At 36.0% G+C, this 72,089-nt stretch overlaps 1 protein-coding gene and 1 long non-coding RNA gene across 2 annotated transcripts; one reads left to right on the forward strand and one right to left on the reverse strand.

Annotated features, from left to right (window-relative positions):
* The first annotated feature begins 31,571 nt into the window (after positions 1–31,571).
* On the forward strand, positions 31,572–32,369 carry LOC103501105 (uncharacterized). Its single transcript, XR_540207.2, has 3 exons — positions 31,572–32,059; positions 32,154–32,221; positions 32,307–32,369. It is a non-coding gene; the product is annotated as an uncharacterized LOC103501105 (long non-coding RNA).
* A 12,852-nt stretch (positions 32,370–45,221) lies between these two features.
* On the reverse strand, positions 45,222–47,304 carry LOC103501106 (benzyl alcohol O-benzoyltransferase-like). Its single transcript, XM_008464598.3, has 2 exons — positions 46,712–47,304; positions 45,222–46,498 (listed from the first exon to the last, which is right to left on the reverse strand). The coding sequence occupies exons 1-2, from the start codon at positions 47,168–47,170 to the stop codon at positions 45,617–45,619; spliced, it is 1,341 nt and encodes a 446-aa protein (XP_008462820.1). The 5' UTR covers positions 47,171–47,304; the 3' UTR covers positions 45,222–45,616.
* Positions 47,305–72,089: the final 24,785 nt, after the last annotated feature.

Consider the following 72,089-nt stretch of genomic DNA (forward strand, 5'->3'; position numbering starts at 1 on the left):
TTCAATATCAATTCTCCTCTCTAAACTCACTTTTTTTTTTTAAATGGAAATAATGCAAAAGGGATTTTTTCAAAAATATAACAAAGTGGTAAAATATTTGGACGGTATAGAACAATTTTGGAAATGAAAAAAACCCACAGACTCACCGTGAAAAGTACCAAAAATGTCTCGTTAACCACGCTATCAACAACGCGTGCATAATATATTTGGTACACGATCGTTTAGATTTGACAATTATTTGGTACACGATCATTTAGATTTGGTTGTTTAGATATGACAACAATTTATTTTTTCAATTTAATATTGTTACACGATCGTTTAATTTGGTTACATTTAAATTTGGTTACATTATCGTTTAGATTTGATTGTTTAGATTTAAACCTAGATGTAAACGATTTTTTTTTCAAAATTTGATACACGATCGTTTAGATTTGGTTAAACGATTTTTTTTTTAATTCTTTTGCTACACAATCGTTTGTTTTTTTTACACGATCGTTTAGATTTGTTTATACGATCGTTTATATTTAACTAAACTATTTTTTTAATTCTTTTGGACACGATCATTTAGATTTGTCTACACAATGATTTATTTTTTTAACAATTGTTTACATTTGGCTACTTCAATCTAAATGAGGTTTTTCAAGATTCTTTATACACGATCTTTTAGATTTTTCTACTTTTTGTACACGGTCATTTAGATTTGGTTACCCAAATTTAAACAACGTAAAAAAAGAAGAGGAAAAGAAGAAAGATGATGGAAAAGAAATTGTAGCAAAAAAAAGAAGAGAGAAAGAAGAAAGACGATGGAAAGAAAAAAATCGCAGAGACGAGGAAGAGAAGAAAGACATAGGGGCAAACCAAGAATATTTAAAAAATTACTAATTTTATGGACTTTATTTTACGGGCTGTAAATAGTTTGGTGTTTTGTTACATTTATGAAAATTACCCTAATGCAAACCATCGACTATTCTTTTATGCCAACCAGAATTGATTGCATCAATAACTTCTCCACCCCATAAATTTAAACAACTTCCTGATTTGGATGATCAACAGCTTCAGACTTCAATTGCCATCGGTAAATATCTAGGGTTTCTTCTTAATTAAGAGTAATTAGGGTACAATTTCCCGATTTCTGCTATGCATGACTAAAATTCATCATGTGGTATTAAAGTATGCTTGATTTTACTCAATTGCATATTGTGGGTGTCAATTTATTAGATAAATTGTAGATGGAACTAAAATGAATAATTATAGTTTTGTCAATTAAGTTAAGCTTAATTATGTATCAATTATTGTAAATGGCCTGGGTTTTTTCGCCCAATTGATATTATTGAGGGTGTTTGATTTTTACTAGAGTCATTTAAGTTGTAATTACAAGAATCGGGAGAGAGAAAATGGAACAATTGAAGAAAAATGCACCAAACTAGATTTGAGGAGTTAGACCCAAAGGCTTGACTCACCACCGGGACCTATGCTACCCCGTGTGCCCGACGCTCCTACTTGGCTCATGCCTGACTCTGCCTAGACCCATACTCTCGTCGGCATCCAACCTGGCCCATGCCCGCACGCACGCCTGTGCACTGACCTGACTCTCTTTCTGACCCGCACGATGATGCTTGTTGGTTTGAGTTGGATTGGACCGGTTCAACCAAAAATTGTGTCGGTTCAAGGTATTTTAAAATAGTTCACTCCAATTTTGATGTTTATTCAATCGGTCCAAAGTGTTCGGGAGTAGTTTTGTACTACATCAAACTATCATCGTAATAATTTAGATTTTAGCTTAATTTAGGAGTCAAAACCAGTCCATATGACAATTAAATTGTATGTGCATAATGTATTGTCATATATATTTAAAATTCCACCATAGATTAACATGTTCATGTATTGAAAATCTGTTATAATGACTATAATGTATAGTATGCATGCTGAGTAATTAATATGACAATTAATTAATATTTATTAAATATGATTTCTAATTAATTAATTATTTATTTATTTGATTTATTTATTTTAATTAAATATGATTTGATTAAAGTTAATGGATTTTAATTTATTTCTTTATACAACTGTTATATAATGGATGTTAAATGAATGTTATAGGATTGTCTATTTTTTTTATAAAAGTTATAAAATCAATTAGACATTTAAAATCTATAACAAGGATAAGTTGCATGCTCACCTAGATTAAAAAGTATCAACCAAGTTTTTCATAAATATCTTGTAAAATTGGTTACAAGAGATTTACTTGATTCGGTCTGATCAAAAAGTCAGATAAGATGACTAAGGGCAATGTTTCTTAAGTTGACGGTTTACAGAACACTTGCTACCTGAATATCGCAATCAGTTTTTAAGCCTAGTCAACCTAGTTTTATGAGCATGCATAAGAGATGTGACGTAATAAAATCGGTTTATCACTATACGATAAGAAAATATATTTTTTTTACATTGAAATATTTCCAAATGCAATAAAAAAATTAGAAATAAAAAAATAAAAGATTGACTTATTCTTTTATTAAATTCAATTGAAATAACAACTCCAATGTTGTCAGCTTTCAACCAAAAATAAGAAGTAAATTAAAGCTTAAAAAATCCTTGAGAGAAAGTAAAGAAACGACGATAAAAGTTATAGTCGAGGAGATGAACAGATTCATAAAATATCAATGATTTGATTTTCCATTCAACGACAAATTTAATTAAGTAATAAATTTATCGCCTAAAGGAAGCAAGAATTTTCAGAACAAAAGTCATTTCTAAGAATTGAAAATAAGATTTTTTCGAAAATGAACTAAAGTGTTTTGCGACTTAAGCCTGCTGAATTTAGAAGCCATAAATAGTTTTACAAGTAAGAAGTACCCGAGAAGGGAATGAGTTGTTTAGAATGCAAGGGGATTCAAATCACATTAGGAGAAGTTTAGTGAAATCTACAAAAAGAAGGAAACTTTAGGACTATGGATCGTTGCTTGAGGACAAGCATTATTCCAAATTTTGAGGTGGGAAAACTTGTACAAATATAAATTATTATGATCTTTTAGATAGGATAATGAAGTCTTAACACGAGAAAAAGGAAGAAAACACGTAGCTAAATAGATAAAATGAGATAATTAGGCGTTAGTTTTATGCCTGTTTATCACGATTTTCATGTCTTAAATGCAAGGTTTTAATCGAAAAAGAGAAGAGTAGCTGAGCGACAACGTTAGGCAAGAAGACATGTGATCACCAGGCAATCGAAAGGTTGAAGCTAGGCAATTCATGTCGCTAGAAGACAAAATGTTTGATACAAATGTCAAAAAAGGATGAAATGGGCATTTCTGGTGCATAGCAGCTTTATCATAAAATTATTGAAGCTAAGACGATGATAAGTCCTATCAGTCTTCGCCTATAAATAGAAGGTTGTCTCTTCAGAAGAAGTGTGTAAAAATTTCGGAGATCAAGCTCACTTCTTCCTTCATTTTCATTTTGTGCTTTAGATGAGCTTAGAATAGAGTTGAGAAAAATCCCCTTCCACATTTCCTCTCAGTATAATAGGCAGAAAATAGAGTCGAGGAGTATGAGAAATCATACTCAGAGGCTCGAATCACTTCTTTCTACTTCTGGTTGTAACTTGTTTTGATATTGTATTTGTAATTTGAACATCATGGCAAAAGGCTTAAAGTTTTAATTTTGAATGCAATTTCCTTCTATTTTCATTCTCCCATTTCTTTATCTATTCATGACATTATTTCAATGTAAAACATAAATGACATCAAGCGTAATCGGTACTAAAGAAACTAAATGTTTGCATTAGTTATCTTTTTCAATTAAATGCTACAATCAATGCCTCACCCTATTCAAGAGAAATAATGAAGCATGTCACTTGACAAGGTGATGACTCGAATTTAACTAAATGGACAACCAAAAGAATGTAGCAATACATTCTTGTTGTTGAATTTATCTCTAACATACATATAAAAAATGCAAGTGTGTGTGTGGCCATAAGGCACCTAAAGGTTGCTTGCCTTAATAAGGGATGAGTTGCATATAATTTAGTCAGATAGATGAGATATAAATCATCTTTTAAGTTCCAGTATTTGGATTCTGAAAGGCGAGGAAGTACGGCAAAAGCACCGAGAGGTTGCTCGCCTTAAATTTGAAGTTAATAAATTCTTTTATTGTTTTGATGGATCTTTAGAGTTAAAAATGCAAGAGAGAGAAAAACTTGTATATACACGATGCATCTTTAGAGTTAAAAACGCATAGGTAGGAGTCAGGACCTTTTATCGCATGAGCCTAGTCTAGATGCGTAACCCAACCGCACACTTAAAGCCATTAGACGAAAACATACAAGCAATCTTTTGATGTCGTTACTAGAGAATTAATTGACTTACTTTTGGATTTAATTTGTACTCTAATCTCATGTAGAAAGTTCAATCTCAGCTGAATTGTGTGTTTACCCAAAGAGCATGTGAACAAGTTTATGAGTCACGTAGAGCATCCGTAATTCGAATTTAACCTTGAGATTGAGCGACAAAGAAAAGGAGATAGAAGACAAAGGCGACAAGAACCATATAGAATGGAAAATAACAACGAAGTTCCTCTAACAACAATGCTGCCTAGGAGAAGACAATCCCATCCTCATAACCCATCCCCTGAGCAGACCCATCAGAATATATGCATTGCCAAGTTTGTAAAATTTCAATCCTAATATAGCCTACGTTGTATTTAGCGACAATGTTATATTTGAGATTAAGTTGGTCATACTGCAAATGATCCAGAATGCTGACCAATTCGGGGATACCCTAGAGAAGATCTAAATGACTAAATTAAGAGTTTGTACTTTATATATGCCTCATTTCATATGCCGACAAGAGGCATATATAAAGAGCTCTTTTTCACATTCTTTCTGATTTCTTTGAGGGATGAGGCGAAGAGATGGGCCAAATCACTAGAAGCTGAGGCAGTAAGAACTTGGGAACAGTTGATTGAAAAATTCATGAAGTTCTTTTCACCCCATGAGAATGCCAAAAGATAGAGGGACATAACAAACTTTTGACAGAAGAAGAGAGAGAACCTGTATGATGTGTGGAGCAGGTACAAGTATCTTATATAGACAAAATGTTGTCGAGATATAAGATGCAGAATTCCAAAAAGGGTCTATTGTTGTACATATATGAAATTCATTTGTTAAAAGAATAATGACCTAAGACACCTTAAGAAGTTGAGGATATGAGAAATATTCCCTATGCTTTCGCTATTGGGAGTTTGATGTATGCAATGTTATGTACTAGACTTGACATTTGTTACTAAGTAGGGATGATCGGTAGGTATTAGTCCAATTCTGAACATGATCATTGGACAGCCGTTAAGAACATTCTAAAATATCTTAGGAGAACAAAAGACTGCATGCTCGTGTATGGTACTGAGGATCTGATCCTTACTGGATACACTGATTCTGATTTCCAAACTGATAAAGATGCTAGAAAGTCTATATTAGGATCAATATTCACTCTAAATGGAGGAGCAGTAGTGTGGAGAAGCATAAAGCAAAATTGTATAGCTGACTCCACAATGGAACCTGAATATGTAGCGCTTGCGAAGCAGCAAAGGAAGCAATATGGCTAAGAAAATTCTTGACAAATCTGGAAGTTCCAAATATGCATCTGCTAATCACCTTATATTGTGACAAAAGTGGTGCAGTTGAAAATTCATGAGAACTTAGATGCCATAAATGGGTAAAGCATATCGAACGCAAGTACCATCTTATCAAGGAAATTGTACATCATGGCGACGTTGTAGTCAAATTTCTTCTGTGAAAAACATTGTTTATCCTTTTACAAAAGCCCTCACGGCTAAAGTGTTTAAGGGTCACCTATAGAGTTTAGGTCTACGATATTTGTAAACACTACAAGAAATTTCCGATCTCTCGACGTCATTTTACACCGTCAAAAGATATGGCGTCGGGAGTTTGGGCCTCTCTCGATGCACAAATTGAGGTGTCAAGAGAGGCAAGAATTCCCAATGCTTTACTTAAAGCGTCGGGAGTTCTCAGATATATCCCGATGCTTTAAGTAAAGCGTAAAGAATTCTTGGATATATCCCATGCTTTAAGTAAAGCATCGAAAATTCTTGGATATACCCGACACTTTAAGTACAACATCGAGAATTAATCTTTACAAATCCCTCCCCTCTTCACAGATCTGCGAAGAAGAGGAAAGGGATGGGTAGAAATGGGGTGCACTAGAGTTGTCTGCCACTCTGTCTACCGCTGCTACTACCTCTATCTTCTTTTCTGTCACGACCTCTTATTTGGAGGTAATTCAAAGTTTCAAATCCTAAATACAACCCCTTTGAATTTTTTCTTAATTTCATTTTCTATCAGTTGGTTTTTTTTTTTCATTCTAACTCTTCCAATATTTCTTCTTGATTTATGTTTTTGTTATATTCAAGAGTTTGGAATGGGGTTGTAATTGCTCTTCATGTTCTTGGAAATAATGCTGAGTTTAGAAAGATAAAGTACAATTTTATTTATTTATTTTTTGTTTACTTACTGCTAATGTGTCTGCAAAAAAGGAGATGGAAGTTGCAAAAAAAGAGATGGAATGGATGATGCATTGAAAACAATGATGAAATGGATGTTGAAGAAGGAAGTTGAAGAAGATGATGGAATGAATGGTTACCTAAGCAATGAAGACGATGGACGATAGAGATGGAGATGGAAGGTATTTTTTAAAAAAATTGAGGATTTCTCGATGCACAAAATAAAGTGTCGGGAGATCCTAGACATATTCCAATGTCGTATACAACGTCGTGATATGTCTAGGATTTCCCGACGCTTCATTTTGGTGTATCGTGAAATTTTCTTCCAACTCATTTTGTCCAACTTCTTCCCGACGTGCGTTTTGGCGTTAGGAGATCCTTTCCCCATGATTTCACATATATCTCTCGACGCTTTTGCACGTCGGGAGATCTCCCTTTTCTTGTAGTGAAGCTAGGACAAGTGGTAGACTTATTGGGTACGTGCCCTAGTTTATTATATTCATATGTTTATTTTACTCATATGTATTATTCTCTCTCATAGTTAAACTCAAACATTTTTTTTATTCCACTAGGAGTTTTAGTCCAAGTGGGAGTTTGTTGGAAGTTATGTCCTAAAACTCGTAATTTGTAATCATATTCGATTCAATAAAGTTGTTATTGAGAAATTGAATACTATAATCTTAAATCCAATAAACTAAGATCTTGAGACTATTTTGAGTAAACTTAAGCTTTATGTAGAGACATAAACATGAATTAAGTTCGAGTATATAGTCTAAATAGTCTGTAGTATATGAATAAAGGTTAGGTGCCTTATTCAGAGAAACTATGGATACGCCTCACTTTGTAGTTAGCACAAACGAGGTAATCCTAAATCGTTCATGTAGAGACATGAAAGTGGGGACATCCTATGTAAAGGATTTACATAAGACTGAACCATGAAATAGTCACTTTTACGTTATAACGTTATTTATTGAATAAATTGACTATCTCGATTATTGATGGCCTAGGTAACTTAATCTTAATCCTGAGTTAATTGTGAACTCCTATTCACACGAGATTATCCTTAGATCTGCATATGTGAGAGCAACTCATTAGCATTGGCCCAATAAGCCTCACATTTCTAAGGTAAGATCAGATGGATAGTTAGGAACATAGAGTGTAAGATATAATTCACTCCTACCCACTTTAGGGTTAGTAAATAGGTTGTTCCCTTAAGAACTAAATCCAAGTCTTAAACAAGGGGCCTCACCCTCTCATTGGCCCGAGAGGGATTCGGTTTATAGGTTGGACCTTAAACCAATTGTTCAATAGTGAATCAATGGGACTTAAGGAACAACTTGTAGTATCGGGGTAAAACGATATTTTGACCCAGCCGAGCTGACAAATAACCTATGAAGGATTAACTTACTGATCATGGTTATATCAAATGGACACAAATATATCTATAGTAAGGGGAGTGCAACTATGAGACTTTTGTGGAATAACCTGTTAGCTAATGAATGTTGATTAGCTCGGTATAAAAAAGTTTAGCCAGTTAATCTCATATCGTTGGAGTTTATGATCTATAGGTCATTAGATTCCCCTGTTAGCTTGTGCCTGGTTTGATAAGTTTTTGTATACCTTCTAACACGAGAAATGGGGAAAAAGGAATTGTGGTGCCTCTTTGCTTGCCAGCTCCAGCCATGGAAAGGTTGGCGGAAGAACTTGATGCCTTGTTGAAGATATAAGAATCTTTTGAAATGAAAACACTACAAGCTATCGTTCCTTTATATGGTTTGCTATACTTATCTTTATGCATTCCTGTAATAACAAAGATGGAATGAGAATAGAAAATAACTATTTTTATAAAAAAGTTCGTAATGTAATAACCGTGATTGAACATTTCGATACATTGCAAAAAGTTGAGTCTAGTATGAAATGTGCCAAGTGAAAGATTTTGAATGTATTTTGTATTGCCTTGCTTTTTATTGATGATAAAGGTACCTATTTATACAAATTACAAATGAGTGAATATGGTAAAATTACAATAGAATCAATTTACAAAAAATACCTAAATAATGGGAGAGGATTGTGGATCTTGAAATATCAAATCAATTTACAATAAATACCTAAATAATGGGAGAGGATTGTGTTTGAAATATCTCCTAATATCCTCCCTCAAACGGATGACTCAGGTTGAGTGAGTAGTTTGTCTCGAAGGTGAAGGAATGTAGGAGATAGGAGTGGCTTTGTGAGAATATCAACAAGTTGGTTGTTGGAAGAGATGTAACGGATGGAGATGTCTTTGCGAAGAATTTTTTCCCGAACAAAGTGATAATCGATTTCGATGTGTTTGGTGCGAGCATGAAAAACTGGATTATGAGCCAGAGATATAGCGGAAACTTTGTCACACCACAATGTTGGTGATGTCTTAAGGGGAACATGGAGAACACATAGAAGCTGTCGAATCCAGTAAAGATCGGCAGTAGTAGTGGCAAGGGAACAATATTCTGCTTCTGTGGAGGAACGAGAGACGGTAGAGAAAGGTTTGTAGAGAAAGCGAACCTTTTCGAAATTTTATTCCAAGGGTTGGAGTACCACGGAGATATCTGAGGATGCGTTTGACGGCTGAAAAGTGAATGACAGTTGGTTTATGCATGAACTGACTAACATGATTTACAGAGAATGCAATATCAGGATGAGTGAAGGTAAGATATTACAAGGAACCAACTAGTCTGCGATAAAGTGATGGATCATTAAATGGTGGTGCAATTGTATAAAGATCAAGAGAAGTAGACATTGGTGTGATACAAGATTTGGCAAAGGTCATTCCCGGTGTGTAGAGGAGATCATTGAGATATTTAGCTTGGTTAACAAATATGCAATAAATGGAGGATTGGATTTCGAGACCAAGAAAGTACTTTAAAGGACCAAGGTCGGATATTTTGAATTCCAGGGCCAATTGGTTTTTAAGAACAGAAATGTATAAATAGTCAGGTCCAGTGACAATGATGTCATCTACATACAAAAGTAAGTGAGAAAGGATCCGACTGATCGAATGAATAATGACGGATCAGCTGTAGACGCAACAAAACCCAAAGTGAATAAATAAGATGTAAAGCGTTCAAACCAAGGGCGAGGGGCCTGTTTGAGACCATAAAGACTCTTGTGGAGGAGACACACATGATTGGGACATGTTTTGTCTTGGAAGCCAGTAGGTTGAGTCATGTACACTGTTTCTTGAAGAATACCATGAAGAAAGGCATTTTTGACATCTAACTGGGTTAAAGACCAATTGTATTGAGCAGCAAGAGCAAGAATGATGCGTATGGTAGGTTTCTTAACAACAGGACTAAATGTTTCATCAAAATCAAAACCTTGTACCTGATGATAACCTTTACAACCAACAATATTCATAGATGGAAGTCGAGGTACTAGGGACCAGGTACCTTGTGCTTGAAGAGCATTGAATTCCTCATGCATCGCAGTTCGCCATTCTGGATATTTGGAGGCTTCTGTATATGATGTGGGAGTTGGGAGAGCAGTTGTAATGTGAAAGGCCTTTGGCTTAAAAATACCTGATTTTGCTCGAGTTTGCATAGCATGAGTATTCCGGGAAGGAGGTGGATCAGGTAAGTTAATTGTGGTAGCATTTATCTCATTTCCTGTATCGACTATAGATGAAATATTCAAAGACTGACAAGTGGCATTAGTATCCATAAAAGATGAGCAAGTAATGTCAATAGTGAGAGAGAGAATAGGTGCAGATTGGACATTGGGAATGAGAACAGAATTTGAGGGTGTATGTTGTGGAATGTTTAGTAAGGTGAGTAGTATACTTGGATCAGAGATGGATAGGGATTGAGATGGAGAAGAGTTGGTGGAATTTGCATAGGGAAAGATTGTTTCATGAAAGATAACATGTCGTGAAACTATGGTTCATTTGGTTAATGGATTGTAACAAATATAGCCTTTGAAGTTATAAGGATAGCCTAAAAATACATGTTGGGTGGTTTTTGGTTCAAGTTTGTGTTTGGTGTAAGGCTTGAGAAGGGGGTAACATGAACATCCAAAAACTTTTAAATGATGCAAATCAGGAGTATAACCAAAAAGCATTTCAAATGGCGATAGCATTTTAAGTGAGGAAGAGAGCATTCGATTAATAAGAAAGATTGCAGTGGAGAAGACGTAAGACCAAAATTCAAGAGGAACAGAGAAATGGAAAATTAGAGACATTACAGTTTCAACTATGTGACGATGTTTACGTTCGGCTATACCGTTTTGTTCAGGAGTGTAAGGACATGATTTTTGGTGAAAAATACCTTTGGAATCAAAAAAGGATTGTAAAGTGGTGTTGCAAAATTCACCACCACCATCTGATCAAATTTTTTTAAATTTTTAAGATATTTGATTTTCAATGAGAGAAACAAATTTTTGAACAATAGATGGAACATCAGATTTGTAAGAAATAGGAAAAAGCCAAGTAAATTTGCTAGAGTTGTCAACAAAGCTAACATAATATCGATTTCCATTAGAAGATATTATTAGAGAGGGTCCTCATACATCGCTGTGAACAAGTTCAAGTGGTGTAAGAGAAGTTGATAAAGACATAGAAAAAGGTAATTTTGTCATTTTTGCTTTTAAACAACTTATGCAATTGCAAGTAGAAATAGAATAAGACATAGACAGACCAATGCGAGATAAAATAGAACTAAGAATTTTAGGAGCAGGATGACCAAAACAAAAATGCCATAATGATGAATCTTCTTGTTTTGCATGAAAATTAAAAGATTTGGAATGCATGGAGGATGTGGACAAAGTAGAAGTACTGGGAATAGGATAGAGACCATTGATGCTTTCACCGGTATAGAGAGTTCGGCCAGTGACTTTATCCTGAATGAGGAACAAGTCAGTATCAAAAATAAAGACGCAATTATTGTCAAGACAAAATTTGTGAACAGATAATAAATTTGTAGCAAGTTGAGGAGCATGAAGTATTTTGGAAAGATTAAAAGTATCAGAGGGAGTTAAGAGTTTACCACTGCCCATATTTTCAATATTTAAAGGTTGACCATTTTCCACTGTGACAGTTTCCTCACCATTATAATTATTGGATAGATTGAGATTTGCTAACTCATTTGTCATGTGAATGTTGCATCCACTGTCAGATAACCAAAAATTGTTAGTATTTTCACCAGAGATTTGAGAATTCATAGAGTTTACCGCCATTGCCGCTAATTGGGAGGGTGGATGTCGACCTTGATATGAGAAATTCATGGGATTATAGCAATTGAGAGCCCCATGTCCTTGTTTGTGACATATTTGACAAAAGATGCGGTCATTATATCCAGAATTTGTTTCAGGCCTAACGTTGGGCCCATGTGAAGGAGAAGACCCAATAATACCACGCTGATTGAGATGAACTGGGGTGAAGTGGGATGGTGGGAGAAATGGGCCATGATTATTGTAATTGGGCCGAAAGTGATTGGGCTGTGTACCGAAATTATTATTTGCTTCCTAAGTCACGCGATCCTGAAGCAGAATTTGTCCCACGATTAGAAGAATTAAAATTAGGGTTACCAGTGGACTGGAAACGGCATCCTCGTCAGCGGCTGCCGTGATACTGAGGTGGGTGAAACGCCGCCATGGCTGTTGGAATGGCTTCAATGGCTGAAGTTTTGGCCATTGTTGTTTCTTTTGAAATGAGAAGGGTGTGAAGTTCTTCAAGGGAGATGTTGTCGCTGCGAGTTCGAATAGAGGTACGAAATACGTTGAAGGCAGCAGGAAGGCCATTGAGAGTGTGAACAAAGGATTTCTTCATCTTCAAGAGAGACAGAGGCGGCAGCAAGCATATCGACAAGGGCTTTAATGCGAGAGGTGTATTGATCAATGCTTTCGAAAGGGGTTTTTTTATGGTATAGAGAGCTGACCTTAAATAAAGAATATTGGATCGGGTATTGGATGAGTAACGTTTCTCTAGAGAAAGCCACAATGCCTTAGAGGAGACTAAGCCGACAACGTGGGCAAGGGCATGAAGGGATGAAAACCCTTTACAGCGAAAAAAATACAGAAACTCAATTTTAATTGGAACCTTTAAAAATACCAATACATTGGCACTTTGAAAAAAAAATACAGAGAAAAAAAACTTACACTCGTTGACGACTCTGAATCTACCAATCACCAAATTTTGGGACACCACCACTTGGAAACCTTCATATTCTCTGATTGAGATGGTTTGTGGGAACCAAAATTGGAATAAGGGAATGGAGAGATTTTTTTTTTCAGAGAGAATGGATAGACTTCTTCGCATAACTCCATTCTGTAAATTTTTTGTTACGCAAAAAAAAATTCCTCTTCTTCAGTCGGAAGAAGAGGGAAGTTAGAGAGAATAACTGGGAACGTGGGAAAACCACCCACGTTCCTTATTAATTTACTAAATTAATATTAAATTAATATATATTAAATTAATTAATTATATTAATTAATTAAATCATATTTAATTAATATTTCATTTAAATCATATTTAAATGAATATCTCTCACATAACCTATAGTTTTAATTTAATTAATTTAATTAAATCAAATTAAACTAAACTATTAATTAATTCTCCAATTAATTAATTTCTAAATTAAATATCTTATATTTAATTTAATCCATAATTTGAATCATATTCAAATATAAATTTCTCTCATAACTTATAGTTTTAATATGTATCATATACAAATTAAATTTTAACTTATAGTTTTAATATGAATCTAATTCACATTAATCTAATATTTGAACTTATTCAAATATTTTATTCTCTCATAATTTAATTTTGAATCATATCCAAAATTAAATTTATATAATAAAGTCTAATTAAAATATAAACTTTATATTATAATGTATCAATATACATTATAATAATTCCCAAAGTAAATTTGAACATTTCAAATTACAACCAATATAAATAAATCTCATTACTCTTTATGAGCTAGGAAGGGGACCTAATGGACCTACAGATCAGAAGCTACAACGATATGAGATTAATTGGCTAAACTCATTAACCACATTAATCAATATTCGTTAACTATGTGTACACTCCACTAAAGACTCACAGCTGAACTCTTCTCACTATAAATATATTTCTGTGTCCACGGATATAGACCAATACCAGTAAGTTAGTCCTTCACAAGTGTTCGTAACTCCAGCTAGGTTAAATTACCGTTTTACCCCTGGGTTACCTCTAGTCCTTAAATACCAGTGCTCCTCTAATGAACAACCTGTTTATGGTCCAACCACTAAATAGAAACCCCTCTCGTGCCATAGAAAGGGTAGGGCCCTTTGTTCAAGTCCCGGAGACACCATTTAAGGGAACACTTATCTACTTACCCTAAAGGTGGGAAAGAGTGAATTCCATCTTGTGTGATTATGTTCCCAGCTCTCCACTCGATCTTGTCCCTAAAATGATAAGAATATTGAGTCGGCAATCTGGCCACTCTCACTCGTACAAATCAAAGGACAATCCCTCACAAACAGGAGTTCATAATACACTCAGGATTAAGATTAAGTTACCTAGGTCATCCTAATGAAATAGCAATCCAACTAGTTAACGGAGTTACATCTAGTGATTACTATTTCGTGGTCCAGTCTTATGCAAACTCATTGCATAGGATACCCTCACTCGCATGTCACATACATGAATGCATTTGATCAATGTGTCTGTATCAAATACAAAGTGAGCCGTATCCATAGTGTTAACAGGATAAGGTACCCAACCTTAACCCTATACTATAGACCCTTTAAGCTGATATTGAACATTAATCCCTGTATGTCTCTACATACTGTTCAAGACTCATCAAACAACTTAGGATGTTAGTTTATTGGATTTAGGTTATTAAGACAAAACTAATAAAATAATCAATAACACTTATTGAAATTAAATAATAAAACACTTTATTAATGACGGTCAATTGATTATATTTACTATCTACGAGTTTTAGGACATAAAACACAACAGGGCAGAGGATGATAGAGTGGCGTTTATTAAGATAATGAGAGCTTGGTCGCGAGATAGCCATTGAAGATACTCGGGGTTGATTTTCGGAGTTGGTTCCAAGAGTTGAAGATGGTAAATATTTTAGAGGACAAGGAAGGGTGTCATCAATATGGCCAAAGAGAGAATGGGCTTTGAGGATGGAGAAAACTTGATATTTCCCGAGAACGTAATTTGTAGAATCTAGTCGGATGGGTACGAGGTTGCAGATGTTAGATAACAAAAAGAGTGTAGAGGTGGCAACATATGGGTTTGATGAGGATGCCGGAATGGGATTGGAGGTTTTGGGAAGGTCATATTGGGAGCTAGGGGTGGCCATTGAAGAAATATGTGTGAGGTATGCAAATTACTTTGAGGAAGGCTCTGATACCATGAAAGATTTTGAATGTATTTTGTATTGCCTTGCTTTTTATTGATGATAAAGGTACCTATTTATACAAATTACAAATGAGTGAATATGGTAAAATTACAATAGAATCAATTTACAATAAATGCCTAAATAATGGGAGAGGATTGTGGATATTGAAATATCAAATCAATTTTCAATAAATACCTAAATAATGGGAGAGGATTGTGTTTGAAATATCTCCTAATACCAATAAGTATATTTTGTTTTGGTAAATAAGGCATTTATACTTGCTTTTGATCACATAAATGTCGTTTTTAATAGCTTTCCGGATTTGAATTAGTGTTACTTTTTTTCTCCAAACACTAAAAACATAAAGGTGTGTATGAATTATATTTGAAATAGTGGTATTATTGTTTTAAGCTAAGTCATTCAAATTATATATTGGTATTGAAAACTAACGATGAATACAAGTGTTTTCTTTGGAGTTTTTTTTAAATAAAAAGATATCAATTGAAAGTTAATTCATGTATATGCGATGCAAATTGAAGGAGATGATGTTATATGAAATATTAAAGATTTTATCCTGGATATATTACTCTTCGTTATATTACAAAACATGTCATAGCATTCTACGACTATTTTTTACCGTCATAAATTGATGACACAAAAAAAGACCATTTTTTCCTGCAAAAAACGTATTTTAAAAAAGGAAAAAACTCATAAGCTCACAACGTGAAATAACAAAAAACTTATAATTTTGATAATCATATAATATAGTCTAAAAGATCGTTTACATATTGGTATAAGTACGATTGCTTAGATCTTGGTAAACGATCGTTTGAATCTATCATTTATCTATCTTGGATAAGACAAATGATAGTGGTCTATCTGAGATAAACGACTGATTGTTTAGATATTTACTAATATCTATACGATTTTGGTACATGATCTTGTACAAAATCTGTACAAAATCTATCAGATTTTGGTACACAAATCTAAATGATCTCGGTACACGATCATTTAATTTATATTTAGTAAACGATCGTTTAGATCTATCACTTATCTATCTTTGTCTATCTGGGATAGATAACTAATCATTTATATTTTGGTACACGATCGTGAAGTGAAAAAGGAAGGGAAAAAAATGAGAGATGACAAAGAAAAAGGAAATTTTGGAAGAGAAGATAAAGAAATCACGAATAGGAAGGGGAAGTATATGAAGAAGGAGATGTAATAATAAGAAGAAAATGCTCATGCATTCAACAAAAAATTCAAAACCAACAAGGGCAAATGGTTCATGGACTTTATTTTTTGGTTACATGAACCATAAATACTTTTGAAACTTTTTTTGTATATGTAAATTAACCTGGTAATATTTACTTTTCATAAAGGGGTCTTTAACAAAGCGGCAAAATATTTACACTGTATAGAACAATTTCGAAAACGAAAAAAAGCCTACATACCCACAATGAAAAATACCAAAAATGTCTCGTCAACCATGTCGTCTATAATGGGCGTAATATATTTAGTACACGATCGTTTAGTTTTGGCTATTGTTTGATACATTATCGTTTAGATGTGGATAGCCAAATCTAAACGATTTATTTTTTCAATTCTATTGGTAACTTTGGTTACACGATCGTTTAAATTTGGTTATATGATTGTTTAGATTTGGATATCCAAATCTAAACGATTTATTTTTTCAATTCTATCGTTTACTTTGTTTAGATGATTGTTTAGATTTGGTTACATGATTGTTTAGATTTGATCTAAATGATTTTTTTTTTAAATTTGGTAGATGATCATTTAGATTTGGCTAAATGAATTTTCCCAATTCTTTTGGTTAACAATATGGGTGAGTGAATCTAAAAAATGATGAGCTAAAACAAAAAATATAAGTGACCTTGTTCTTGGTTTTAGCTCCAGTGCTAATATGACAAATTAATCACACTATGCATTTGGACATAGGTGTGATTAAAATGTTATATGAAGAAGTTTGAAATATGACCCAATGTCAATTTTGTAAAGAACTTTGAATTTAATTCAATTTTTTTAATTTAAATTCTTTGGAATATGGCCAAGAAATAAATTTAAATGAAGTTTGATTCTTTTTTATCAACGAATTTATTGAGAGAATTGAGACTTAAAATTGATAAATTTGGAATATTGTCAATTCATCAAAGAATGAAATTAAGTCAAAGCTTTGATTGATTTTTCTTTTTTTTTTTTGTATTTTTTTTGTATAATCTCATAATTTGAATTTATAGCAAAAATGTGCTACTTGAATTGCCCTAAACTTAAAATTTGAAAAGTTTGCCATTTTTTTTTTAATTTGAAATAAATTTATGATTTTTAAAATCTTTCCAACAAAAAAACCAAAATGATTTGAGGATTTTTTTTTTTCAATTTCTGCTGTTTCAATCCTGGATTTAATTAAGAGAATGGGTTGAGATTTTCCTAATCAAACTTAATCTCAACGAGTTTGTTGAGATTTGCCACCTTCCCTACTCTATAAATAGAGAAGAATGGGTGAAAACAAAATAAAAACATTTCCATTCCTACCATGTTTTCTGATTCTTCTCTTTTAACTCCATTACTTTTCAACATATTTGGGAGAAAAGGAAGTGGTCAGTCGAGAGAAAAGGGATTCTTTTAAAAAAATATTTATTTATTTTGCATTCAGTGGTAAAGGAAAATGGCAAGAAAAAAAAACTCTTTTTTTTTTGACACCATTCGGTGGTAATGGTGATCGGTTGGGATTTTTTTCTTTTTCTTTAAAGTTTGAAAGGGACGCCGGAGAGGGAAATAGAACAGTGGAGAAGGAGAAGAAAAATGGTGCGCAATGGCCGTAGAAAAGAAGTTATGTTTTTATTTTTTCATTTTTCTTTTCTTTTTCTTTTTCTTTTTGTTTATCTTTTCTTTTCATTTTTTCTTTTTCTTTTCTTTGCTCGTTCTTATTTTTTTTTTGTTTTGTCTTTTCTTTCTTTCTTTTTTCTTTTATAATTACTTCGTTTTCTTCTTCTTGTTTTTTTAACGTTTTTTATTTTCTTTATTCTATTTTCTTTTTTTCTAAAAAATATTTTTAAACTATTTTGTCCCCTATTAAGCCTATTTTTTTAACTTCTTTTTTTACAATTTTTTTACCCCATCTTTTTCACTTTTTTTTTCCTACTAACTTATCCCTCTTTTTTTAGGAGTGAAGCTATAAGAAACAAATTTGGAGATAGAGAAGCGAGACTACTCCAACATATCAGCTGCAACACATGGAGAGGATCACCCTATCAATGATGATCCTCTTGACTTCAACTGCATTAAAGATGAAGATGGTGATTCTATCGACTTCAACTGCATTGAAGATGAAGATGATGATCATATTCGCATTGAAGATGAAGATGATGATCATATCCGCATTGAAGATGAAGATGATGATCATATCCGCATTGAAGATGAAGATGATGATCATATCCGCATTGAAGATGAAGATGATGATCATATCCGCATTGAAGATGAAGATGATGATCATATCCGCATTGAAGATGAAGATGATGATCATATCCGCATTGAAGATGAAGATGATGATCATATCCGCATTGAAGATGAAGATGATGATCATATCCGCATTGAAGATGAAGATGATGATGATGAAGATGATGATCATATCCGCATTGAAGATGAAGATGATGATCATATCCGCATTGAAGATGAAGATGATGATCATATCCGCATTGAAGATGAAGATGATGATCATATCCGCATTGAAGATGAAGATGATGATCATATCCGCATTGAAGATGAAGATGATGACCATATCCGCATTGAAGATGAAGATGATGACCATATCCGCATTGAAGATGAAGATGATGACCATATCCGCATTGAAGATAAAGATGATGACCATATCCGCATTGAAGATAAAGATGATTATCATATCCGCATTGAAGATAAAGATGATTATCATATTCGCATTGAAGATGAAGATGATAATTGTCTCGGCTACACTGCATTGAAGATGATTATAGTCTTGACTGTGCCGATCATCTCTGTTGTGCCTTATTGAAGATGATGACCATCGCTGTTGCATCGCATTGAAGATGATGACCATCTCTGCTATGCTACATTGAAGATGAAAATGATGATGATCGTCTGCGTCGCGATCCTCTCGGCTGCAATAACATGAAAAGATGAAGATGAAGATCCTCTCGGTTGCAACACATGTGAGAAGATGAAGATAAAGATGAAGATCCTCTTGACAGCAACACACTAGAGAGGAGTAAAGTTTGTTGGTCGATATTTTAGAAAGGAGGCGAAGCCGCACCTACAGCGATGAAGTTTGAAGCCTTTTAACTTAGGCTTGAATAAGCAACGATGAAGTTTCTTGAGGAAGACGAAGCTAGCTATCTTAAGAAGGTAAACAATTAAACATCTTTGTTGTTACCGAAGAAGCCACCAAGGCCCTAACTACGGTTCATAAGAGTGTTGAGGCTGCATGCAAAGAATTTAAGAACTTTAAAGGGAAGCTTTGACTTTTCCCCCTTTGGCTCCATTCTTTTTTTTCTTTCGTTGTATTATTGTAAATGCAAAATTTTTGTTGAATGGTAATGAAGATGTTCTTAATCTTGTGTGACTGCTCCTGAATTTTATCTTGTTCTGTTTACGCATCCTTTACTATGAGAGTACATCAAATGAAGAATGATACTTTTTTTTTCTTTTTGCGTGTGACTGACTTAAAGTAAATTTTAAGCTGCCTATGTACCCTTATTATGACATAGGGATTAAGCCATAACTTAGTTCAATATTTTTTTTGTCAATCATCTTTTAATTTCTTGTGGGTTAGGAGTACCATGCAGTTTAGGCTCTTGCAATAAGAAGCGTTGCATATTTAGCAGCTTTTATTTTTATAAAAAATTTGTTCATCCCCTTCGTTTGTAGGATTGGTGAATATAATAAGTTTTGGCTTTACGGTAAGAAATTGTTTGTATTTATGTCAACAGACAACTTCCTCTTCATGCGTGATGGGACACGACTTGAATTTTATCGTTATTTCTTTCTTCATGAAACGATTTTGCCTTTAATGTTTTCATCTCTTTTTATTGTTGATTGTTTGTCATCTTTAGAGGATAAAAAGTAGATGTTAAAGGTCGATCTTTCTTCAAAGTGGAGATATTTGTCTTTTGAAAGCTAAAGTTTGATTGTAAGTAGACGTTGGACATCAATTTCTTTCTTCTTTCGTGGCCATACTCAATCTTTGAAAGACTGAAGATCGAGTAGTTGAAGACTTGATAAAATCAAAGACAAAAGTCCTTTGCTTAATTTCATTTGAATTGTTGACTTCTTCAGAAGATGGATAATTGTTGCCGACTTCTACTATACTGACAGCATGACATGTAGCGACTTCTAATACTTTTTCTAGATGATCATCAAGAAAGCTTCTTGGGAGGAATTCTATTAATGTTTTCGATCGTCGAGGTCGGAGGAAGTCCTCGTCCTTTCTGTTGATAGGCTTAGACTTCCACATCTTCTTATTCATTCTTTCCTTCTTTTTATGGTAGATGCTTCCTTTCACATGATTTTGATTGAATGACGACTTCTTTTGAACGAAATTTGGTTGTCTCCCTTTTCAACGAGTCACGACTATCCATCCTTCGCCATCATCTTTAACATGCTCTTCTTTGTTTTGGGAGTCTATCGTCATGATCCTTTGTTGAAGGTTGACAACTATAGGTTCAGAAGTCTCGAACTGAATTAAATTTTTCCTTTGATCATAAAACTACGTTGATGGTGGAAACTTGAAGCCATCTCAACCGTAACATGATTCGTCTGAGCTACTTCATCAATATCGAGCTGGATCTTCTTTTCACGAGCCGACTTTAGAATCAACTCCTTCAACACAAAACACATTTCAATTGGGTGACCAATGACTCAATGATACTTGCAGTAGCTAGGATCATCTACTTTTCCTACTTGTTCTAGTTGTTTGCATTCTGGCAGCTGAATAAGTTGTTTCTCTAGAACTGCTTTAACATGCCTGCAACATCAGAGTCAGAGAATAGATAAACTTTTTACTATCTTTCTCTAAGAGTTGAGCGTTGCTTTTCGTACCCATCACGCTTTCTTTCGATTTTTGTTTCTTTTCTTTTAGAGAAAAATTTCAAAGGAGCTGCATGAACAACCATAGACTCTTTTATGACACTATTTGCGATCTTTTTAGTGTCATCAATTTCATTCTTGCTCCTCATGTTTTGGACCAAGAAATCTTTTGCTCCCCTATTGATAGTACTTAGTTCCATATCATGGGCACGAGTCGCCAACTCTTCAAACGTGCAAGATTTTATTCCCTACATAATATAGAGAAGTCCCTAATGGATGCCTTGGGTGTACATCTCCACTGTAGATAATTCGGTGAGTCGATCCTTATAGTTAAGACTCAGAGCTCTTCATTGGTTGATGTAGTTGATGACTGGCTCTCCCTTTCATTGTTTTGTGTTTGTCAACTCCATCACGCTGACGATACGCAAGGTGCTATAGAAGTAATTGAGAAAGACCCTCTTAAGTTGCTCCCAAATATCAATGGATTCAAGCTCCAGGTCGATGTACTAGTCAAAGGTGTTTTCTTTGAGAGTTCGAACGAACTGTTTTGCCAACAAATCCTCCCGTGTATCAGCAATTTCACATGTTTCAATGAAATGGGCAACATGTTGTTTTAGGTTGCCCTTTCTATCAAACTGTTGGAACTTGGGTGGCTGGTATTCATTTAGCATTCTGAGATTATTAATCCTCTTTGTATATGGCTTGGAATATAAAGAGAAAATTTGAGTAGGTCCACTGTATTGGATTTGATGGATTTTGATATCATTTCATGCAACTACTGAACGGACAACGATGAAGTTTAGGTCAAATTTTGTGGTTGACTTTCTTGCATAATTGTCTTCCCTTTGTCAGCATTTTTGACAGTATGTATGTGACTAGATTCAGCAGCATCACGACTCTAGATGTGATTCTTGAGAGATGCTATCCCATAGTCCCTTTCTGCAACGACCTTCATGAGCATGTTGATCTTCTTTTTAAGCTCTATCATTCTATCTTTACTTGTATCCACGTCAGTCACCATAGCTGACATTATATTTGGGTGAGGCGTCTCCTCAGTTAAGTGTTCAAACGACAAATTGTGTTTGTCAATCGCAGGATTTTCTTTGATTACAATTTCACCTTGTAGTTGCCTTGACAATTGTTCCCAAACATTCTTTGCGACCTCAAAAGGTGCCATATCCTCATATGATTGAGTCTCCCTTGAGCGGTTGCAAGTATTTCGCCGCTTGCTAATGTCGCTTAAAGCTTTGGAGGTGTTGCCTTTTAATGTCATGATTTCTTCAGACGTTCTTTACAAAAAAGAGAAAGAGACAAAAGGTAGAGACAGTCCCACTGGGCGTGCCAACAACTAAAAATATGTTTTTTAAGGTTTTCATTTCCTTTTAATTGATACACTCTTCTTCTTGCTACAATAATAATAAATAATGTGAAGTAGTCCTTTAATTTATGATATATTTTAAAATCAAAGTAACCTACTTACAAAGAAAATGATTTCTTATAATTTAAGAAATTTTGTATTAATTACAACCTCACTTTTCTTAAATATTATGTTTTACATAAGTCATTAAACTTGAATATCTTAGCTTTCAAATACAAAAATCTTAACATTCTCACATTCTCCCTTTAGCTTTTTTTTTTTTTTTTTTTTTTTTTTTTTAATTTTCAATGTTCATTAATTTGTAGTAAGAATTTTTTAGTTTATAATATGAAGAGTTTGAAAACTAATTAAAATTCTCACTCCTACAATTAATTACTATAGATACATCAACAACTATGTTTTGTTTCCTTTTCTTTATTTTGAAGTTATGTTTCTTTCCCTCTTTATATTTTTCTTCTATATTTGAATACAGAAATAAATCTTTAATAATTAATCTACCTTTCTTATACTCATTCTATTATTTTAGCAATTTTTTTTACTTCTTTAATTATATTTGCTTAAATTTTCAAAGAGAATCTAATAAGAAAAAAAATAATAATTCAAAGATGAATGTGATGGATCATGATATAGAAAAAGGTTTAAAATATCACGGGCATCGTACGTGTTAGGTACTAGTCTATACTATATACAAAAGCCTAGAAGTGGAGAAACTTTTTTCTCTCCCTTATGCTCTTGCTTTTAGTTTTTTTTTTTTTTTTTTTTTCCAATTCTCCTTTTGGTTTTATGGTAAATTAACTTTTAATTTTTTTTCCAATTCTCCCACTTATTTTTGAATTAATTGTTATATTTAAGATTAGTGGAATTAAAGTAATTAAATTATGTAAGATATGAAAAATTGGAAAGTAAATAGTTCTTCTTATACTTAACTTAGTTGAATTAAAGTAATTAAAGTATCAAGATGTGAAAGGTGGGAAGTTAAATGATTTTTCATTTATATTTTAGAAATTAATTAAAAATTAAATATTTTACATTAAGTCTAATTAACAATACAAATTTAAATACTTAAAAGTTCAAAAGTTTTTATAACACTTCTTACTATCTATAGTATATATAAAAGAATGGATTTGGAGAAACATTTTGTCAATTTTTTCCATTTCATCATAAACTTTTATATTGTTACTTTGGTAACAATTTCATCATTTTAATGAACTCATCTTTATTAAATTCAATATGTTCTTAAATGCTAAATGGATTTTTTATACAAAAATATGAAAATTTTCACGGTTAAAATCACTATTTGGTATAATGCAATTTTTTTTATTAAAATCTTAATCAATAATTTCTCACTCTTGCTCTTTCACCATGATTAATAGATATGGTAAATAATCACTACAAGAAATCTTGCCTTTAATGTCACTTGGCGACGGACATCTTTGTGAGCGTTATTAAAGGGCTTTAATGTCAGCTGGGCTTTAATGTCGGTTTATAACCGACATTAAAGAAGATGTCGGTTATAAGGCCTTCAATGTCGGTTATAAACCGACATCTTTGAAGGTGTTATTGAAGGCCTTTAATGTCGGTTCATCATTGATGTCGGTGGATAACCGACATTAAATATGTTGTTAATGTCGCTTATGATACATCTTTAATGTCGTTTTTCCACCGACATTAAAGATGTCTTTAATTTTTTTTAACCGACATTAAAGTTGTCTTTAATGTCATTTTGAAACCGACATTAACGATGTCTTTAATGTCGTTTTTTCATATTTATTTTTATTAAATCCTTTCATTATTGTCCATTTTGTATGACACCAAATAGTTAAAAATGAAATCTTTTACTTGTACATATACAAAATGAAATCTTAATAATGTGTACATTTATATACAACTTGGCTCCAAACACAAAGAAATTATGAAGCTTAATTATTACACTAATCATCCTTTGGAAAAAAAAAAGAAAGAAAGAAAGAAAGAAAAAGAATATATTGAGAGAGCAATAACTAAAACTGCAACTAATAGCAAACTAGAACGCTTCACAAATGACCAACTTCAAGATCTTGTCACGAAGATGAGGGTCTGGCTAATTGTACTTACTTGCAACCATTTCTTCTATTGCAGTCATTTGTTTATTGATAGCTCCCTGTAAAAGACATCAAGATGGTTGAATTGATAAGTAACAATGTTATGACCTAGTTGCTAGTAGAAATATTCACATTTGATTACTAATTAATAAAGCAAAGGGTTGGTTACCAAACATAACTTTTATTGCACCACAGAAGGGTCTGAGGGTGGTTAGATGGATCGATGGCAGCAATCGGAATATGCAAAAGAACCCAAAACTTTTTTCTTGAAGGAAATTAAAAACACGAGTTAGCATAAATATTTCCATTTCTCACTATCAATAAATTAAATTAAGAGACTAAAAACTCACTCCTCGATTAACTACATTAACTAAAGCAACAACCATTATAGCTATTTAAGTAAATCATAAGAGAACTAAAGATGACGATTGACTATATTAGTTGAAAATCAAGAAAAATAAAAAACTTCAGACTTACATGTATTTATCATAGCAATGAAACTCACCAATCTGAAGAAACATCCATCTTCCTTCAGCAAAAGGATGTGCAGGGTACTTGTAAAAGGTCCCTCTATATAAGCCCTCAAGCTTTAAAGTTCCTGGTTAAATATTAATAATTATTATAAAAGTACCTAAGCTCTCCAAAAGGGCCAAGACCAATGCTTTTCCTATATCAAATCTCCAACTAAGTGACCAAAATTCTTAACAAAGGGGAATATGAAGTCTTCATAGCACTGGAAAGCATATCGTGACTATAAAATAGAACCACAAATCAGAAGTAAAGATATGATCACATTCGAAAAAGAGTTTGTGGGATTACAACATCAATCGAACTTTCAGCACAATGATAGTACAACAAGATCAAAATGAAGAAAAACAGCTTCGAGATCATAAAAGTTAATTCTTACAGACCATTCTTTTTATAAGTACATGAACGCTTTGACTTGTACTGATCATTCTTTTTATAAGTATTCAAACGTTTTGACTTGTACTTGAAATGGAGTAGACAAGCCACCTGCAGACAACTCAAAATCATTTCATGCTATAATATATAATAGACAAATAAATCATTTAATTACTAAGATGGTGGGAACTTACAGAGAAGCACTTGGATGATGGAACCCACAAATTTGAACAACCGGTGTAAAAAACAACAGTAAACTTTTGAGGGGGAGTACCAATACCAATCTCACCAAAATACTGAGCATTCAAGTAATTCTTTAATCCAACAATATCAAAATCACAAGATGAGGATGATATGATAGTTCCAAACAAAGGCAAGATTTTGTTAACTTCCCATGAACAAATTCTCCTTTAGTTACTTGAAAAATATAAGTGCATAAAAAAATCCAAGCATCTAATAAATGACCACATCTACATTTCTTGATTTATTATCAACTTTCTATTCATGTTTTTCAAAAACAAAGTCAAGTTTTGAGAAATAGTCACCACCATAATAGTCTCTTCATTGCCAAACAAAAGAACCAAACATAAAGTCACCACCAAAACAGTTTTTTCTTCACATAATTAAACTTCCCGCTTTTCTAGATTGTTAAACTAAGTATTTGAAACAACACCATAAAAAAAAAAATTCTAAACCAAGTGCAACCACATAACAGTCTTACCAAGATAATATTGTAACTTGTTCATTCAAGTCTTCCTAAAAAACAAATTGAGAAACATAGTAAGATAAACTTTTTTGTATAATACCTTCAATTCCAAACAGTTGACTGAAGCTTGAACTTGAACCATCAATTTCCTACATATTATTTGGTGCTTGTGATTTGCTTGATTACACAGATAAGAGAACAATATATCTCTTGGTTGTTCTTATGGCTAAACAACAATTATTACAATAGAGCCATCAAAAACAAGAATCTGATTTGAACAACATAACCACATTACAAAGCAAAACAACAAACAACTTCATAACCAATACAGCTATAATCAATATCTAGTTTCTCATATATTCACTATCTATAACCTGAAAAAGAATGCTTCAATCCAACTTTTACAGACAAAAATCTAATCTTCCCATTCTCAGAATGAGTGTGATCTACTTCCAAGTGTAGAAAAAAGCTAATTAAAGAGCAAATAATTGATGGCCAAAAGTAGAATTTTGGATTGGTTTTTCTTGGCTTATGTGGTAGGAATACGTATTGGAAATGGCCACAACTAGGTAATAATTCACTAACAAGTAAAGAACTTGTGAGATGATCTTAATACCACATCAACGATGAGCTCATGAGATGCATACAATTGATTGCATACCTTTCCATACTTACAGGTATTATTATGATTTTCACTATCATTGTTGTCTTCACCATTTGCTAAATTATGTCTACTATTATAAGTCACTAAATCAGCCAAAGTGAAGCCATTGTGTGCACAAATAAGTTGATACTATTCCATGGTTTCCTTCCTCCTCCCTGTAAAAACGTTGTTAGATATTAAACTCAATATGCAAATTTAAAAACATTGTTAGAAGTCTAGTCAATATGCAAATATCCTAAACAACACTATAACTAATAGGACAAACAAACAAAAAAAAGTTTAGACTTCAAATAAAGAACAAAAAATCTTAACCATTAAAGTATTATTGTTATTGTTATTATTATTGTTATGATACTCAAGCATTATTCATCTTGAAAAAAAAATGTGTACAAGAAGTTATTGTTAATCTGCATCTTATGATTGGGAAAGCTCACATCCCCATCACATTCTTGTACTCTCATGTAAAGGTACTCGATAGTTTGAGGAACCTAATCCTTATCCCCTTGGTTAGTTAGGGATTAAAAAAGGCGCTTGCATCAGAAGGCAGGACGACATTACATTTTGCTAGTGGGTATGGTGAGGTGTGAAACAAATGATGTATCTTAGCTTTTACCTACTTTGCATACTCTATTCTCGTCTGCTACAATCTCACCTTTTTGGTCAATTGTTGAGTTATATATAAAAAATCAGTTTGAGAGTTGTATGGCTGTGGACGCAACAAAATCAAATAAATCTGTGATAGAGATTTTGAAGAGAGCACAACGAAACCGAACGTGGCTCTAACTATTTTGCAATTGCAATTTATCCACATCAATAATAATAATAATAAACATTAATTTTGCAACCTTATAGTTAGCAAAATCTATATGTGATTAGTGTGACATGTTACTTAAAAAGGGAGATGCCTAAACGGGCTTACACTCAAAATAAAAACTTTAACACAATTAAGCCTTTACTCTTCCTAAGAACTGCTACATACATAGATATGTATGTTATAGTACAAAAAATTACAATAAGTATTCAACTACACAATTGAAGCCTTCCATTAATACTTTGATATGTTACTACATTTCGGTTACATTTGTCTTTATGCATGACATCCAATTATCCTATCATAGCCGAAATTGTTTGTATGAATCTAATCCAATCTTATAATAACATACAAAATGAGGATTATAATCAAAAAAGAAAAGTAAAAGGCAGATATTGTTGGCCTTACCTGTTGATTAGCAGAGACATTCAGAGTTTTTATGTTCGAAATTCCCTTTTGTGTGTTATTCTTAAGATATCCCATTTGCTTCAGTTTGAAGTATCACTGTATTGTATAATACCAAATTCAAATTAAAAATTTGACTATTAGAGTTCATATCTTTACATTGGAAAGGTAAATCTTGTTTATGATTCTAGTTTTGTGCTTTGACAATTACGAAACTAAATATAGTCTTTTCCATTTCAGTCTCTTCAATTTCTGAAGCATCTAACGTAATTTCTTCACGATTTCTTAAACAATCCCAGATCTATTCTTCAGATTCTTTCACATTTGATCGAATCTATTTTTGAAAACAAGAAAACAAAACAAAGCAATCATGAAAGAACTTACTCTGAAACAGATTGACCAAAAAGGTGAGATTGACTATTTGAGAAAAGAACTTAAAAAATCGAGTCTTAAAATAAAGACGGCAACTGTTTGACAAAATGCCTGATGAACAAATGACTGCAAGCAAGAAAATTCTCTCAAACACCACATAGTTTATCGATTTCGAGAAAAAAAATGACCAATTTGAATAAATCGCACAACAAGCAATGAAGTAGAAAGATAAATGAAGTTAAAAATTAGAATTAGACAAAGACATTCATTCGACCCCGTCGAGCAGAGGAAGAGAAAGGGAAGTTCACGAAGAGAGACTTACTATGGATGGCAGAAATGGCTGGAAAACATGAGGGCGACGTAGAAAAATGGAAAGAGATGGAGAAGGGATTGGAGCAGAGGAGAAAATAAGCCATGGCGTGAACTGGGAGTCGTGGCGACGATGGCGATAATTCAACCCGTCAATACTTCATCGGCCGGTGGCGACTATGCTCACGGATTGTAGGGAAAAGACTCACTCTCTATCTATGGTGACTGTCGGCTGCACTCCCCTCACCCTCACACTCTCCTTCATCTCTTACTAAATATATGAATATATATGAAGCTCTAAAAAAATAAGTGAGGAGAGACAAAATTTTAAATTCTTATCTTTAATGTCGGTTTTAAAAAAGCGGGTCTTTTATGTCGGTTTTAAACTGACATTAATCCTTTCTCTTTGATGTCGGTTTAAAACCGACATTAAACATCCGCATTTTAAAAAGCGACATTAAAGATCCCTTTCCATTTTTTCCAACTGACATTAAATGTCATATTTCTTCTAGTGAATATTTATATCAAATTCAAAAATAGTCCCTCTAACTTCCATAAGGCTTTTGGATATCTTCTCATGATGTTATCTTTGTTTAATGAATTATTTATGTCATAATGGTAGGGTTTTAATTGTAATTATATGTAAAATAGAAATCATATACCAAAATTATACTCTTTTATTACAAATTGAAACTTATTTCCGTTACTATTTGAAAATATACAAAAAGACTAAGTAAAAGTCTGAAAAGTTGCAAATATGAAAAGACTCACAATATAGGAAAAGACAACTAATATTTATATATATTATATAAATGGGTGCGTGTGGAGGTTGAAGTGCAATTGCAGGAAGGAGAAGTCCCAGATGATGGTAATATGTAGTGAGTTTTAAGCTTTGCTATTCCAAGTGCTTACTCTTCTTTTTATTTTTGTGTAATGGTGGTACCACTTTCTTTTCTTTTCTTTTCTTGCAATTCAACTTGATGTCATAGACTTGAGATGAAGGTTATATTTCATACATTCAGTTAAAAAATCTCGCAAGGAGATTTCCAACCGATGATGTATTTTTCGTAAGCATATCTCTTTGAAATCAAGGACGAGACTACTAAAAAGGAATTTGTGAACGAAGTGAAATAGAAGAGATGATAAAAAATTTTAGATTTAGGATTATCTTGTTATATATACATATTATATATATATATTTAATATTATTGAATCTTATTTAGATTGTATAGATTAAAGAATTACATTTGCTCAGTAATTAGTATGCTCCCAGTTGTGTATGTCATTTCTTCAAATAAGCGAGTTTGATCCACAAGCTTTTAAACTGTTGTACTAAAAATAAAATTATTTGATTTTTATTGCTTTTTTTTTCTTTTTAGACTTCCTATAATTAATCTTGTTATTTAGTATAATGTTAACGAACAAAAAATATCTATAAAAGTTAATTTTATTTTCTCATTTTCTAACACGATAAGACTTGCGTGCATTGCACATGATTCAAACTAGTTATCTTCTATAGTATATATAAAAGGATGGAAGTGGAGAAACTTTAAAAAATTTTAGCCTCATTTTACCCTTCATTATTGCTTTTTTCTTTAGTAGTGTATTAGTGGCAATTTTGTCATTCACATAGATTTAATGTTTGTTGTCCTTTTCACATTCAACAAGATAGAATTAACTTTTCATCTCCTTATTATAACTTTTCCCAAATTTTTAAAATTTTTTCTCCAATTAATTATGTCATTTAAATTTATCCAAATTCATTCACATTCCTCCCTCTCCATTAATCTTCGATCTCCAAACTATTCTTATTCTTTTATCTCATATTTAACTCTTTTGTATGTAACCTTTCAAATCTTTGGATATAAATACCCATTTTTTTCATTCACGTTCACAAGTCACAACAAAATGCTGAGAGTGAAGAAGAAATCAAATCATGCTTTTCTATTCTCTTCTATTTTTTTTTTTTTTGTTTCCTATTCTTTTTGTATATAGAAGTTAGTGTATATACAAAATGCTGAGGGTGAAGAAGAAATCAAATCATGCTTTATTTATTGATTTCTTTTCAATACACAACAGAAGTTAGAGAAGCTTGAACCACCAACTTCGTGGTGAGCATGTACATATGTCTAATATGCTCTTTATGTTTAAGTCATGTAATATTGGGATTTTTTTTTAATGTAACCATGTGAATCTTGCTCGTGTTTTTTTCTTCATTTAATTTTTTTTATCAAAGCTATTTTATTAATGAAATGGTTGACTGACTTATACTTTGGTTTTGTTAAAACAATGTAAATATTGTTGGAATTTATAAAATATATACATAAAAGTAATAAAATGTGTAAAGCAAGAAATATTAAAGTATTTCCTTTAATTTTTTACCTACAAAATCATTAAAAAAATTATGATTTCGCATTTATAATTTCATAATTTCAGAAGAAATATGATTCTTAGTGGATGTTTTTACCCTTTCACTGTAACGCCCCAAAATTTAAGGTAATTTATTTTGATTTTCTTAAGCTTAAATTTTTGTGATTTTGGGTGTTTTCTTTTTGTTGATTTAATTGACTTATGAAGATTTGATTTTAGATATTAAGAAAATATCTAATTGTTGTAGTGTTTGGAGTTTATGAATTATTTGGTCGCACTTGAGAAAATTTGATTAATTTTGTATTGGATTGTATATTTAATTAAAATTTGAAGAAAAAATGATTATTAAGTGGATAATATAATAGGGGTATTTATTTTGAAGGACAAGGATGTGGGGTTTGGAGAGAGAGGGAAATTTGAGTAAAAAGGGGGATTTAATGGGTTTTTAAATGAAGAAAGAGAAGATATTTGTTTTATTTGGATGAGTTTGAGGAAAGAGGAAAAGGAAAAGGAAAATAATAATTAATGTTATTAATTTTCTTTAAAAGAGGCATGGGAAATTGTGCCCTCTTCTTCATTGTAAAAAAAAGAAAGAAAAGGGAAGGAAAACTCTAACCCTAATTCCGTCGCCGTCGCCACCTTAGCCGCCGCCGTCGTGTTCTCCGTCATAGACACCACATCCAACTAAGCATCCCTACTGCTCGCGATTCACCAGTCGTCCGCCTCCGTCGTTCGTCTGCTGCCGTCGCCCGTCGTCGTCAGCAAACGCGCTCCGCCGATCGCAAAGCATCATTGCCTCGTTCTATCGTCAATCGCCGGAGATTGCCACAACCTGAGCCGCGCTGTGCGTCGCCGCAAGACTGAGCACCCTCCACTCCCGACCCACACGCGCGCCTGCCCCGAGCTGTCGACCTGCACCATCCTCTCTGCCCCGAGCCACCCACGTGAAGATCGAGCCGTGCGTGCCTGCCCCTAGCCAGTCGTGCCTTCTCCTGAGCCGTGTGCCCACCTTGGCCGAGCCGCCAGCAGATTCCTTTCCTCCAACCAAGCCATTTAAGTTGCTAAGCTTCTTTTAACCCTATTTTGACCCATTTTTGGTAAGCCTTGGTATGTTTGATTTGGTTTTTAGCATACCCAACTAAGGTTTATTTTTTACTCTAACTAAGTTATTTGTTGGGTTAAATTGACTAGATTTAACTTGAAACCGAGCGTGGAATTTGTCCAATTAAGTTTAATTCGAGTTCGGCCTTGATTTTTGGGTACGTTAAATGAACTGCATTTTTTGGTCTTTAATCGTTTGCGAGTTGAATTATTTAAACTAAGTTAATTACCCTTGTGGCTTAGGATCCTCCCTTGAGAAGCTTGATCGTGACGGTTAGGAAAATCTTGATTTAACTAATCTCCAGGTAAGAGATTCTAGTACTAGACTTTCGACTGAAATCAAGAGATCGCATGTGTGTATGATTATGCATGGATGATAGCTAAATTGCATATCTCGATGTTATTTATAATGACTGACAATTGTAATGATAATTGATGTTGATGACTGATGTTATGATATGACTAGTTGTATGTTGATGATGACGACTGTGTTATGTTTATGATTAAGGTATTTCAAATAAGTATGCTATGATTACTATGTTATGTCCTGTTTATGATAATGTTATGACACGTTACATGCTATGGATAGGGTTAGTGTTAGCTTATTCTATTAGAGTCGTACCCACATGGGTGTCCCTCGGAATTACCACCTTTCTAGATTGTGTAGTCCGACGGGATTACCAATCCATTATGACATTGACATTGACATAGACATGATTACAAGTGATTCGATGGGGTCACTCATAGCCCGATTGTCTTAGTATTTCCTTCGGGTACACTAAAGACCAGTTGTCCTAGGTGTTCCCTTGGATTCACCGGATACCAAATATGTTCTTACGGGATCACAGATTGCACGTGTTCGGGAATGTACCAGTTTAGGGGTACCACTTTACAGGACTCTCATAGGAAGTTAACAGGCACCTAGCAGGACTAGTAGTGGGTCCCTTACTGAGTATATTTTATACTCACTCTTTCTTGTTTAAATTTTACAGGCAGAGGTAGAGGTAAGAGCAGAGGGAAGTTGACAATTGACAAGAAGTGACCATGACGAGCAATAGGAATCTTTTTGCTTTTGCGTTATGTCATTTTATTTGATACACTTTTTATTGTATTTTATTTTATTTATTTTCTTTAAAAACTAGATAGGGCTCGAGTTAGGATTTTATCTAATTTTATCTTTACAAACATTCGTTTATGATTTTTAATAAGTATTAGAGGTTTTGGTTTATTTCTTATTTTTAAATTTAAGAAAAATTTATTTATCTTTTAATTAGTAATGACTTCGGCTTAGAATAAGGAGTTGACTCATTACATAATAACTTTTTTTTAGTCTTGCTTTAGTGGCAATATTCGCATTTATGCAGATTTAATGTTTGTGGTCATTTTCACATTCAACACGTATGACTTTTCATCTCCTTATTAAAAAAAAGTTTTGATTCCATAACTGATATAGGTGAAGAAGATGATGAGTTTGAAGAATATTGAAATGACTGTTTCAATTTTATAAAGTTAAGTTAAAATTACAATTTAGTTTTAAAATTCTCTCCAATTAATTATATCATTTAAATTTATCCAAATCCATTCACATTCCTCTCCCTCCCTTAATCTTCCGCCTCTCAACTATTCACATTCTCTTATCTTATATTTACTCTTCTGTATCTCTTACAACCTTTCAAATTCTTTCTTTTCAAATCTTTAGGTATAAATATCCTTTTTTTTTTTATTATTCATGTTCACAAGTCACAACAAAATGCTAAGAGTGATGGAGAATCAAATCATGATTTTCAATTCTTTTCTAATTTTCTTGTTGCCTAGTTTTTTGTATATGGAAGTATGTTTGTGCATATTTCTTCATTTATAGGTTTTTTTTTAGTATACAATAGAAGTTTGGGAAACTTGAACCATCGACTTCGTGGTTGGATGTACAAATGTCTATGCTCTTTATGTTTAAGTCATGTAATATTAAGAATATTTTTTTTAATGTAACCATGGGAATCTTGCTCATTTTCTTTCTTTATTTAATTTTTTTTTTATCAAAACTATTTTATTAATGAAATGTTGAGTGACTTATACTTTGATTTTGTTAAAACAATGTAAGTATTATTGGAATTTATAAACTATACATAAAAGTAATAAAATGTGTAAAGCAGGAAATATTAAAGTTCTCCTTTAATTTTTTTCAATCATTATGATTTCACATTTATAATTTTATAAGAAATATGATTTTGGGGATGTTTTTACCCTTTAATTAGAACTTGTTTTAAGTCTTGCTTTAATGACAACTTTCTCATTTACATAGATTTAAGGTTTTTGGCCATTTTCATATTCAACAAGATAGAAGTTACACTTCATTAACTTTTAATCTTCTATAACTTATATTAGTTAATATTCTATGTCATGAGGGTCATAATGTAACTTTTTCATCTTTCATAACGTAATTGATATTACATAATTATGCTATATGTTATAACACAATTAACAACCTTTCTATCTTCCACTATATTTGGATACATATAGATTAGATGGTTAAGTTTGCAACGTGTAAGTTCAAGATGTTAAGAAATAAAATTTGAATTGTACAAACAAATCAAATTCAACATTCGGTCAATGGAAAAACAAAGAGGCATACAAGAAGAAAATGATCAATTTGGAAAATATTAAAATGATTGTCCCAATTTTATAAAGTTAAATTAAAATTATAATTTTTTCGTGTGTGATTTTCACATGTATCGCACACGTTATTTACTAGTTATATATAAAAGAATGGAAGTGGAGAAACTTTTTGCTTCCAATTTTGTCCTTTCTTTTAGTTTATTTATTTGATTCCTACTTTGGTTTTATTGCAATTTGCTTTTTGATTTTATTTTTCAATTTGAAATTAATTATTGTAATTATTATCTCTCATTTCTCCCAACTACTCACATTTCTTTATCATATTAACTCCTTTGTATTTATTTCAACGTTTCAAATTCTTCATTTTGTGCCTTTTAACTTTAATTTTTAATTTGAAATTAATTATAGTAATGATTGTCTCATTTCTCATAAATATTCACATTCACTTCTCATATTAACTCTTTTATATCTCTTTTAACATTTCAAATTCTTCCTTTTCAAATCTTTGGGTATAAATATCTCATTCTTTTTTTTTTCATTTATGTTCACAAGTGACAAAAATGCTAAGGGTGAAAAAGAAATCAAATCATGTTTTTCTATTCTCTTCTAATTTTTTAAAAGTTTTTATTTTGTTGTCTATTTTTTATATATGCCTAAGGGTTTGCAATAATTTGAAATTAATTATTGTAATTATTGTAATCATCTACGATATTTAATAAATATTTGAGTATTAAACCCTCATTACCATGTGAATATATGTAACGACCCAACTCCTTATACTGAATCGAAGTCATTACTAAATATAGAACAAGTGGTTTAAGTCATAGAAATTATTAAAACGCATACGGTTTAAGAAATTTCATTTATAAAAATTTAAACAAGGTAGTCATGCAAAAAAAAAATGTAAGAGCGTTCTGAAGTCCTACTCGGGCCCTATCTACATAAAAGATGGTACGTAATGAAAAGTACTCAAACTCAAATGCGAAAATCTGAAATAAGAATAAGCGGAAGCGGTAGTCCCTATGGCCCTTCACGGTCTCACTTCGGGTCGCTCGCCAGCTTGCCCTTGCCCTTGCCTCGTCCTCTACCTGAAAACATAAAGTGCAGAGAGTGAGTATAAAAATACTCAGTAAGGGACCCACTACTAGTCCCACTAGGTGCCTGTTAGCTTCCTGTTAGAGTCCTGATAACTGGTACCCAATCTCTGGCACGTTCCCGAACACGTGCAATCATGCGCTCCCGTAGGAACGTAACTCTGGTCTTCGGTGCCCCGGGGGACACCTAGGACAGTCGGGATGCGAGGACCCCGTCAAGTCACTCGAGTCATATCTATATCCATGCTAGACTGGTGTCCCGTCGGACCACACAGTCCTCAATAGGTGGTGATCCCGAAGGACACCCATGCAGGTACGACTCTAACAGATTAAGCTAACAGGTACCCTAATTGCAGTATACATACACATGGCATCAGCATATAACATGTCACATAAATCATCTCTACACTCTCCGTCCCGACATTCGTCGTATAGCCATAACAGCTCTTGCCACACATATCAGGCTATAGTATAACTATATCGTCATTTGCATCATACTACCGTTTATCTCAAGCAACGTACTGTCTAATCCTTAACATGAAAAGTCGGGGCATACATAGTCTCATACTTCTAAACATGAAGCTAGTAGTAGAATCTCTTACCTGGAGATCTACTTGTCGAGTCCTAACCGCGAGGCAGTACGCTTTCCAAGAGACGAAGTCCTAACTGTTTAATATGCCAAAATTCGTAATTAGGTCGCCAACGACTATCGGTTCAAGACTCATTTGAAATAACTTACCCTAGAGAGGTTGCAGTGCTCGAGCCCCCCTGCTGAAGAATTCCCGCGCTGCAGCAATTACTTGGTCCAAGACGTCCCTTAAGGAAAATAACTTAATTTTAGTCCCAAATTAATTTAATTAATGCCCGAAGCATGGAGTCTTACTGGGAAATGCCACAATAATTAATTAATTTACCAAAATTTAGGTGGGTGGAGCCAATTTAGTCTTGGCGGCTCGGCTGGAAGAAGACAGGACCGGCTCGGCTTGGGCAGGCGCGGCTCGACTCGGTACAGGAAGCTACGCGGGCGGCTCGGCTTACAACAGGGAGGGGATGCGGCTCGGCTACGCGGAAACGCGCGGCGCGGCTTCCCACGCGGACGCGGCTCACACGCGGAGAGGGCTGGACGCGGCGTGGCTTCAGTTTCGGCTTCGGGCGCGCGGACGTGGAGCGGCTCCAGGTTCGTTCGTCGGCTGGAGGCACGCGCGGCGGATCGGCTTCGAGTGGCGGCTGCGGGAGACGACTGTGCGCGGATCGAAGCGGCTCCCTTCGGCTCGATCGGAGCGGCGCGGCTGACGGAACTTCTCGGATCGACGCGGCGCAGCGAGCTTCGGCTGCACGGATCGGCTTGATCGAAGCGACGCGACGCGGCTCGGCTATCCTCCTGATCGGAGCGGCGCGGCGTCGGCTGTCCTCCTTAGGTCGAAGCGGCGCGGCGAGTTCCGGCTCGGCTGGCGGCTGCGGATTCGGCTGCAGACGCGCGGAGGATGGTTCGGCTTCCACTCGGCTTGCAGACGCGCGGTGGATCGGCTCGGCGCTTGCTTGAAGCTGGCGGCGTGCGGCGGCGGCGGCGCGGAGAGTGGCGGCGGCTAGGGTTTTCTCCTTCCTTTTTTTTTTCTTCTTTGGGGAGATGAGGAGTCTCACGTCTCCCAATGCCTCTTTTAAAAGAATTTCCAAAAATAATAAAAGAATTTAATAGCCCCCTTTTTCTCTCTCCACCCTTGACCCTTTCCAAGGCAATTAATTAATTTGCCACTCCATTAATTGACTAATTTACCCCTAACTTCAATAATTAATATAAAAAGAAAAACAACTTTAGTTTAATAAGAATAATATTAACCACACTTAGTATTAATATTAATGGTCAAAACAACAAAAGAAAACCGAAATTGTTGGGCGTTACAATCTTCCCTCCTAAAAAAACTTTCGTCCTCGAAAGTTCTAATCCTCGAACAGCTCGGGGTGTTGGGCTCTCATGTCCTCTTCTTTTTCCCACATTGCCTCTTCCACTCCATGGTTCTACCAAAGGACTTTGACCAATGGAATTTCTCGACTGCGAAGCTTCTTGACCTCCCTTGCCAGGACCTCGACAGGCTGCTCCTCGTAGCTCAAGTTCTCGCTAATCTGCAGTGGCTCGAAGTCCACCACATGTGTTGGGTCTGCGACATATTTCCTCAGCATGGAGATATGGAATACGTCGTGCACTGCAGCAAAAGATGGGGGTAGCGCCAAGCGGTAAGCCACGGGGCCAATCCGCTCCAATATCTCGAACGGCCCTACGAAGCGTGGACTCAGCTTCCCCTTCTTCGCGAACCTCAGAACACCCTTCATGGGTGCAACCTTCAGAAAGACCATATCTCCCACTTCAAACTCGAGGTCCTTACGTCGTACATCAGCGTAACTCTTCTGTCTGCTCTGGGCTGTCAGCATACGAGCTCGGATCTTCTGTATGGCTGCGTTGGTCGTCTGCACTAACTCGGGGCCTAGCATCCTCTGCTCTCCAACCTCGCCCCAGCAGACAGGGGATCTACAGCACTTGCCATACAGAGCCTCGAACGGTGCCATACCGATAGTAGCCTGGTAGCTGTTGTTATAGGCAAACTCCATCAGATGCAGATGGGAGTCCCAACTTCCTGAAAACTCTAGTACGCAGGCTCGCAGCATGTCTTCCAAAATCTGGTTCAATCTCTCTGTCTGACCATCAGTCTGAGGGTGGAATGTCGTGCTGAAGTCCAACCTCGTACCTAATGCAAGTTGAAGTCCTTTCCAGAACTTCGATGTGAAACGGGCGTCTCTGTCTGAAATGATGGATACGGGTACTCCATGTAGTCTCACAATCTCTGTCATATATAGCTGCCCCCACTTACTGGCAGTGTAAGTGGATTTCCCTGGCACGAAATGGGCCGACTTCTTGAGTCTGTCGACCACAACCCAGATCACCGTGTAGCCCCTTAGGGTCTTGGGCAGTCCCGTAATAAAATCCATCGACACACTCTCCCACTTCCACCCTGGCACACTCAAGGGTTGCAACAACCCTGCTGGACGCTGCCTCGGTGCCTTCACCTGCTGGCACACCAAGCATCTACTGACAAAGTCTGCCACATCCCTCTTCATGCCCCTCTACCAATAGACACTCCTTAAGTCCTGGTACATCTTCGTACTCCCAGGGTGCATGGTAAACGGGGAACTGTGAGCCTCAGTCAAAAGCTCCATCTTAACTGCGCTGTCTTCCGGCACACACAGGCGTCCCTCAAACATAAGGCCATCGTCAGAGGATATGGAGAAGTCTTCACCTTGCTCTGTCTCTACCACACGACGCTTCTCTGCCAAGTAAGGATCATTCAGCTGAGCAGCAATGATCTTTTGCCTCAAGGTTGGCTGAACTGTCAACTGAGCCAACTGTGCGGTAACCTCACCTACTGCGACTGCAATCTCCGCTCTCTCAAAATCCCTGAGTAAGGGAGTCTGCTTGGTGATTAGCGCTGCTGAATGTGCAACTTTCCTACTCAGCGCATCAGCCACTACATTTGCTTTACCTGGGTGGTATAGGATCTCGCAGTCGTAGTCTTTCACCAACTCGAGCCACCTCCTCTGCCTCATGTTCAACTCCTTCTGGGTGAAGAAGTACTTCAGGCTCTTATGGTCGGTGTAAATCTGAATCTTCTCACCATACAGATAGTGCCTCCATATCTTCAGTGCAAAGACTACAGCTGCCAACTCCAAGTCATGGGTAGGGTAGTTCTGCTCATGGATCTTCAACTGGCGGGAGGCATAAGCAACTACCTTACCTTGCTGCATCAGGACACAGCCCAGTCCCTTCTTGGAGGCATCACTATAGATCACAAAGTTTCCCGAACCATCGGGCACTGTCAGGACTGGTGCAGTCACTAGCTTCTGTTTAAGCTCTTGAAAGCTACGCTCGCATGCTGGGCTCCAGACAAAAGGGGTTCCCTTCCTGGTCAACTGGGTCAACGGGCTGGCTATACGTGAGAAGTCTTCCACGAACCTCCTGTAGTAACCTGCCAAGCCCAAAAAACTTCGAATTTCACTAACCGTGGACGGTCGAGTCCAGTTGGTCACCGCTTCAATCTTTGCGGGATCTACTGAAACTCCCTCACTGGAAACCACGTGGCCAAGAAACGTCACCTTCCTTAACCAGAATTCACACTTGGAGAACTTGGCATACAACTTGTTGGCTCGAAGTGTCTCCAAAACCTGGTGTAAGTGCTCCTCGTGCTCCGCCTCAGTTTTTGAGTAAATGAGGATGTCGTCAATGAAGACTATGACGAACGAGTCTAAAAAGTCCTTAAACACCCTGTTCATCAAATCCATGAATGCTGCAGGAGCGTTAGTCAAGCCGAAAGACATCACAACGAATTCATAATGTCCGTACCTCGATCGAAAGGCCGTCTTGGGAATGTCACCGTCCCTAATCCTCAACTGGTGATAGCCTGATCGCAGGTCGATCTTGGAAAAGACAGTGGCTCCCTGCAACTAATCGAACAGGTCATCAATCCTGGGCAAGGGGTAGCGGTTTTTTACTGTCACCTTGTTCAGCTCTCGGTAGTCAATACAGAGGCGCATCGACCCATCCTTCTTCTTCACGAACAATACTGGGGCTCCCCAAGGCGACACACTGGGCCGGATGAAGCCTTTGTCCAGCAACTCCTGTAACTGGACCTTCAACTCCTTTAGCTCGGCTGGAGCCATTCTGTAAGGGGCCCTCGAGATAGGAGCAGTGTCCGGCTCTAACTCGATGGCGAAGTCTACCTCTCTGGGAGGCGGAAGTCCTGGGAGTTCGTCTGGGAAAACGTCGGGGTACTCCCTCACCACTGGTTCAGAAGATAGGGAAACTTCTGGCTCTCTAATATCCACTACGCTTGCCAAGATGCCCCAAGTACCCTGGCTGAGTAGTTTACTAGCCTTCATGGCTGAGATGACCTTGGTATACATACCATGCCTGCCCCCCTGAATTTGAAACTAGCCCCGGAGGGAGGGTTAAAGACAACTTCCTTGCCAAAACAGTCTATATTTGCATGGTTGGCTGACAGCCAATCCATGCCTAGTATCACATCAAAATCCTGCATGTCTAACACTAGCAAGGTCACATCTAACATACGATTCGCTATCTCTACCCGACATGCCTTTATTTGTTCTTTGGACAACAGGACCTCCCCAGATGGAGTAGAAACCGACAAAACACTACCCAAAGGTTCTACCTCCAAACCCACATGCTGAACGAAAACGGAGGATATAAACGAGTGGGATGACCCAGAGTCAAATAGCACAAAAGCATAATGCCCCAAAATTGGGAGCGTACCTGTCACCACTGTGCCAGCTCGCTCGGCCTCCTGCCGGGTAGTGGCGAAAACTCTCCCCTGCTGGGCCGCAGAAGGCTGGGGCGGTGTCGTCTCAAAGGGTTTCCGAGGACACACATCAGCAGTGTGCCCCGGCTGTCTGCACCTGAAGCAGACTCCACTTCCAGCCAAGCAACGACCTCCGTGAACTCTTCCACAGGTAGTACAAGCAGGTAGCTCTCTCAGGGTCTTCCCGGCTGCTGCAAGCTCCCGTCGGTGTCTCTGGAAGACACCTCCTGACCTCAGTGTTCGCTGCGGTGCTACGTCAGGCTGCGTCTCAACCTTTCTCTTCTGTCCCAAGGCTGACCCTCTGCCGGCAGCCTTGGACGAATCGGCTCTCTCAGGCAGGCTCAAATCCAGTGCTATACGTAGTGCATCAGCATGCGTGGCTGGGCGGAGGGCTCTGACAATGCCCTGAAGGTCTAGCCTGAGTCCTCTAACGAATTTCTCCGTCCTGGCAGCCTCATCCCTTACCATATCGGGAGCAAAGCGGGACAGCATATCGAACTCGGCGTCGTACTGCTCCACCGTCATGTCACCTTGCTCCAAGTTTAGGAACTCTTGCAGCTTGGCGTGCTTCACATTGGCAGAGAAGAACTTAGCATAGAAGTTCTCCTTGAACTGCTCCCAGGTTATTTTGCTGACATCGCCCCCCAGCATTCTCTCAGCGGTCTCCCACCAGGCGGTGCCCCTGTCCTCCAAGAAGAAGACTGCACACTGCACCTTCTGGTCTTCTGGGCACTTCATGTACCGGAAAATAGTCTCTATGGACGTCAACCACATTTGGGCCTTTGTGGGGTTGTCCATGGATCCGTCAAAGGTCTTAGGATTATACTTCCTGAAATCCCGTAAGTGTTTCGCCTCGGCCGACAGTTGGACTGGTACTGGTTGAGCTTCCTCGGGGGCTGGAGGAGCGACGGCCTGGGCCTGAACAGGGGCGGCCTGGTTCTGCTGGGCGGCAAGGAAGGGCGCCAAAGCAGCTTGCAGCATGTCCTGATAACGCTGCTCCATCGCGGCGAGATCCGCCTGGGTGACCGGTGCGTTTGGGTCGACTGCCGGTGCAACAGGTGGCGCCTCCGGCTGGCCACGACCGGCTCCTCTGCCTCCCCTACCACCTCCTCGGCGTGCACCCCTACGTGGCGGCATTCTCCCTAAAATTCACCAACAAACTTTTCACCACAAGAACTTAACACCCTATATCTAGGTCTTAGACTATTCAGGCAAAATTGTAATCTTAACATTAGCAAGGCTTTAGACATACCTGGCGAGTGCCGAAGGACCGTATAGCCATAGGGTGAAGTAAAACCAAAACAAAAAAAATGACTTACATCGTAGGTCAGTCTACAGAACCTAAAACACTGTGCTCTGATACCAACTGTAACGACCCAACTCCTTATACTGAATCGAAGTCATTACTAAATATAGAACAAGTGGTTTAAGTCATAGAAATTATTAAAACGCATACGGTTTAAGAAATTTCATTTATAAAAATTTAAACAAGGTAGTCATGCAAAAAAAAATGTAAGAGCGTTCTGAAGTCCTACTCGGGCCCTATCTACATAAAAGATGGTACGTAATGAAAAGTACTTAAACTCAAATGCGAAAATCTGAAATAAGAATAAGCGGAAGCGGTAGTCCCTATGGCCCTTCACGGTCTCACTTCGGGTCGCTCGCCAGCTTGCCATTGCCCTTGCCTCGTCCTTTACCTGAAAACATAAAGTGAAGAGAATGAGTATAAAAATACTCAGTAAGGGACCCACTACTAGTCCCACTAGGTGCCTGTTAGCTTCCTGTTAGAGTCCTGATAACTGGTACCCAATCTCTGGCACGTTCCCGAACACGTGCAATCATGCGCTCCCGTAGGAACGTAACTCTGGTCTTCGGTGCCCCGGGGGACACCTAGGACAGTCGGGATGCGAGGACCCCGTCAAGTCACTCGAGTCATATCTATATCCATGCTAGACTGGTGTCCCATCGGACCACACAGTCCTCAATAGGTGGTGATCCCGAAGGACACCCATGCAGGTACGACTCTAACAGATTAAGCTAACAGGTACCCTAATTGCAGTATACATACACATGGCATCAGCATATAACATGTCACATAAATCATCTCTACACTCTCCGTCCCGACATTCGTCGTATAGCCATAACAGCTCTTGCCACACATATCAGGCTATAGTATAACTATATCGTCATTTGCATCATACTACCGTTTATCTCAAGCAACGTACTGTCTAATCCTTAACATGAAAAGTCGGGGCATACATAGTCTCATACTTCTAAACATGAAGCTAGTAGTAGAATCTCTTACCTGGAGATCTACTTGTCGAGTCCTAACCGCGAGGCAGTACGCTTTCCAAGCGACGAAGTCCTAACTGTTTAATATGCCAAAATTCGTAATTAGGTCGCCAACGACTATCGGTTCAAGACTCATTTGAAATAACTTACCCTAGAGAGGTTGCAGTGCTCGAGCCCCCTGCTGAAGAATTCCCGCGCTGCAGCAATTACTTGGTCCAAGACGTCTCTTAAGGAAAATAACTTAATTTTAGTCCCAAATTAATTTAATTAATGCCCGAAGCATGGAGTCTTACTGGGAAATGCCACAATAATTAATTAATTTACCAAAATTTAGGTGGGTGGAGCCAATTTAGTCTTGGCGGCTCGGCTTGGGCAGGCGCGGCTCGGCTCGGTACAGGAAGCTACGCGGGCGGCTCGGCTTGCAACAGGGAGGGGATGCGGCTCGGCTACGCGGAAACGCGCGGCGCGGCTTCCCACGCGGACGCGGCTCACACGCGGAGAGGGCTGGACGCGGCGCGGCTTCAGTTTCGGCTTCGGGCGCGCGGACGTGGAGCGGCTCCGGGTTCGTTCGTCGGCTGGAGGCACGCGCGGCGGATCGGCTTCGAGTGGCGGCTACGGGAGACGGCTGTGCGCGAATCGAAGCGGCTCCCTTCGGCTGCACGGATCGGCTTGATCGAAGCGACGCGACGCGGCTCGGCTATCCTCCTGATCGGAGCGGCGCGGCGTCGGCTGTCCTCCTTAGGTCGAAGCGGCGCGGCGAGTTCCGGCTCGGCTGGCGGCTGCGGATTCGGCTGCAGACGCGCGGAGGATGGTTCGGCTTCCACTCGGCTTGCAGACGCGCGGTGGATCGGCTCGGCGCTTGCTTGAAGCTGGCGGCGTGCGGCGGCGGCGGCGCGGAGAGTGGCGGCGGTTAGGGTTTTCTCCTTCCTTTTTTTTTTTCTTCTTTGGGGAGATGAGGAGTCTCACGTCTCCCAATGCCTCTTTTAAAAGAATTTCCAAAAATAATAAAAGAATTTAATAGCCCCCTTTTTCTCTCTCCACCCTTGACACTTTCCAAGGCAATTAATTAATTTGCCACTCCATTAATTGACTAATTTACCCCTAACTTCAATAATTAATATAAAAAGAAAAACAACTTTAGTTTAATAAGAATAATATTAACCACACTTAGTATTAATATTAATGGTCAAAACAACAAAAGAAAACCGAAATTGTTGGGCGTTACAATATATTCACACGATATGATATAATGAAAATGTCGAGATTCTGATTTTACTTATAAATTAAGTTAAGTTAAAACTATAATTTTTTTACAATTTTCATGTGCATCGCACCGTTGTTTACTAGTTGATAATTAAAATGCTCCAATTAAATTAGATATCTTTGATTATGCTAAAGTTGTCTAGTCAAACACCTCAATTAATCACAATAAGGTTTAAAATTATAAAACTACTAATCAACTTTTGGAATTCAAAATGTTTTAACAACAAAAATGGACTTCCATGGAAGAGTGAACAATGAGTCATAAGCTCATTTCACGCGTTTTTTGCAGGAAAAAATTCCTGAGAATTTTTTGTCCAAAATGATTTCTTTTTGTGTCATCAATTCAGGACCGTAAAAAATAGTCATAAAATGCTATGACATGTTTTATAATATAACAAACATCAATATATCCAGGATAAAATCTTTAATATTTTATATAACATCATCGCATATACATGAATTAACTTTCAATTGATATCTTTTTATTGAAAAAACTCCAAAGAAAAAACTTGTATTGTCATCATTAGTTTGCGATACAAATAATTTGATCAACTTAGCTTAAAACAATAATACCACTATATAATTCATATACACCATTATATTTTTAATGTTTGGATAAAAAAAGTAACAATAATTGAAATCAGGAAAGCTATTAAAAACGACATTTATGTGATTATAAAGTAAGTATAAATGCCTTATTTGCCAAAAAAAAAAAAAAGTATACTTGGCACATTCCCATACTATGACTAAACTTTTTGGAATGTATCCAAATATTCAATCACAAGTTATTACGCTACAAATTTTTTTATAAAAAAAATTATTTTCTATTTTCATTTCATTTTTACTATTACAATAATGCATAAAGATAAGTGTAGCAAACCATTTAAAAACAACGATAGCTTGTAGTGTTTTCAATTTCGAAAGGATCTTATATCTTCAACAAGGCATCAAGTTCTTCTGCCAACCTTTCCATGGCTGGAGCTGGCAAGCAAAGAGGCACCACAATTCCTTTTTCCCCATGTCTCGTCTTAGAAGGTATACAAAAGCTTATCAAACCAGGCACAAGTCCAACTTTTCCGATAGCGGGTCCGGCAAATATGGCCTTTTCCCATCCAAAGTCTACATCCTCAAATCCAGCTTCAGTCAAATCTGCCATAAGGAATGACCCAACCACAGTAAAATGGGGTCGTCCTTTGACCGTCATAAAATCCACCATAGACTTGACGTACTCCTCTGTCACCTTAGCCTTACTATTCTCAACTAATTCAATAGCATAACCTAAAGAATTCTGGGAAAGCTTAGCTGCAGTAGTGACTGCTGCAGGGAAAGCAAATGCATTCCCATAATACCCTAATGGTAAATAGTTAAACTTGGTGCGTAAATTGACAAGGCAAAGCAAACGCACTTCCTCTTCTGGGCTAAGTTGAAGGGCTATGGTACGAAGGCGCCAAATGAATATCATGAGTAGCTCGGCTGAGGGGTAATTGTGGAAGTGTGTGGGTAAAGTTTTGCGAATGATAGATATCTCGGTCAGCCCAAAGAAGAATGAGTGTTGAACCATATTGTCGAGGGTAATTGTAGTGTCGTTTACGTCGTTAACTTCATCATATTCATGATGAAGGCAAGTGACTCTCGGAGGGTCCCTTGAATTTAAAAGAGCTCTTTTCCATACCGGAAGAACGGATGGTGCAAGAGCTCCACGAGCCATCTCAGCTATGGCCTTTAGGAATTGAGCCATACCAATGCCATCGGTGATTGTATGATTAAAACGAACAGCGAAGATAAAACCACCACATTTGAGTCTCGTTACCTGAACGAACAGTTAAAATAACCAAATATAATTAGTTTTTACTTCCATATTAATTTAAAGGGTACCTTCATTCCGAAGACACGATGAATCTACAAACCCATATTCTTATCAAATAATAGGTTGCATCTTTATAGCCCACCCCACAATCATCTTCTTCAGTACTTCAAAATAATCCTATGAAATAAATGATGAATAAATGAAAAGCATATATACCTGAATGAGCAACAATGGAGAATCAAGAATCCCATCAGAATCTGGAACATCATAAAGAAGTTGATCCATGCATGGAAATGGAGGCTGAAGAGAAGAAGAATCTTGAAACTGTTGTAGACTAACATCTGCATTTGCCTCAATGAACAAGACTCCTTCACCTGTGCATTCCACAAATAGCTTCTTACCAAACCTTTCTCTAACTCTGCCTGCAAAAGGATAGTAAAAAACCAATGTCTTTGAAACTGCCTCTTTTATCACTTTCACTGGATCTCTCCCTTCCATATTTGGATTTTGTGGGTAAAAATGAATCAATGGAACTTGAATTCTAAAGCTTTGTTGGTCATCAATATCAGAAAGTTGTTTCCATTCATGGGGTGTTGGTTTTGTTGGAACAATTAGTTCTGGTTCACATCTTTCTACTTTGAACACAAGAGAAGTGGCTTTAGACATTGTTGTCATTATTCAAAAATAAATTTGCAAATGAGAGCTCTGTTTTCGGAAGGAACAAGGGCACTATTTATACAAGGAGCTAGGGATGAATTTAGCTGTCTTTTTTTTCTTTCTTTACTTTTTTTTTCTCTCCCAAATTTATGTCAACCATGAATGAATGAAATAAGTTTGGTAAGACTTAAATGGTGAGAATTATTGTGACTTTAATTTAGTGAAGATTTTATGACAATATGAGTATAGAAACTATGGGACATAAGCAAATAGATTATACAAATTAAAATTAGCTACAAATAATTATTAAACCATATGAGAAGAGAATAGGTGCTCCAAGGCATGTACATTGTCATCAGGAACAACTACACCCCAAATTTAAGGTAACTTATAATTAAATTAAGGGGTCTTTTCAAAAGTATAAAAAAGTGGCAAAATATTTACATTCTATAAAACAATTCAAAAAACGGAAAAAGCTCAGAGACCCATTGTGTAAAATACCAAAAATGCCCCGTCACCACGCCGTCAATAATGCACGCTAATAAATTTGCGATTTATACACGATCTTTTAGATATGGTTCAATATATATGCGATCGTTTAGATATCGTTCAATATATACACCAATCATTTAGATATGACAGTAATTTATACGTGATCGTTTAGATATGACTATAAGGCGATCGTTTAAATATGGTTCAATATATACGCGATCGTTTAGATATGACTACAATTTATACGCAATCGTTTAGATATAGCTACAATTTATCTATTCAATTCTATCATTTAATTTTGTTACATGATCTTCTATATTTAGGGATCCAAATCTAAATGATTTTTTTTTAAATTTGGTACACGATTTTTTAAATTCTTTTGCTACACGATCGTTTTAGATTTCTTTACACAATCGTTTAGATTTCTTTACACGATCGTTTACTTTTTTTACATGATCGTTTACTTTTTTTTTTCAAGATTTTTTATACACACAATCGTTTACTTTTTTTAAACGATCGTTTACATTGTCTACTCCAATCTAAATGATTTTTTTTCAAGATTCTTTATACACAATCTTTTATTTTTTTTACACAATCGTTTACTTTTCTTTTTTTACATGATCGTTTACATTTGGCTACTCCAATCTAAATGATTTTTTTCCAAGAATCTTTATACACGATCTTTTATATTTTGCTATTTTTTTACACAGTCTTATACACATTAGATTTTGCTATTTTTTTTGTACACAGTCTTATATAAAGTCATTTAGATTTGGTTACCCAAATGTAAACGTGTAAAAAAAGAAAAGAAGAAAGACGATGGAAAAAAATCGCATCGAAAAAATAATAGGAAAAGTAAAAAGTCGATGGAAAGAAATCAAAGCGAAAAAAAGAAGAGGAAAAGAAGAAAAACGATGGAAAGATTAAACGACGTAAATAAAGAATTGAAATATAAGAAAGATGATGGAAAGAAATCGTAGAAAAGAAAAAGAGGAACGAAGAAAGATGAAATCGCAGGGGAAGAACGAAAAAGACGAAATAGAGGAGGAAGACGAATCGCGAGGAAGAAAGAAAGATGAAAGAGCAAATCTGGAATATTTAAAAAATGGCCAACTTTATGGGCTTTGTTACACGGGCGGTAAATAGTTTGGTGTTTTGTTACATTTAAAAATAGTTTCCCTTAAATTAAATATATGATTAAGTAATCGTCTTTCTTCCTTCCCTCTTCTTTTTTTACGTCGTTTAGATTTGAGTAATTAAATCTAAACGATCATATACATAAAATAGCCAAATCTAAATGATCGTGTATAAAGAATCATGAAAAAAATCGATTATAGGGGTAGAATTGAAAAAATAAATCTAAACGATCATATAACCAAATCTAAATGATCATGTAACCAAATTTAACGATAGAATTGAAAAAATAAATCTAAGTGACCAAATTCAAACGATCATGTACCAAAATATATTATGCGCGTTGTTTATGGCGTGGTTAATGTGACATTTTTTGTATTTTCCATTGTGATCCTGCGAGCTTTTTTTGTTTTCAGAATTGTTCTATGCAACGTAAATATTTTGTCGCTTTGTTATATTTTTGAAAAGGCCCTACTTTTAAAAAAGGAAAATTATGTAGAAGGTTGCAATTTCAGTTTGGAGATTTACAAACTTGTCACCCACTTTTTCCATCACTATTACAAAATCAACATTACTTGATGCTTGCAATTTAGAAATAATACTTTTACATTTCTAATAAAAACCACAAGTAAAGTAAAAAACAAAAAAAGAATAACAAAAAAGAGGAAAAAATGCATAATTTTTCCATTTTTTTGGATTACTTTAGCAGGTAATAATTTTTTTTTTCAAATACTTGACAAGTGTAGTTTTATTTACTTGACATTATTTAAATGTCAAGAATAACTATTTCTAAATAATAATTTCCTCATTTTCTCTCAAAATTTTATCCCCAAATTTTCTTTCATTTCTCTCTCCATAATTTTATCTCCAAATTTTATTTCCCATCACTAGTAGAAAAAGGACCTACGATGACAGTTAAATTTTGTCATAGAAAGATTTCGTGACAGTTATTTGCAGTCATTGATGCGACAGTCATGGAAAGTATTTTATGACAGTTCTACAAAACTATCACGAAATATGTTTTTCATGATAGAGAATAAATGTCACAAATATATTATTTTATGTGAAATTATAACTATCATTATTTAGATTTGATGATAAATAATAACTGTCATTACTTATATTTATGACATATAATAACTGTCATTGTTTATATTTTATGACAGCGAATAATTGTCATTATTAATCTTGTTTGACATATATCAAATGTCATTATTTATCATTTCTGACACTTATTAACTGTCATCATTTCACCTACCATGACTTTAATTAACTATCAAGAAAACGTTTTCGATGACAGTTTTTTTTAGATTCAAATTTCATAATTGTATTTTCAGTCTCTGTTTTTCTTGCCCTATTCTTTATTGAATCTTTGTTTTTCATGCCACCCTGCCATTACACAGACCAATATAATCACAAAGTACTATACAATAACACACTCATATGGAAAGAAACGGTGAACGCTTTAATATATATACTTTAACATACGCTTTCTAATATCTGTACAATTGTTGGTAAAGTGTTTGTACAATGAAGCAATGAATATATACATTTTGGTATGAACAAACTATTTAAATAAGTACATTTGAACCAAAATTTTGCTACCAAACCTACAAAAAGGTCTATACATTAATGAATTGTCGCAAATATGACCTCACTGCTCCAATGGATTCTTACAAAACCTAGTAACCAAAGAAAAAAAAATTTAGAATATGACTCTATGCATCAACAACACAACACATACACAACACACATCAACAACACAACACATACTAGAATAAATGCTGCCCACTGAATCTCACTAAGCCTTGTTATACTTAGCAGCACACCTCTAAGAAAGTCCAACCATCCATCCCTCGACTTCTAAAATAGGGAACAACATAAAAAAGTTAGCAAACAATATCACCTCTGTTGGTCTCTATGAGCTCTGTAAACCTTTAAAGTTAGATCAAGGGAAAAAAGAAAAATCTTTCCTCACATTTATACAATGCAACAAGCCCACCAATGTGGAATGTCAACTTCTATAAACAACAACCATTGTATTCTAGTTTCTATAATCCACTTAATCCTTACAAACCATGTCATGCATAAATCCATTCCTAAAATGAAGTTTTAAACTCACAAGAATTTCCAAACACAGAGCAAACACAACCTATAACATGAGTAAAAGATTTAGTAGAAGTAAAATACCACCGGTTAACTACCTTAGTTTCTAGGCTGTCAGCACAAATTCAACCCCAGATTTGTTACTTTGAAGTCATGTATATCATGAAAATCAGTATAAGTCTAAAATTTACTTTCTTTGGAAAGACCGATCATTTTATCCATGAAGTATTTAGTACTCACTCGTCCCCTTTCATAACAACCATATACATCACAGATTTACCAAAAATTTCAATAAAAGTTTGTCCCTTAAGACAACAAAAGAAAAACAGTAGAAAATTTGTTCCCAATCCGAACCCAGCAACATGCATTTGCTATTGATGTTAGCCAAAAGGCCAAAAAAGGTATTAACTCAGTCTATTCACTCACTCATCAACCTAAGTCAAAAGAAGAACTAAATCACAAGATCAAATTACCTTATTAATTGATTGTAATTGGATCGATGGACAGTAAAAGAAGGGAATAAGTAACTTTAAGTTCCATGAGTACAGCTCCTTGCCTATAGGGTTAGAAGTCCATAAAGTAACTTTAATGTTTGAAAATATTGCTAAAATGAAGTATGTGATCAAAAGTAACATGTGTTTTCAAACTACAAAACTAATTCATTTCATAATAAAAATTTGACATTTCACCTTTTATGAGATTTTTCACAATATGGATGAAATTAAATTTGAAAATACAAGGAAAAAATAATTGCATGCTAAAGACCATAGTAAAAGTTGCTACAAGTTTGAAAGTATAAAGATTAAGTAGTCATGTTTTAAAGTTTAGAGGATAAATAATTACTTCATGAAAGTGATCAAAAGAGTTATTTAATCTAATATTCAATTCAGTTCTGCTGTTTAAAGTGATTCATCGATAAGAAACAATTTATGCCTTCTAATTTTGAATTGATGTAATCTTGAGCATTTGAAAACATAAAAGGTGAAAATAGGATCACCATTGTAATGATACGATTAAGTTAGTAGAAGTTTATGTGATTATTAATACCTCGAAATCTGATGGTTGGATCTTCAAAAAGACAATTGTCAGTATAAATTGCAGAAGTGAATATCCCTTTTTTCAGTATAAGCCCATCACAAAATACACTTCCAAAAAGCTTCATTTTTTATTTAATGTCGTCAGTTACACAAGCAGCAATTCATACATGCATACATCTATATATTTGGTTTGGTTTGGTTTGAAATCGAGCTTTCAACAAGAGAAATGAAAGAATGTACAAGAACAGAAAAAACTGAGCTTTCAACAAAAGAATTTACAAGAGAAATGAAAGAATGTTAATGATTTGCAGCTAAAGGAAGAACTCATAAATAAAAGTATGCTAAAGAAAAACAAGGAATCAGCTAAGGATTGGAAAATGAAGGTACCAGTAATAAAGTAGGCATTCTCATAATCTGATTTCAGAATATCTACAACCTCATCAACTCCTGAAACTACAAACTCCTCTTCTAGATTGTCCCTAATTTCATTAACTCTGCAGCACAGACACGGACTAAACAAAATCGAATTCATATCTCTCGCTCGCAAATTTGAATTAATCAAACATCTGAAGAAATTAAAACAAACAATCCTTTCCCTTATAACACGAAGCAAACGTGGATATCAAGAACGAAATTACCTCTTATTGATTGGAGAAGAGAAAAGCCTAAGAAGCTTTCCCATCTTGTCGATAGTAGAATGATGCCATTAGAAGGGAATCAAAGGGAAATCAAGAATAGGAGCTAAAAAAATATTTTGGTTTAAAAACATCATAAGAGACTTACAAACCAATTACGCAGTAATGCATATATAATTATCATATATAATTAAAGCACTTTAATTGTAATACAAACCCTCCAGCCAACCTATAATAGCTAAGACAATAATGCAATTCACTTTCTCAATGTGCATATACAGGGGCAAATAGATGCAAAACAAGAGTGCACAATTTCCGCCAACCAACCTTTAAGCATTTGTCTGCTATTAATGTCACTCCACAATTTCGTTACTGTTTGAGAATCTTGGCATCAATTTTTAAGAGTGTTTGTTTAAAATCTAACAACTAAACTCTAGAAAATGCTTAAGGTCCTACACATCATCAAAGTTTAAAATCTCACCATTAATTTTTCATTCTCTTTTTCTCGAAGCTTCCTCCCATAGCCATGAAATCTCCCTTGGCCTTGATTTCCTAATTCTAATGAACAAAAATCAATTAAAAATCGACCACATGGTTCATTGAGGCATTTCATCAAACACATTGTAAGCTATCAAAATGCTTCATCACATAGCCAACAATATATTTCACAAAACCATCAATATATCTTTAAAGAATCACAAAATAGTTAAAATATGTTTTTGAGTTACGGTAGCTTTAAAGAATCAAACACATTGTAAGCCACATATTTGTACCTTCGTCCCATTGATGAACATATGTGATAGATTTTCTATATATAGAAATACATGTGATAGATTTTCTACTCAATTTTTCAGCCCCTTTATCTCTCTTTTTCAACAAAAACTAAACCCTAAGAATTTTATCCAAAACATCAATAAACCTGATAATAATAATAATGATAATAATAGTAACAATAAGAACAATGGAGTCAAGAATTTGAGTATGCCTAGGAGGAGAAAACCACTAGTTGAAACTTTGGAGGATGATGATCAAGATTATAAAATCAAATTGATGCATAGAGAAAGGGAGAGGCAAAGAAGACAAGAAATCGGTGCTTTTTATATGTCTCTAAGAACCCTACTTCCTCTTGAATTTATCAAGGTAATTTGTGGAACTGTGCACAGGGGAAGAGATAAATAGAGGGAGAAGAAACGAAAAAAGAAAGATCAAGAACTCACCGGTGACGATATGGGTCTCCTCGCCGTGGGTCTCCGTTGTCGAGAAGAAAGAATGTGGAAATGAGAAGAATGGGGTTAAGGTTGGGGTTTTCGTTGTGCATCGTTCGTCGTTCATGAGGGGAGGGATTTTGAAGAAGGAAATTGAGGGATTTTGTCTTTTCTTTATTTTTTATTTTAATAAAAAGATATTTAATTAATTTTTTTAATGCCCTTACATATTATGACAACAAATAACTGTCATGTATTTGGGCATTCCAAAATTACCGTCTTTTCCTGCCAAAATCTGCTTTTTGACATTTGATGACAGTTATTTGTTCCATGCTTTCAATTTGGGATGGAACCAACTATCATAATAGGGAGGTTTTCTTGTAGTGCATGATTTTTCCTTTCTTTTTTCCTTTCTCACAAAGACTCCAAATGTATCAACGTGTGTCGTATAGCTCCCACTACTTGTAATGCCACCCATAAAAATATGAAGTAGCCACTGCAAGAAAAGGGTGATCTTCCAACGCACAAACTCGTTGGAAGATATACGAAAATGTGTCGGGAAAGGATCTTCCAACGCATAAAGGCCTGTCGGGATCGGGGTGGAGAAAAATGTGTTTGGAGAGGATCTTCTGATGCACAACATGATGCGTTGGGAGATCCTCCATTTTTTTAAAAAAAGAATATTCCTGTCATTATCAAATGGAAATTATATATATCGCTTACCCTACAACACTTTTTTTTTATTGCTACAACTTTATTTGTTTCCAAACACTTCTATATAACAATGTACATGTGAAATAAAATACATAACCATTGCTAATAAGAAAAGTGTATGCTCGTTAAATAATCCACAAAAGAAAGAAAAGAGGTTTAAAATATTTGTTAACAAACATCAAGGGTGAATGAAACATGGACTTACAAAGATAGTCTAAGTTTCCTAAACAAAACATACTATTGTATTCTTCTAGGTTTAAAGATGACAGAAAACTCATTATTTTGGCCCTGAAAAAATAATGATAGAAAATCAATTACTAATCCAAATCAAGTATCTATGACATAAATCAAGTATCAATAATGCAAACAAACCAGTTATTAATTCAAATAAAGTATCTAGGACAACCTATAAGAATGGGCTCCAATAAGACCAAACGAATAGTTACAAAAAAAAAGTTTTAAAACAACGGAATGTGGACGTAACTACATATGGGTAGCGTCACACATAATTATTCATGTTCTCATATTGTTACTACATATAAAAAGAAAAAATATACAAAATTTAGAACAATAGAGGAACTTTAAGGTGGTAGTTCAAAACTTCAAAACAATGAAACTTTGATGAAAAACATTGTGTAATGCAATTTAGGGGCCAAAACAGCAATTTTTAGGACGAAGGGTTTGACAAGGTAGCTGCTCAGAGGGTAGATCTTGAAAAGTTACATGGAATCAAAAAAATAAATAAATAAATTTGCGCAATTCGAACAAATATGCTCAAAGTTATGGACTTCCAAAGTTTCAACCTAGTTTTATGTAATTTTGAATGGAATTCAATATGAAGATACGTTAATAAAATTATAATTTATGATAATAAATGTAAAGATTGTGACAAACGCAACAAATCAAGTGGTCATATGCATAAAATGAGTTAGTATTGATGGAGATATAAGTTGTAAGAAGAGAAATGATGAAGAAAGGATACAAATGACATAAAAGATAGTCCAACAAAAGAAATCCCTAAAGAAATTCAAGGTCAATTAGCACAAAAAATACCATATATTATTATATAAAGTGTTTGCTACACAAATGAAAAGATACCCATCTAACTAATAACAACCAGAAGTTTAATAAGAAAAACAGAGTACAAACTAATTAAGATTCTACAAAAATCAAACACAATTTATTACCCTAAATCATCATATTAACATACATTCTAAAAACCAGAGCATATCTTACAAAAAACACCGATGGTGCGCTTGATTAGATTCAAAATACCATTATACATGGTGTTCTTCGGGATCACCACCTTTTTATGACTGCGTAGTCCGACGGGATTACCAGTCCATTATGACACTGACATGATTACGAGAGATTCAACGGGGTCACTCAAGCCCGATTGTCTTAGTGTTTCCTTCGGGTACACTAAAGACCAGTTTGTCCTAGGTGTTCCTTTGGGTTCACCGAAGACCAGATATGTTCCTACGAAATCACAAATTGTATGTGTTCGGGAACGTGCCAGTTCAGGGGTACTTCTTTACAGGACTCTAATAGGAAGTTAACAGGCACCTAACGGGACTAGTAGTGGGTCCCTTATTGTGTATATTTTTATACTCACTCTTTCATGTTTAATTACTCAGGCAGAGGTAGAGATAAGGGCAAGGGCAAGCTAGCGAATGACAAGTAGTGACCGTGGCGAGCCATAGGGATCATCTTGCTTTCACTTTATGTCATAGTTTGGATTCTAGTATTTGCATCTTTATTTTATTCTTTTATTGCTATTTTATTCTTTAAAACTAGATAGGACCCGAGTTAGGATTTTATTTTTTATTTATATTTTTTTAACTTATTTCCTTATATCTTTGTTTATGCTTTTAATGAGAAATTCGAGGTTTTGTTTTATTTTTTTTATAAATTTTATTTATCTTTTAAATTAGTAATGACTTCGACTTAGTATAAGGAGTTGGGTCGTTACAGTTGGTATTAGAGCCTAGGTTTTTTTTTGGTTCTGTAGACTGACTTACGATGTAAGCCTTTGTTTTGTTTTTACCTCTATGGCTAATACGATCCTTCGTCACTCGCAAGATATGCTCTATGATTAAGATGATGTCATGTTTATAACCTTGTCTGAATTAAACTAATTAAAGTATGAATGTTATGACTGTATTGTGAAAAACTTCTGCTGGTGGAATTTAGGAAAAATGTCGCCACGTAGAGGAGCACGTAGAGGTGGTAGAAGAGGCAGAGGAACTAGACGTACCAAGCCTGAAGAGCAGCCTACCGAACAAGTTGTCAACCCTACTGCACCTGTCACTCAGGCAGACCTAGCTGCCATGGAGAAGAGATACTAGGATATGTTAAGGGACACTTTAGCACCATTCCATACTGCTCAGCAGACCCCGATCGCCCTTCCTCCAGCTCCAGTGGAACCTCAGTCCGTGCCAAACTAACTATCGACAGAGGCCAAGCATCTAAGAGATTTTAGAAAGTATAATCCTTTGACGTTTGACGGGTCCATGGATAACCCCACCAAGGCCCAGATGTGGTTAACCTCGATAGAGACCATCTTCCGGTACATGAAGTACCCTGATGACCAGAAAGTGTAGTACGCAATTTTCTTCTTGGAGGATAGAGGTACCGCCTAGTAGGAGACTGCTGAAAGGATGCTGTGTGGAGTTATTAGTGAGATAACTTAGAAGTAGTTCAAGTAGAGCTTCTATGCTAAGTTCTTCTCTGCCAACGTGAGGAACGCTAAGCAGCAAAAGTACCTGAATCTAGAGCAAGGCGACATGACTGTGGAGCAGTATGATGTCGAGTTTGATATGTTATCCCATTTTGCTCCCGATGTAATGAAGGATGAGGCTACCTGGACCGAAAAGTTAGTTAGAGGTCTCAGACTAGACCTCTAGAGTATCGTTCGAGCCCTCACACCAACCACCCATGCTGATGCACTACGCCTGGCACTGGACTTGAGTCTGCACAAGAGAGCTATTCTGCCCAAGGCTGGAAGAAGAGGGACAACCCCAGGTTAGAAAAGGTAGGCTGAGTTGCAGCCTACTATAACACCACAGAGGAACATGAGGTCAAGAGGTCTTTTCCAGCGGCATCGCCAAGAGCTTGCTGCTACAGGAAAGACTGTGAGAGAACTACCTGCGTGTCAGAGTTGTGGGATATATCACGGAGGTTGTTGCTTGGCAGGAAGTAGAATTTGCTTCAGGTGTAAGCAACCAGAGCATACAGTCGACTTTTGCCTTCAGAAACTGCTTGAGACTACTTCGAACCAGACTCCTACTTCCCAGCAGGGAAGAGTTTTTGCCACTACTCGTCAGGAGGTCGAGCAAGTTGGTATTGTGGTGACAGGTACGCTCCCAATCTTAGGGCACTTTGCATTCGTACTGTTTGACTCTGGGTCATCACATTCTTTCATATCTTCAGCATTTGTTCAGCATGTATGTGTAGAGGTAGAACCGTTGAGTACTATGCTATCTGTTTCTATTCCGTTGGGAGAAGTCATGTTGTATAAAGATAAGATAAATGCATGTCAAGTATAGATAACAAACCGTGTGCTAGATGTAACTTTACTAGTATTAGACATGCAAGATTTTGATGTCATTCTAGGCATGGATTGGTTGTTTGTCAACCATGCAAGCATAGATTGTTCCTGCAAAGAGGTAGTTTTTAACCCTCTTTAGTGGCTAATTTCAAGTTCAAGGGGGCAAGAACTGTAGTCCTACCCAAAGTCATTTCAAGTATGAAAGCCAGTAAGCTACTCAACCAGGATACTTTGAGAATCTTGACCAGCGTAGTGGATACTAGAGAGCCGAAAGTTTCCTTGTCATCTGAGCGGTGGTGAGAGAATACCCCGACGTTTTCCCTTATGAGCTTTCAGGACTCCCACCTCCCAGTGAGATTAATTTTTCAATTAAGCTAGAGCCAGACACTACTTCTATATCTAGAGCTCCATATAAAATGGCCCCAGCTGAACTGAAAGAACTGAAGGTTTAGTTATAGGAGTTACTGGACAAGGGCTTCATACAACCTAGCGTGTCACCTTGGGAGTGCCAGTATTGTTCGTGAAAAGAAAGATGGATTGATGCGCCTTTGCATTAATTACAGATAGCTGAACAAGGTGACAGCCAAGAACCGCTATCCATTGACCAGGATTGACGACTTGTTTGATCAGCTGCAAGGAGCCACTGTTTTCTTTAAGATCGATTTACGATCAAGCTATCACCAGCTGAGGATTAGGAACAGTGACATCCCTAAGACTTCTTTCCATTCCATATATGGCCATTACGAGTTCATTGTAATGTCCTTTCGCCTAACAAATGCTCCTGTTGTATTTATGGATCTGATGAACAGGGTGTTTAAGGATTTCTCAAACACTTTCGTTATAGTTTTTTATTGATGACATCTTGGTTTACTCCAAGACAGAGGCTGAGTATGAGGAGCATTTGCATCAGGTTTTGGAGACCCTTCGAGCCAATAAGCTATATGCCAAGTTTTCTAAGTGTGTGTTATGGCTAAAGAAGGTGTCCTTTCTTGGCCATGTAGTATCCAGTGAGGGAGTTTCTGTTGACCCAGCAAAGATTAAAGTTGTTACCAGTTGACCTCGACCGTCTACAGTCAGCGAGGTTCTTAGTTTTCTGGGTCTAGCAGGTTATTACTGGAGGTTTGTGGAAGACTTCTCTCGTATAGCCAGTCCCTTGACTCAGTTAACAAGGAAGGGGACTCCTTTTGTTTAGATCCCAACTTGTGAGAGTAGTTTCCAGGAGCTTAAGGACAAGCTTGTGACTGCACGAGTCCTTATAATGCCAAATGGATCTAAAGTTTCATGATTTACAGTGATGCCTCTAAGAAAGGAATGGGTTGTATCTTAATGCAGCAGGGTAGGATGGTTGCTTATGCCTCTCGCCAATTGAAGAGTCATGAGCAGAACTACCCTACCCATTATCTGGAGTTGGCAGCAATGACTTATGCACTGAAGATATGGAGACATTACTTATATGGTGAGAAGATACAGATTTTTACTGACCATAAGAGCCTAAAGTACTTCTTCACCCAGAAGGAGTTGAACATGAGACAGAGAATATGTCTTAAGTTAGTGAAGGATTATGATTGTGAAATCTTGTATCACCCAGGTAAGGCGAACGTGGTAGCTGATGCACTTACCAGGAAGGTATCACATTCAGTCGTGCTTATCACCAAGCAAGCTCCTTTGCTTAGAGACTTTGAGAGAACCAAGATTGTAGTTTCAGTAGAAGAAGTTATTTCACAGTTGACTCAGTTGTCAATATAACCGACCTTGAGGCAGAGGATTATTGTAGCTCAGCTAAATGACCCATATTTGGTTTAGAAACGTCGCCTAGCAGAAGTAGGGAAAGCTGAGGAGTTCTTCATATCCTCTGATAGTGAGCTTATGTTTTAGAGGCGTTTGTGAGTCTCAGCAGATAGTGCAGTTAAGACTGAGCTTTTGACTGAGGCTCATAGTTCTCCATTTTCTATGCATCCTGAAAGTACGAAGATGTACTAGGACTTGAAGCGTGTCTACTGGTGAAGAAATATGAAGAGAGAAGTGGCAGACTTCGTTAGTAGATCCTTGGTATGCCAGCAGGTGAACGCACTAAAGCAGAAGCCAGCAGGTTTGTTGCAACCCTTGAGTGTGCCAGGGTGGAAATGGGAAAGTGTGTCGATGGACTGCATTACAAGAATGCCTAAGACTTTGAAGGGCTATACAATTATTTGGGTTGTTGTTGACAGACTCACGAAGTCAGCTCACTTTATCCCAAGGAAATCCATTTACACTGCCAGTAAGTGGGGATAGTTATATATGACCGAGATAGTGAGATTGCATGGAGTGCCTGTATCTATCGCTTCTGACAAAGATACTCGTTTCACATCAAAGTTCTAGAAAGGACATCAGCTAGCATTAGGCACGAGGCTAGACTTCAACACAACCTTTCATCCTCAGACTGATGGTCAAAGAGAGAGGTTGAACCAGATTTTAAAAGATATGCTGCGAGCTTGTGTGCTAGAGTTTTAAGGGAGTTGGGACTCTCACTTTTACTTGATGGAGTTTGTCTATAATAATAGCTACCAGGCTACCATTGATATGACACCGTTTGAGGCTCTGTATGGTAGGTGTTGTAGAGCTCCCGTATGTTGGGGTGAGGTTGGTGAGCAAAGAATGCTAGGCCCCAAATTAGTTTAGACTACCAACACAGCCATACAGAAGATTAGAGCTTGTATGTTGACAGCACAGAGTAGACATAAGAGTTATGCCGATGAAGCACTTAAGGATTTTGAGTTTGACGTGGCAGACATGGTTTTTCTGAAGGTAGCACCTATGAAGGGTGTTTTGAGGTTCGAGAAGAAGGGGAAGCTAAGTCCACGTTTTGTAGGGTCATTTGAGATACTTGAGTAGATTGGCCCCGTAGCTTATTGCTTGGTGTTACCCCCATCGTTTTCTACAGTTCATGGCGTGTTCCATGTCTCTATATTGAGGAAGTATGTCGCAGACCCGACACATGTAGTTGACTTTAAACCTTTGCAAATTAATGAGAACTTGAGCTACAGGAGCAACCTGTCGAGATTTTGGTAAGAGAGATTAAGATGCCGTGTAATCGAAGAATTGCACTGGTCAAAATTCGTTGGCGAAACCACGGAGCTGAAGAGGCCACATGGGAGAGAGAAGACGACATGAGAGCCCAGTACCCAGAGCTGTTCAAGGATTAGAACTTTCAAGGACGAAAGTTTCTCAAAGTAGGGAAGATTGTAACACCCCAAAATTTAAGGTAATTTGTATTGATTATCTTAAGTTAAAAAAATTTGAAATCTTGGGTGTTATTTAATTTTTGATTTTTAATTGGAACTTGTTTGATATTTTGAAAAAATATCTAATTGTTTGTATTTGAGAGAATGTGATAAATTATATTTGATTGTATAATTAATTGTTAATTGAAGTTAGAATACTTATGAGGTAGATATTGTGGTTATGTAAGGATAGTTGTTTCGAGAAAGACATTTTGTGGAGAGAGAGACAGAAATTTAAAATAATAATTATATAATAAAAAATATAATTATTATTTGGGAAAAGATAATTATGATATTTATTTAGAGAAAGGTTGATGTGATTGGTGGAAGTATTGGTTTAAAAAGAGAGATTTGATGGGTTTTAAATGAAGAGAGAGAAAATTTGATTGTTTTGGAATAAAATAAGGAATAGGAAAAAGGGAAAATAATAATAGTTTTTTTTATTTAATAGGTCTTAGGAACATCAACCATCTTCTTCATTGAGAAAAAGAAAAGGAAACCCTAAAATTTTCAAACCCTAGCCACCACCGCCTCGTCGTCGTTCTCCTCCAAGTGTCGTTTCCATCGCAACCAAGCCTCATCAACCATCGCACGCCCCAGTCGTTCGACAGCTGATCATCTGTGTCGTTCCGTCGTCTTCGTCCGTCGTTTCGTCAAGCTGCCAGAATCTCCGTCAACGTCTCGTCGCAAACTGTCGTCGATCGTCAGCCACCGCCGTCAGCCGATTCCCTTCGTCCGCCATAGATCCGTGTAACCCGATCCATGTGAGTTCGCCCGCGCCAGCCGTCCACCGATCCATGCAATTGAAGTCAGTTCGCCTTCAATTAGTAATGACTTCGGCTTAGTATAAGGAGTTGGGTCGTTACAACTCATTATTGAAAAAAACAAGGTAAAAAATCCAAAAATCTAAAAAATCCTCTTAGCTTTATAGTAAAATCTCTTTAAATTCGCCCATAACGAATAACATTGATGATTTTAAGGAAAGCAAAGGGATTTTTAGAGCAAAATACAATCTAGCTTATTACCTACTTGAAATTAAAGGACAGAGGATGGCAGCGGCGATATCGAAAAAGAAAGAGCAATGGACGATGGCGGTAGCACCTAAAGCGAAAAGGTAGAGGATGGCAACACCATTTTCGTTTTTTGCAAAACTCAATCATCTCCCATTCGCAGATTTGTGAATTCCAGATGTGGATGGCTTTTTAAAGGAAAACTCCTAGTGTAGCCAAACCAGCGATAGGAGAAATGAGAGAACTCCCGACGCTACTAACATTATGTCGAGAGAAATGGAAGAACTCTTGATGCAACCAACAAAGCATCAGGAGTTCTCTCGTTTCTTCCATGGCAATGTTATTCTTGTCGGGAGTTCTCTCATTTCTCCCGATGCTGGTTTCACTACAAGAAGTTAGGGGGTTCTTGATGCACAAAATGACATCGAAACAAAGAAGGTCAGGATAGATGGCTATTCCCAACGTCAGTTTTTATACGTTGGGACACGCCGAAAATATTATTTTAATATCACATTTTCCCAACATTTCATGAAGGGTTGTTGAAAAAAAGGAAGCCATTCCCGACGTTTGTGGCTAAGTTATCAAAAATAGTTCACAATTAAAATAAATATATAACGTTTCTCAACGTCCCATGCATGGCATTAGGAATGGAGACACTGTTCCCGACGGTTCTCGTTCGACGTTGAAAATAGGTAACACCATTCCCGACAACTTGCATGGGGCATTAGAAAAAACTTGAACATTAATTATGTCAGAGCAAGGTTCCCAAAGACCTATACATGGCGTTGAGAATGGTTTTACCTATTTTTCGACGCCATTAGTGATTCGTCGGGAATGTTTCTAACATTACCAACGCGTCACTAATGGCATCAGAAATAGGGGAAAACTTCAGACGTCTTGGTCGTTCGTTGGGAGTTCCCTTATATATTTCTTTTTAGTTGTATATTTCACAAAATTGAAATTCAAAGAGAAAGAGAGAAAAAAGTTGAAATGCCGCCACCGTGCCCTTGCCCTCACCGTCGTCGTCTCCCTCGCTGCTGCATCTCCATTCTTCCTTTTTTTATAAGTTTCAAACTATTTCTTGTAAATTTTTTAAGTTAGTTTAGGTTAGATTAGTTTAAATTAGTTAGTTTATATTTATAGTTTTATTTTTTTGATGTTAGTTTATGATTGAATGGTAAATTAGTTTTAGGATAATGTTTGATTTTGGTTTTCAAATTAAAATTTTGGAATGTGGGTTGAAAATTTGAAGGGGGGATGTGGTTATTTGAGAAATTGGGTTGGAGAATTTAAAATTCGAGTTGAAAATTTGAAAATTTGATAGGGAAGGGGGTTTAATTGAAATTTTGAAGGGTGGATTGATGAATTGAACTTTTCAAGGGGTAGGGTGGGTTTAATTGAATATTTGAAGGGCATAGGTTGAGAATTAGAAGGGGAGGGGGAGGGGTTGAGGATGAAATTTTGAAGAGGAGGAAGGGGGGTTGAATTGGAATTTTGAAGGGGGGATTGAATTGAACTTTAGAAGGGGTGGGATGATTTAATTGGGTGTAGGAATGGGGTGTGGGTTTGAATTGAAAATTTGATGGGGAGGGGCGGGCGAGGGCTATTATTGTTTTGAAAATTCTGTAATTTTTGTTAAGATTCGTTTGGGCTATCTTGCAATTATGGTAGCCTTTAGTTCAATTTCAGTAGTTTTGGATAACTTTATTGTTGATCTTGGACAACTATTCTGTAGTTATGGTAGCCTTTTTTTTTTTTTTTTGAATTTATTTGTATTTTTTTGGGGTTTGAAGGGGTGGTAGTAGGATAGCTTGTAAGGTAGCGTTGTTGGAAGGGTTGGGTAGTATGCGAAGATTGAAGTTGTTTGTGGTTAATTAGGTTGTGGTGGTTATCCTGCAGTTATGATAGACTTTGTAGTTTAAAGTTAACTTTACTGAAAAGTTTGAGAGATTATTAATTCAAAGGAGTAAGTTTAGGATGTGAGAGGAGGAATATACTTATAATCAAACCTATTTATGTTTTAAGGTTTTAACGATGGATAAGGGATGGATGAGACTTAGAAATAAGTTTTCCATTGAGTATCGAGAGGCAGTGACCCAATTTTTTGATGTTGTCGAGTTTCACGTTGATGCCTACAGACAAATAAGATGTCCCTGCAAGAGATGTATGAAGTCCAATTGGAACTCATTAGAGGATGTAGAACGACATTTACTTACTATTGGAATATCCCCCTACTGCATAGAATGAATGTATCATGGAGAGTCAGTTAGCTTTAATAGAGGTACAAAAAACTTTGATAAAGGAACTAGTAGTAACCCTTTTGATGAAGGAACTAATAGTAGTCACTTTCATGAAAAATATGATATGTATGGTATGCTGAATGATTTACAAGCCCCGATTGAACAGGAAGAGGAAATAGAGGAAGGTCGTTAGAGGATGAAATGCCAAGGAATATTATGGTAGATATAGAACAAGATACAACAAACATATTTTTGGATTTATTGAATGAAGCATGTAACCAGTTGTACCACGGTTGTTCTGAACTTTCCTCCTTGAATTTTTTGGTTAAGTCGATGCACGTCAAGGTTTTAAATGGATGGAGTAACAAGTTCTTCAACATGTTGGTGGAACTCTTAAGAGTAACGTTTTCAATGTGCAGTAGTATTGTCCCTAGTTCATTTTATGAAGCCAAACGAAAACTTCGTGACTTGGGCTTGGGATACAAGAATATTCACGCGTGTAAGTACGACTGTGTATTGTACTAAAAAAAGTTTGCTTATCTGCAACATTGTCCTACATGTGGCGAGGTTTGGTACAAGGTTAATCATAATAGAGAGAAAAACATTCCGTTTGAGAGGTATTGCGCCACTTTCCTTTGGTACCGAGATTACGATGCTTGTTCGTCTCGTAGGAAGGATCTGCTGACATGAGATGACATAGGGATAAAAGTGTTGAAGCAGATGATGTGTTGAGACATCCTGCTGATGTAGAGGGATGGAAGCACTTTGATTGTGAATTTTCTGATTTTGCTTTTGATCCATGGAACGTGCATTTGGGGTTAGCCAGAAGGGTTTAATTCATTTGGTCATATGAGTACCTCATACAGTATGTGGTATGTTGTGTTACTTTCTTACAATTTGCCACCATGGAAATGCATAAAAGAGACAAATTTCTTCATGTCATTGCTCACACCTGATCCTAGATCTCTTGGTAGGAAAATCGATATGTATCTTTAACCATTGATTGAGAACTGAAGGAGTTATGGAATTTCAGGATGCGTACGTATGACTCTCTTACCGGTCAGTTCTTTCAGCTACATGTAGTCTTGTTGTGGATGGTTAATGACTTTTCGACGTATGGTAACCTATCAAGGTGGAGTGCAAAAGGGTATCAAACATGTCCCATATGCATGAGTGAGAGATCGTCGTTCGGGATACGAGGTAGAATAGCCTTCATGGGACATCGATGCTATCTTCCAGAGAACCACGTGTGTCGTAGAAGTAGGCTACACGATGGAAAGGTAGAGTGTAGGCCTCATCCAATGGTAATGAATGGGCATGAAATATTATAACAGCTACATTAGTTGGAGTTTCCAGTTATAAGTGAACATCCTTCAGTAAATGATAAGAAAAGAAAGAAAGCTCTTAATTGGACAAAGAGAAGTATTTGTTTCGAACTTCCTTACTAGTCGAGACTACTGTTACATCACAAAATTGACGCAATGCATATTGAGAAGAATGTTTGTGACAATTTTGTTGGTACATTTTTTAATATCGAAGGAAAAATCAAGGATACCAGGAATGCTCGGTTGAACCTACAAGATTTGAAGATAAGAAAGAATTTACACCTTATAGAAGTTGGTAACCGATTGGTCAAGCCACACATTGACTAACAGCAAGGGAGTTGAGTTTTGCAAGTTCTTGAAATTAGCTAAGTTTTTCGATGGATTTGTTTCCAATATATCATGATGTGTGAATGAAAGAAAGAGGAAAATAAAAGGTCTGAAATGTCACGATTCTCATGTTTTATTGCATTGACTACTACCTATTGGTAATCGAGCATTCTTACCAAAAAATGTATACACTACTACTATCGAACTATATAGTTTTTTTCGTGACTTATGCGTCAGAACCATAAAAGTGAGTTGAATAGATTACAAGCAGATATCATAATCATACTTTGTAAGTTGGAAAGAATATTTCCTCCTGTCTTATTCAGCGTTATGGTATACCTTGTTGTTCACTTATTATATGAAATCAAGGTTACTGGTCCGGTTTCATATAGTTGGATGTATACCGTTGAAAGAAGTCTATGCACTTTGAAATAGTATGTTCAGAACAAAGCACGTCTCGAGGGGTCTATTGCAGAAGCATGTGTAATGAATGAATCGTGCACCTTTTGTCCCATTACCTATGTGGTATTTAGACTGGATTCACTAGAGATGAGCGAAATCATGATACCATTCCAGAAGACAAGGTGATTTATGAGTTTAAAATTTTCTAGCATAAAGTATGACCATTAGGTACGTCAAGTCTTCGAACTCTATCATAGGAAAAGAAACGCCTTTTCCATTGGTACATTCTCAATAATGTAGACGAAATACCAGAGTATCACAAGTAAGCATTTCCTATCTTTGTATTTCTTAGGTAGAGTTGTTCAGTATTTGTTATACATTGTTGTTACATAAATTAAACTCATAATCATCCCTGTCAGGAAACATATAAGGTTAATACGTCGACAGGCTCAAAATGCTACCGATTTGTACAAAAGACATAAATGGGGATTTCGTGAATGATTTTGAAAACAGGTATATAGCGTGCACGTATGATATGTATGCACTAACGTATTTACACGTGATTTTATATAATCAGTCACATGGATTTCAAGTTATAGAATTACGTAAAACTGAAAATTTATCTCACGACTTCTTCTCATGACTTCTTCTCACTTGCGATGGGACCATCACTTAACGTCTCTTATTATAATGGATGCATTATGGGTGGGGTGAGATTTCCAACATCAGAACATGACTCCTGATGCACTACACAAAATAGTGGAGTGATGGTAACTGGTGAAAGCAATGTAAGTGAAAGTAGCGATAATAATTTCTACGGTGTTATAGACGAAGTGTTCAGATTCAATATCTGAGGGGAAGAACTATTTGTCTACTTAAGTGTCGGTGATATGACACTGATGTCTACTTAGGGTACAAAGCTATCAACATATCTCGTTTTTGGTTCACCGAGGAATTGGTAATTCTTGCGATGCAGGCACATCTAGTATTTTACCTAAATGACCTAAAAATTGGTAGTAATTGGAAAGTTGTCCAAGTGGTCCAAAATAAGCGTATATGAGACGTGCCCGAAGTAGACGATGCTGAGAATGAGCAATTGAAAGTACTTGAAATCGTTGTCGACCATCGGATGGATGAACCTATCGAGGATGACACAATATGCAGAACTAACATTGATCCCACAATTGTTGAAAGATCGGTTGTGTGTCATGTCGCTGATGACTTCATAGACGATGGGGATGAACAATTGTCACATCAAAGTGGAACAAGCGACCACAAATGATAATGACGAACCACTTACCCATACATTTATTTAGTTTATATTTCAAATTTGATTATGTGTTCTTATTTTCTTAATGAATGTTTGTTTTCTATGTCCACAGACACTATGTCATTATTCCCAAGCAATTTCAACAAGACAAATACGATGTTCCTTGAGTTCACCGAGGATTTAAATAACCCTACGAGAGGGTCATCATCGGTGGGTGACAATTTGGGTGAGTCTAATGGTACGTTAACTCACAATTATTTGAACTTACTTCTCACATTAGCTTGTTGTTTTAATTTATTCAGCAAGTACTACTCAACCATCTCCGACTCCGACTCCTATGAGACGTGCGCAGTCTCGACTCCTGGATTTGAAGTGCCACGTTCACGCCAATGGAAGGATTTTGATATCGATAGTTAGGCGATAGGCGTGTGTGTAAGAAAAACATTTTCAGTCCATTGCCTTAGGTGGGCGGACGTAGAAAGAGAATACATCGAGGTCTTGAATGGCGACCTATAGGTATGTCCACTACACATTTCTATTTTCATTTGAAACATATTTAAGTTAACCAAGCTAGTGGGTTATTTTTTGTAATGTGCAATGTTTTTTCGTTCTTGATTTCAATGATCAAGCAACGAATAGGTTCGTTGAGCATCAAATGCTCAGTACCTTGAAAGAGTTCGTGGGCGATTGTCACAGATACTTCAAAAAGTATAGCGACCCTGAGGAGGCACGTGCCAACCAACCACACATATTGGTGGGATGTATGGAGGATTGACACTACCTTTATGATCATTACATGAGCCATGCATTTCAGGTGAGCAACGATACTTTTTCTAATGGTGAATTCTATTTTCAATTTTAATATGTATAAGAAATAAATAATATAATTTTTTTCATGCAAGAGCAATCACGAACCAATAAGGGTGCTAGATAAAAGCAACCTTACAATCATAGCAGTGGGTCGAAGTCGTTTTTACAATGACAGTATGAGCTCGTTGAGCAAAGAGGTGAGTCAGTCGATCGTGTGGACTTGTTCTGACAAACACATGTTCGAGACAGACTTTTGTATCCAAGGCCACAGAGGTTGTGCATATAAGTTATTCAAGCAATACTTTTGCCCTTATTTGTCCTCTTTAATTTATTTATTATTTACTAACTTAATTTCTAAATTTGTTGCAAAATTAAATGCTGGAACCTTAGGCCCAGCCTGCCCCAGATGGTTCTCTACCACTCTCTAGGGACGAGATATGCAAGACTGTGTTGGGTAGACAATCGATCTACTCAAAAGGCCTTGCTTGGGGACCTAAGCCCAAGTCCCGCAAGACGATCAGTGCGACCAGTGCCCTAACCTCATGTTTGCAATTCACGGTAAAGCTTTAATTACAAGTCGAGCTGATAAAGCTAAGCGAGCGATTGAAGAATAGAGAAAGACATAAGAGATGTTAGCTTTATAAGTGGAACAAATGCGGAAGCTAATAGAAGATATGAGTTGAGCACAACAAGCACCACCACAAGATCCTTAGCCTTGTGGTACGTATATATGTTTTCATTATTCTTAAGTTCTTGAAATTACATTATTCAATGATGATATGCATATGTACTAAACTTAGGCACTTTTGTATCATTGTTGGTCCCGCAATGCAGAATGACATACGAGGCTTGTTAGGTTGTTATGAATTTCTGTGTATTTTTTTTAATATTTACTATTTTTCATTTGTGTTATGAATCTTGTTGAACCATAATCCTATTACATTTTTGTTCACGGTATTTACTAATTTATCGTTTATTTTCTGTAATTTAATATTGCATAAATTGTACTAGAATAAAAATTGAATATGAATACTACAATTGAATAAAAGACATTTCAGAAAAAAATAAAAAAATATATGTTTAAAAAATTTTTCGACGTACCACATACGTCGGGAATAGGGTCTATATCCCAACGCCCCAAGAAAGCGTCAAGAACATGGTTTCCGACATCGCATCGGGGATGGTTATTTCTGATGCACGGCTGATGTCAAACATGTAGACGTCTGGGATGACATATTTTCAATGCACGAATAGCGTTAGAAATGTTGTTGTTGGGAGACATATACTCCCGATGTCGTGTTGGTGACGTGTCGAGAATTTATCTCCTGACGCATTTCTTCCGACTATCTTCTCGATGTCGTTTTTTGGTGTTGGAAACTTGTTTCTTGTCATATTTTACACTTCTTTCGACATATTTATGCGTCGAAAATAGCCCCACTTCTTGTAGTGTTTGGCTACGTTGGGAGATAGAGCATGTCCCGATACTTTGCTTATTGTGTTGGAAGATACCATATCTCCCAACGCTTGTTCTTCCGACGGTGTCAACCGACATCAGGAGATTCAAAGTTTCTTGTAGTGACACGACCCTCACCTTGAAATCACTCCTTCATTCATCTCTTTCAGTAAGGAAGCCTTCCCCCTACTTTTGATGGCAATTTACAGTAATTTTTTTTAATACGCTACCCTTTTATTTTATTTTTTTCATGTGCGATGATGTACTTGGATTTGTTTGTTTGGATGTTTAGGTTTGGCGTGTGATCACGTATGTGGTTTTACTTACTGATATATTAGATACACTTGATATACACTTCATACACCTAATGCACCTAATACACCAGATACACACTTTGATACACTTGATACCCTATATACCTGATACACCTAATACACATATTTATATACATAATGTTAGAAAATGACAAATATTAAAAGTTTTTAATTTATTGACAATTACATTTGTAAATAAGTTGATCTTTATAAAATTTTGAGGTGAAAAACTGATACACTTTTTTTGGGCGTTAGGGGCAATGAGTGACTTATTATAGTTGGATTGTAATAGTTTGTGTTTAGGGTGTAGATTATTTTATTTTGGATTATAATAATATATGTTTCTGATTTATATTTTACAATAATTAAATATATTCTTCTTTTCTCACTTCTTTAACAAAAATTCAAAATCTTATGTCATAAATCCAAATACTTGATATTTCAAATGTGTACCAAGTATATGTCAAATGTATATCATGTGTATATCAAGTGTATCAAGTGCCTATATATTAAAGAGTATCAAGTACTAAATCAAGTGCCTATTATAATGGTTCAAGTGCATCTCAAATGTATCTCAAATGTATACCAAGTGTATATCAAGTATATCAAGTGCCTATATGTTAAAAGAGTATCTAAGTACTAAATCAAAGTGCCTATTATAATGTGGTATCAAGTGTAACAAGTGTCTAAGGGTACCAAATGTATCAAGTTGTATCATTTTTTTTTCATAGTGAATATAATTATCACACACGGTTAATTAATGGAAAGAATACACACACACTTTGAAGGATTAATTAATGGAAAGAACACAATTAAATGCCAAAAGTGTTAATTAAATTCCTAAAGCTTTTGCTCTTTGGATGTTGATTTTCTTTGAAGGGTTAATTAATGGAAATAATACAATTAAATGGCAAAAGTGTTAATTAATGAAAGATATATCAATATTAATTTTTCATCAATAAATGATTTAAAGGAAGAGAGCCATCTTTATCATTCCATAATTATGAAGCTTTATTAATTACAAATTAAAATTTTTACACGATCTATTTATAAATAGAACAAAAATATCCCAGAACAATATATATTTTTATCATGCAATAGATAAACAAAAATAATAATCTATTGTAATTTATTGTTGACAGACGTTGATATTTTGCTATATTTGTAATTATTTAAATAATTTTATTCCTACGACATGATTCACATCCAATAATGACATTCTTTTTACTTTGTCTATATGCTTTTATCTTATTTTTAAATGATATATTAATGAAAAGTCACTCTTTATGTTTGGAAAAATTGTTTTAAATTGACAAAAATCTTAAAAATATTTACAACTATAATAAAGTATTATAGTCTATCCTTCATTAAACATCTAATCCTTGTCTATCAGTGTACATTAAGTCTGGCAGATCTTATGGCAATCAAAGGATAACCCCTATTGGACGTTTCTTGTGTTGGATTTGAAAAGAATAGGGTTTGGAGATGTGGACTTCGTAAGGGGGAAGGCCATTTATGGTGGACCTGCAATGAGAGCAGTTGTAATGGTTCCTGATTTGATCAGAAGCTTTTTTTATACCATTCAATAATAGAGTGGGAGAGAAGGGAATTTTGATGAATATTCAATAATAGAGTGGGAGAGAGGAATTTTGA

The sequence above is a fragment of the Cucumis melo genome, chromosome 11, assembly GCF_025177605.1.
Source record: "Cucumis melo cultivar AY chromosome 11, USDA_Cmelo_AY_1.0, whole genome shotgun sequence".
Lineage (NCBI taxonomy): Eukaryota > Viridiplantae > Streptophyta > Magnoliopsida > Cucurbitales > Cucurbitaceae > Cucumis > Cucumis melo.

What these genes read in the sequence shown, in the direction of transcription:
- LOC103501106 (XM_008464598.3), bottom strand. Translation starts at nt 47,170, where the DNA reads ATGACAACAATGTCTAAAGCCACTTCTCTTGTGTTCAAAGTAGAAAGA. An exon ending in CTCCATTGTTGCTCATTCAG is followed by an intron (nt 46,499 to 46,711) that starts GTATATATGCTT and finishes CTGTTCGTTCAG; the next exon opens with GTAACGAGACTCAAATGTGG.